At 33.9% G+C, this 72089-nt stretch overlaps 4 protein-coding genes across 6 annotated transcripts in view; 3 read left to right on the plus strand and 1 right to left on the minus strand.

Annotated features, from left to right (window-relative positions):
- LOC120079683 (proline-rich receptor-like protein kinase PERK8) overlaps nucleotides 1-6831 on the plus strand; it is a 7648-nt gene extending 817 nt beyond the window's left edge. Inside the window, exons 1-8 of the mRNA XM_039033985.1 lie at nucleotides 1-994; nucleotides 1802-2209; nucleotides 2584-2670; nucleotides 3027-3097; nucleotides 3536-3612; nucleotides 4523-4670; nucleotides 5975-6136; nucleotides 6252-6831. The exon at nucleotides 1-994 is cut by the window's left edge and continues 817 nt beyond it. Of these exons, the coding sequence (XP_038889913.1) occupies nucleotides 1-994; nucleotides 1802-2209; nucleotides 2584-2670; nucleotides 3027-3097; nucleotides 3536-3612; nucleotides 4523-4670; nucleotides 5975-6136; nucleotides 6252-6521 (2217 nt within the window). The 3' untranslated portion in view covers nucleotides 6522-6831. The remainder of the gene's footprint in view (nucleotides 995-1801; nucleotides 2210-2583; nucleotides 2671-3026; nucleotides 3098-3535; nucleotides 3613-4522; nucleotides 4671-5974; nucleotides 6137-6251) is intronic.
- Nucleotides 6832-15744: 8913 nt separating this feature from the next.
- Nucleotides 15745-20369, plus strand: LOC120080575 (transmembrane protein 33 homolog). The gene is made up of 9 exons (XM_039035285.1): nucleotides 15745-16042; nucleotides 16499-16619; nucleotides 16739-16842; nucleotides 17768-17893; nucleotides 18054-18174; nucleotides 18337-18421; nucleotides 19019-19132; nucleotides 19256-19295; nucleotides 19760-20369. The coding sequence occupies exons 1-9, from the start codon at nucleotides 15866-15868 to the stop codon at nucleotides 19910-19912; spliced, it is 1041 nt and encodes a 346-aa protein (XP_038891213.1). The 5' UTR covers nucleotides 15745-15865; the 3' UTR covers nucleotides 19913-20369.
- An 8119-nt stretch (nucleotides 20370-28488) lies between these two features.
- On the plus strand, nucleotides 28489-43316 carry LOC120079961. 3 transcript variants are annotated; one of them, XM_039034442.1, is made up of 9 exons: nucleotides 28489-28701; nucleotides 29705-30408; nucleotides 30588-30669; nucleotides 31252-31327; nucleotides 37096-37182; nucleotides 37991-38124; nucleotides 40326-40572; nucleotides 41810-41873; nucleotides 42138-43316. In XM_039034442.1, the coding sequence occupies exons 2-9, from the start codon at nucleotides 29802-29804 to the stop codon at nucleotides 42677-42679; spliced, it is 1839 nt and encodes a 612-aa protein (XP_038890370.1). In that variant the 5' UTR covers nucleotides 28489-28701; nucleotides 29705-29801; the 3' UTR covers nucleotides 42680-43316. The 3 variants fall into 3 exon arrangements, with proteins under 3 accessions (XP_038890370.1, XP_038890371.1, XP_038890372.1); XM_039034443.1 differs by having other exon boundaries at nucleotides 29740-30408; XM_039034444.1 differs by having other exon boundaries at nucleotides 29778-30408.
- Nucleotides 43317-44672: 1356 nt separating this feature from the next.
- LOC120080470 (protein CROWDED NUCLEI 1) lies at nucleotides 44673-51409 on the minus strand. Its single transcript, XM_039035130.1, has 8 exons — nucleotides 50651-51409; nucleotides 49958-50167; nucleotides 49054-49307; nucleotides 48670-48940; nucleotides 48506-48589; nucleotides 46005-48136; nucleotides 45559-45715; nucleotides 44673-45300 (listed from the first exon to the last, which is right to left on the minus strand). Exons 1-8 carry the CDS (start codon nucleotides 50930-50932, stop codon nucleotides 45052-45054), a joined length of 3639 nt encoding a protein of 1212 aa, XP_038891058.1. The 5' UTR covers nucleotides 50933-51409; the 3' UTR covers nucleotides 44673-45051.
- Between the last annotated feature and the right edge of the window lie 20680 nt (nucleotides 51410-72089).

Consider the following 72089-nt stretch of genomic DNA (forward strand, 5'->3'; position numbering starts at 1 on the left):
GCGGAATCTGCAACCTCTCCCTCATCTCCTACATCTTCTGAGCCTAATCAGACTGGTGAACCTCCTACATCACCTCCTAGTTCTTCAGCTCCACCTCCTCAATCACCACCAGCTGTTCCTGATGCTCCTCCTCCTTCTCCTCCATTGTCTCCTCCTCCATTGACAGCATCACCACCTGCACCACCAGCATCCCCACCTCCTTCTCCCCCTGCTGATGGTTCCCCACCTTCACCTCCGCAATCTTCGCCCTCACCGCCGCCACCTTCACCACCATCTTCCCCACCACCACCACCACCACCTTCAACAACATCACCACCACCTTCCTCTCCATCACCACCTCCTCCGGAGCGATCCAGTACCTCTCCTCCTCCTGAAGCTTCACCTCCCCCTCCTGACTTATCACCTCCGCCACCACCAGCAGCAGAAGATGGTTCTCCACCTCCTCCATCCAATCCTAGACCTCCATCTTCCACTCCTTCTCCCCCTCCCCCCGATACAATTTCGCCTTCTCCACCTCCACCAACTAATGTCCCAACACCACCTTCATCAACCGGAGAATCACCTAAAGTATCTCCCCCATCCCACAAGACTTCTCCTCCTCCTTCTGAGTCTCAATCTCCACCTTCAGATAACTCCCCTGCACCAAGGTCCACAGTACCATCAGCTCCTCCTTCAGTCCCTTCATCGTCTGCTCCTCCTCCAGTTAGTGATCCTGGTTCTCCAACCAATTCATCTGGTGGAAGTCCTGTTACCCCTCCAACTTCTGTTACACCAGAACAACCAATTCCAACAATCAATGGTACCAATGTGGCAAATAACACAACCACTAGTAAAGGGGGTTTCAGCACTGGAACATCTGTGGCAGTTGGCAGTGTGGTTGGTGTTCTAGTGCTGAGTCTTGTTATCATGGCTCTGTGGCTTGTTCAGAAACGGAAGAGAAGAAAGAAGAATATCCCTTATACCATGGCTTCTCCTTTTTCCTCTCAAAACTCAGGTACTGTATTTGAACACTGAATCGTAAATGTATTTTCTTTTATAATGATTGATAAAAGAATTGTCTGATTTAATGTAGAGGATTTTGAGTAACACATATGAATTATATGGAGAGAGAGAGCCATGGAGGGAGGCTTGTTTGGTTATTTGGTGAAGGGGACCCCATATGTTTCATTAATTATATGAGATTTTTTTTTTTGTATTGTATTAATTTAAGCCAGTTTTCAATTTCAAGGGAAATATTCTTTGTTTCTATAGTCTTAGAAATTTAAGAAGAAAAAGAACTGACGTGGCCTCATGGTTGATCGAGTCATTGAGGATGACATACTACATGGCAGTATGGACCTTTAGTCTTGATTTCATGTGATTGTCATTGGAATTTATATATTAATTGAAGTTTTCAATCTAGGTACATCTAAAGTCCCCAAGGATATAATTTGTGGTTGATAAACTAAAGCTACTTTCATCCCTACCTAGAAATTTCAAAGATATCCATGGCTCCCCCACAAAAGTAGATTCCATATGATATTAGATGCTCTATTCAGAAAAGATTAGTTACAGTGTGGGTTTAGTTTCGTGTTTACATTTGGGATTTTAAATATTTATTATTTTAACTGTTTCTGTTGTACTTGGCCTGAGCTACATGGCACCAGAACATCAATTAGCTTGGAAACTGGAGGAGGTTTTTTTTTTTTTTTTGGGGGAGGGGGGGGGGGGTGTATATTTCTATTTCCATTTAGGATACATGAAGAATTATTTGGAGTGTTTCATAATTATGAATACTAATGAATATTCATGTATTCTCCAGATTCCCTTTTCCTAAGGCCCCATTCTTCAACTCCCGTAGTAGGAAGTCGTACTGATAGTGATTTCAAGTATTCATCGTCGGAAGGAGGTGGAGTAGTTAATTCCAGATCATTTGCTTATGATGACCTATACCAGGCAACAAGTGGGTTTTCATCAAACAATCTTTTGGGGGAAGGTGGATTTGGTTGTGTGTACAAAGGCACCCTTGCAGATGGAAGAGACGTAGCTGTTAAACAACTTAAAGCAGGTGGTGGACAGGGAGAACGAGAGTTCAGAGCCGAAGTTGAGATTATTAGCCGAGTACACCATCGCCATTTGGTTTCCCTGGTTGGTTACTGTATCTCTGATTATCAAAGATTGCTCGTCTACGATTATGTTCCAAACAATACCCTTCATTACCATTTGCACGGTAAGATGTACTTTATGAATTCTGATGAAAATGTCTAGAGAATTCTTACATATTCTGTTATCATACTTTTTTATAAGCATGCAACATTTATGCAATATTATCTAGTTTATAAAGTAGGTTTTTTTTTTTTTTTTTTTTTTTTTTTTTTTTTTTTTTTTTAAATTTCAATTTTATAACCTCTTTCGATTGTATTGCACTTTATAAACATTCCTGAGAAGCCTTCATCTTTTTTGTTCCCCCTCTAAATGGAAAATGCCATGCCCATTTTGGGACTTCTCAATTTTTTTCTGCATAGGATTGCTGCATAAACTATCATTTTGATTTTAACTCTTAAGAAAAACGACAATAATACCTGTGGAAAATTTTAATTTCAGGGGAGAACAGGCCAGTTTTGGCTTGGGCTACACGTGTTCGAATTGCTGCTGGTGCAGCTCGTGGAATTGCTTATCTACATGAAGATTGTAAGTTTCTCTCTTTGGACATTGTTAGTAAAGTATATTCACCGTGGGCTAGGTAGTAAGTCTTTGGAATTAGTTGGGATGCGCATAAAGTCGGGTGAAGTTTGACGGCATATGTGTTATAACAAATAACAAGTGACTCTATAATGCTCAATTTTGGTGGTGCTTCCGCTTGTTATACATGTTGTTTCATTAATTCTTCATTCTCATCATACATCCATTGTTATGGTTCTTCCATTTTATGGAAATCTAGTTAGATATTAGTAATCTCCAGTCTTGTCTCCAAGCGTTTGATTTCTGCTTTGACTTTTCTAAATATTTTCAACTATCCCCCTCAGTATTATGGTGATTCTTACCAGGTCATCCACGCATTATTCACAGGGATATTAAATCATCTAACATTTTGCTTGATGTCAATTTTGAAGCTCAGGTAATTTGCTATATTCTTTTGAACTGCAGTGGCAATTGTTGACACTAAAACTATAGTTTGGGAATGATGGTTAGAAAAAACCAAAGGACTTTCTATGATAAACATAGAGATTAGAAGATTTTTAAGCTGTAGGCAATTTGAGGGCTTTTGATACCACTTGTCTTTGTACTTTTCACATTTTCAGTACAAAACATAGATTTTCATTGAACAGGAGAAAAGAATATATACCCCATCAATCACATGCCCTCCCAAATTTTTTAATATCATCAGAAATCGAGCTGGAAGCACTTTTATTTAGTGATTGCTATCACTGATTTGATCAAACTTCTTAAGGAATAACATAAGATCATGATATGTATAGTCCGATGTTTTTCCAACTCTGTGAACTTTTAGTTATTCTTCGTTTGCTTCTGATATTCTGTGCTCTACAACTAACAGGTTGCAGATTTTGGGCTTGCTAAGTTGGCATTGGATTCACATACTCATGTAACAACTCGTGTTATGGGAACCTTTGGGTATGTCACTAAGAGTACTTATGTTTAGTTTTCTCAAGAGCAAGTTGCTATATTTATGCACTTTCTCTTTTCACGATGACCATGGTTTGAGTAATACGGTGCCGGTGTATACTTGCTTACTCGGTGAAGCTTTTTTACAACTTTCAATTTCAGGAACACGAACCTTAAACTACGCAAATAATAGGATTAAAATGAAAAAATTTCAAAACCAGATTAGAAAGTTATCTATAAATCAAGTAATAAATCACACAAAATTCAATTAACTAAATGTCCAGATCTAAAATGCTCTAACCATCTAGAGATACCCAAACCTAGCTACAAATCAAACAGGGGGGAAAAAGTCCAAATTCAACATCAAAATGGCCAAACCCAACTAAGAAGCATTCAACAGGACTATGAGAACCAATATCCATAAAAATTAAAAATTAAGAAAGAAGAGCCCTAGTCCAAACAACAACATTTACAATTAGTCATGAACTTTCAAAGAATAGAGATTCAACAACTGAATGATATTAATTTCACTTATTTAATTTTATGATTCAATCTAATGAAATTAAACTAAGGTTAGATTTCTTTACTATAGAAGTAGTTTTTTCTAAAAAAAGATAATAATAAGAAGGAAACATTTCATTAAACAAAAGAAAAGAAACAAACAAACATTTCACTAAACCGAAGAAAAGAGGGAGGGGAAGACCTCAACCTGGGAAGCAATGGCATTTCTGCATGATATATATTTGATCCTAAGGGCTATTTCAATAATACAGCCCTGCATGGTGCTTCTCTGCTTTTTACTTCAGGAATTGCAAATGGCCTGTTCAGTTCTAATTGTATAACTCAATATGCAATATGCATTTTTATGTTCATGTTTCTGCACTTGCTAAATGTAAAAGTTACTATCTGCAATCTTCAGATACATGGCTCCAGAGTATGCAACAAGTGGGAAATTGACAGATAAATCTGATGTTTTCTCTTTTGGGGTTGTACTTTTGGAGTTAATTACTGGTCGCAAGCCTGTAGATTCTTCTCAGCCTCTAGGGGATGAGAGCTTAGTTGAATGGGTAAGCCCTCTCTATCTTAACTTCTTTCTTGCTATTAACCAGGCGAGGTATTTGCAAAACTGAAGCCTCCGTTTTATGTGTTCTATCTTTGCTTCTTTAGAAGAATAAAAAAGAAAGAAAGAAAGAAAAAAGAAATAAAGCAATAAAAAAAAAATCTGAAACTCTTTCAAAACTTTAACCTGATTTTAGTTCTCTCCGTTGAATAGTATTCTGGTGGGAACCTGCAAGTAAACACATAAGAAAAACTGACAAATATATATCTATATCTATATCTATATATATATTTCCTAAAAGGGCACAAAACTTTTCAGTAAGGGAATGACAAGAGACTAATGCTCAAAGATGAAAAAAGGTACTTAAAACAATACAAGAAACTTAGAACATCAAGAAAATGTAAAGGAAAACATAATTATGAAGGTGAAATGGAAGCCATGAAAAAGGAATTTGTAAGTTTGGTTGAGCCGGTGAGGTAAAGTAACTCATAATATTACAACTGTTTGGAAGAATCAAATAAATCATGTAGCTTGAAATCTAGCCTTTCAAATATTTTTCCTTGTCAAAGAAAGTACCCTCGAAGTGCGAATGTATTTCACATTTGAAGAATTTCCTCATCATTGGAGTTTTTCTATCTATCACCTTCCATACTTTAATGATGGGAAGTGCACATTACTTTTCCATCTTATAATTTTGCTCATATTATTTCAATCATAAAAAACAAGCAAAGATGAGGCAATTTAAGCGTACTATATCTGAAAATGGAATGTATGGTAAAAAGTTATGCTTGGTCCTGTTGCATTCAGTTTCATGAACACTGAGGACGATCTGACAATAGTTGAAAGGATTGCTCGTTTGGAGTGAATCGACAAGAGCAATTCTGTTGGTGATGTTAATGCATTACATAATAATTCTCCCTTTTAGTGCACTACTGATTTCTATGCAAAGCCAATGCAGTAGGAAATTTATCAAGCTGTTACCAGAGGCTTAATATTGCCTATTTGCCAAATATTTAAGGGCCAGGCCTACCTTCCTCATCTTGGTAATTTATGGGGGATTTCTTCTATACAGGGCTAAACTAACCTTACAACTGGTAGCAGGAATTTTAAAGAAGGAAACCTCTTTTTCATCTTCTGCGGTTTGAGTAGATTCTTACATTAATCTCAACACTCTTAGATCTAGGTTGAAACTGTTCGACTGAATGAATGGGGCTGTTGATTTTGCTCATATTTTGCCACTTAAATCATTCTTATTTTTAGATCCGTTTGCTTTAAAATTCATTTGTACATTAACCTCCATGGAAACTTCAGGCTCGACCATTGCTTGCACAAGCGATTGAGGATGAGAATTTTGAAGAATTGGTGGATCCACGGCTAGACAACAATTATGTAGACAGAGAAATGTTTCGGATGATCGAAGCAGCCGCCGCTTGCGTTCGTCATTCAGCAGTAAAGAGGCCAAGAATGAGTCAGGTTAGTATCTTCATATCATATATAAAAGTTCCAACTAAATGAAAAAAACCTCCCATATAAACATATTCCAACTTAGGGGGAAAAAGTAAGATGAAACGTATTGTTTTGACATCAGGTGGTGAGAGCTCTAGACTCTTTAGATGAAATGTCAGATCTTGCAAATGGGGTGAAGCCTGGGAAGAGTGGAGTGTTTGATTCAGCTGAACATTCTGCTCAGATTAGAATGTTTCAGAGAATGGCTTTTGGAAGTCAAGATTACAGTTATGGTTATTCCGATCGAGATCGAAGCCGAAGTTATAGTCAAAGTCAGAGTAGCTGGAGTAGAGAATCCAGAGATCAAAGTCCCTCGGTGCCTATGAATCGATCCCGGCAATGGAACATCTGATATGTGTTTATTTTACATCTCTGGCAGATTTTGGAGCTGGAGTCAGGTCCTACCATTCAATTCTTTGTAAATCTCTGCTTAATTTTTCTCATCTCAATTTTTTTTTGTTCCTGTTCTCCTCTCTGCTAACAAGGTTTTGCCATGATAAAGCTGCTTGATATTGTATTCTTACAATTTGAGGCTGAAAATGCTACACCATTTCATTGTATTTTTCAATTTTCAGGAACAACTACAAATGTATGTACTATTCTTTGCACAATTATTACAATTATTCTCAGTGGTAATGGGTAAGTACATGAATTTTGAAGAATGACTTGGCATCGAGTCTGATTTTTGGGATGAATTTACTTGGCCATATCTTGTTTAATTCTTTGTACGTATCTTCCCTTTTTACCGGGATAAGGGTAGAGAGATTTGAGTCTGAAACTAATTTATTTTATGACCTAATGTAGTAAATTTTTTATATTTTGATTTTGGTACTTTAAAAAATATAGATTATATTTGAGACATATGAGGTCCTTCTATTTAATTTTGAACTTTTCTTCCTTTAAATTTATTGAAAATTAAGGGTAGAAGAGAAAAAACACTAGAGTTACATGGAAAACCCTAAACTAGGGAGAAAAAAACCACGATGAGAGATTTTTTATTAATTTATGATACACAGTACACAATACAAGGACATATATAAATAACCAAAGGAATGAAACCCTAGATTGTAGGCACCACATAAAAAGACTAAAATGCCCTTAGGGCTAAACAACATTTTCAACACTCTCCCTCAAGATGGGGCATAGATATCAATGAGACCCAACTTGCTAACACAGGTATCAAATGTTTGTCTCGGCAACCCGTCGATGAGGACATCCGCAATTTGTTGACTGGATGGAACATAAGGAATACAGATACTACCGTTATCTAGTTTATCTTTGATGAAGTGTCGGTCGATCTCAATATGTTTGGTTTTGTCATGTTGAACAGGATTGTTAGCAATATTAATGGCAGACTTATTATCACAATAAAGTCTTATTGGGTCATGACTCTCCTGATGGAGATCTATCAGAACCTTTCTCAACCAAAGTTCTTCACAAATACCAAGGCTCATAGCTCTGTACTCTGCTTCAGCACTGCTCCTAGCCACGACACCTTGCTTCTTACTTCGCTAGATAACTAAATTTTCCCACACAAAATTACAATATCCAGAGGTAGACTTCCTATTAGTAATAGAACTAACCCAGTCTGAATCTGTGTAAGCCTCAATGCATCTTTTGTCATATTTTTTGAATACCAAGCCTTTTCCAGATGTAGACTTTAGATATCTCAGAATCTGCGTAACTGCTTCCATGTGTCTTTCATAAGAAGCCTGCATAAACTAACTGACCAAACTAATTGCATATGATATATCAGGTCTGGATGCGAAAGATAGATAAGCTTCCCCACAAGCTGTTGATATCTTTCCTTGTTAACCGGAACATCATCTACTGATTCTACCATATTACTATTGACTTCTACTGGCGTATTTGTAGGTTTGCACCCTGTCATTCCTGTTTTTCTTAACAAGTCTAGTGTATTTACTCTGAGTCTCTGAGATCCCTTCCTTTGATATTGCTACCTCCATACCTAGGAAATATCTCAAGTCACCAAGATCTTTAATCTCGAACTCATCTGCCATCCTCTGTTTCAACATGCCAATCTCAGTTGAATTATCCCCTGACAAGATAATATCATCAACATAGACAATTAGAACAACTATTTTCTCTAATGTTAACCTCTTAGTGAACAAGGTATGATCAGAATGTCCTTGAACAAACCCCTGGAACTTGACAAAAGTAGTGAACTTATCAAACCAAGTTCTAGAAGACTACTTCAAGCTATACAAAGATTTCTTTAATTTGCAAACCTGATTGGCAAACCGTGCTTCAAAACTCGAAGGTGGGTTCATATAGACCTCTTCTTCCAACTCACCATTCAAAAACGCATTTTTCACATCCAACTGGTGTAAGGGCCAGTCTTAATTAACGTCGACGGAGAGAATAACACGAATAGTGTTAAGTTTTGCCACAGGTGAGAAGTTTTCTGAGTAATCCACCCCATATGTCTGAATGAATCCTTTTGCAACTAACCTGGCCTTATATCTATCGAGAGTCCTATCAGACTTGTATTTGACAGTGAACACCTTTTGCATCCTATTGTTTTGTGACTTTTCAGAAGAACTGCTAGATCCCATGTTCTGTTTGTCTCAATGGCCCGCATCTCCTCCATAATTGCGGCTCGCCATTCAGGAACTTCCAGAGCCTTGTGCACATTGCCTGGAATCATCACGGTGTCCAGGCTGGTAGTGTAAACTTGAAATCTCGTAGACAGGTTACTGTAGGACAAGAAGCTTTTCATAGAGTGCTTGGTGCACAACCTCGTCCGTAGGGCAATCAGTAAATCCAAGGTAGCATCAAGCTCACTGGTCTTGTCTACTTATTCATCTGTACCCACTGGTTGCACATTTTCAGTTTCCTGTTTATCTCTGGGCAATTCACCATTACCATCAATCTTGACTTCGTCAGAGGTCACTACATCACCTTCAACACATTCATTATCATCAGAAATAGAGGTCTTTGAGCCGGTTCTGGTTCTGACTCTCGAACACCTTCCGACAGAGCAACTGGGGGAACTATTTCCTTTCGGAGATTTTTCCTAGAGTAGGTTACCTAAGGTACTTGTTTTGTAGGGAGGACAGGATCATTTGTTTCAGGAATAGGCTCTGGAAACAGATATAAAGGAATAGAGTAGGTAGATATGTTAGCCTCTTCACTTGTAGTCTCCCCCTGAAGAGGACTAACGGGAAAAAAGGGCTTGTCCTCTTGAAAGGTGACATCCATGGTGACAAAATACTTTCGAGAGGAAGGTTGAAAACACTCGTATCCCCATTGATGGAGTGGATACCCAACAAACACACATTTTTGGGCCCAAGGAGCAAATTTGCTCTAGTGAGAACCGTGATTATGAATAAAAACAATACAGCCAAACACTCGAAGAGGAACATCTGGGAAAAGACGACTAGAAAAAGAAAAAAAAACTCTTTAAAACACTCTAAAGGGGTTTGGAATTTGAGCACATAGGAGGGCATCCGATTTATGAGATGAGCTGCAGTAAGTACAACATCTCCCCACATATACGATGGTAGGGAAGCAGGTATCATGAGAGAATGGGCTACTTCAATAAGGTGACAATTTTTCGCTCAATCATCCCATTTTGCTAAGGGGTATAGGCACAGGAATTCTGGTGGATGATACCTTTAGATGTTAAAAACTCGTGGAGGGGCTGATTAATAAATTTACATCCATTGTCATTCCGAAGAATGATAATTTTGGTATTGAACTGAGTTTCGACGGTAGTATAGAACTGTTGAAATACCACCGTCACTTCAGATTTGTCTGTAAGAAGAAACACCCATGTAAGACGGGTGTGATCATCTATGAAGGTGACAAACCACCGTTTTTCCGACACATTTGTGACATTAGACAGACTCCAAACGTCACTATGTATTAAATGGAAGGGTCGGGAAGGTTTATAGAGTTGTGAAGTAAAGGAGGCTCTGGGCTGCTTTGCATAAATATAAACATCACAAGATAAAGAAGACACAGTCACATTATGAAATAAGTGGGGGAAACAGATATTTCATATAATGAAAGTTTAGATGTCTAAGCCGAAAGTGCCATAATAAAAAACCAGTTTCAGAAATAGTAAGAGAAGACAATAAACTAATCCTAGACAAACTCCTAGAAGAAGCATCATCAGAGAGGAAATAGAGCCCCCTATTGTGCCGGGCAGTGCCAATCATCTTCCCCGAGCTCAGGTCCCAAAATAAAACATAATTTGCTGAGAAAACGACTTTGCAGTTCAAATCTCTGGTTATTTTACTGATCGATAGCAAATTATAAGATATCTTTGCCACATGTAAAACATTCTGTAAAACCAATCCCTGAATCGGAGATAAGTGACTTTTTCCAGTAACATGAGCAAAATACCCATTTGCAATTCGTATTCTCTCATTTCCAACGCTTGGATAATAGGAGAGAAATTGATCAGATGATCCAGTTAAGTGGTCAGTTGCTCCAGAGTCAAGGATCCAGGATTCATCCCCCTCAACAAAGAAACTAAAAGACTGAGGAGTACCTGATTGGATAATATTGCCAGTTCCAACTGTACCTGGATCCACCTGGCTGAGCCCTTGAGGAGCACCATCAACTGTTTCACCAACGAAGGCTCGACTGGACTTAGATTTATTGTTTGGAAGGCGTCGCTTGCCATTTGGTGGTTGACCATGTAATTTCCAGCATTGGTCTTTTGTATGCCATGGTTTCGTACAATGTTCACAAATTAGAGGGGTCTTTCCATTCTGTTTGTCATTCTCTGATCTAGATGACTTAACTCCAAACGCAGCAGAGTCTAAGGCGGTGGTTGTTGTACCATTCATAGTTCTTGTTCGATCCTCTTCCAATCTGGCTTCTGAGCAAACTTTCATCAGGGACGACATTGGTTTTTGTCCCAAAATTCAGCTCCGAACACCATCAAATTTCGAGTTTAAGCCAGTCAGAAAATCATATACACGGTCAGCCTCCTCAATCTTTGAATATTGAACCTCGTTGACTAGGCAACTCCCAACTATTCCCGACACAAATCCATTTCTTGCCACAATAGTGATAATTTATTGAAATAGAATGTTACATCAAGAGTCCCCTGCTTGCACTCATGCACCTGTTTCCTCAATGTGTAAAGTCGTGAAGCATTTTGCCTCTTCGAATATAGTTTCTGGACAACTTCCCAGATATCCCAAGTCGATGCTAAGTAAAGGAGTGTCTTCTCGATTTGGGTTCCATACTATTTATTAAAATCGAGTGGAGGAGAGAATCCTCCCCCTTCCATATACGTTCCTGAGGATCCCCAAGGCTCGGTCTAGGTATCTCCCCGGTTAGATATTTGAACTTATGTCATCCCTTGAGTACCATTCTCACAGATTGTGACCAAGAAAATTAGTTCTAGCCATTAAGTTTTTCGTCAATAGATATTCCTGCAGAATTACCCACAGAACCGGACATAATGTCTGCAAAAGGTAAAGTAGGGTAAGCAGTTACCGGAGTTTCTGAACATAACTGAAATCTTGGATATGTATCTGGATGAAAGTTAGTCGACGGATTGGCTTTGAATCTAATGGCTGCCCTAAGGCAGAAATATGTTGCTGCAATTTTTTTAGTTGCTGTTGAAACCCAATGGTCCCACTAAAACCCGTTGTAGGTTGTTTCTGCCCATAAACCCCTGAAAAATTGGTTTCTGCTGGAATGGGAAGAGAGGCTTGATGAGTCGGCTGACCAGAGGAAAGAACGTGGGAAAAAAATACTTGGTGGAATGAGTTTGGTTGGACCGGCTAGATCGGCTGGGTCTGGTAGCTCGAAGGATCGGGTAGAAAGGATGGCAAAGAGGAAGAGACGAAAGGGAAATCCTGGCCTAGAAAAAACTTCTGTGATGAAGATGAAGGGAGGCTGACGACATCTGGGCTGCGATCGGTGACCTGGCTGTGACCGGGCAAAGTCGACGGCTGCGATGGAAGACCTTCGACGGCCACTAGAGTAATCAGTGGCTGGAGAGATCGTTTAGCGCTCCACTGTTGGATCGACGAACGACTGCTGTCCCATGTGTTAGATCTAAATGGATGCGTGATTGTTTAGTGAAGAAGCATGGTCGATCAGGTCTGTTCGAGTGGCGGCTGTCTGCCCTACGAACGGTTGGATCTGTATTGGTCTAGCGTAAATATTGGTCGATGGCGGCCCTAATTTCAGCACTTTAGGAATTTTCCATTAGAGTTCCATCCCCTGCTAGGGTCGACGACTGAATCTCTTCTATTCCAGCTACAGTCTCATCACCATGCTCTGATATCATATTGAAAAGTAAGGGTAGAAGAGAAAAAACACCAGAGTCACGTGGAAACCCCTAGACCAGAGAGAAAAAACTACGATAAGAGTTTTTTTTTTTTATTAATTTCTGATACACAGTACACAATACAGGGACATGTATAAATAATCAAAGGGATGAAACCCTAGACTGTAGATACCACATAAAAAGATTAAAATGCCCCTAGGGCTAAACAACATTTTCAACAAGATTAAACCATTATAGGGTAGGGATCAAACTAAGGAACTTTTAACTTGGCTTGTCATTATATTTATGAAGGTATAAAAGCTAAACTACTATAAGAAATGAAGCACATTATATTTACGAAGACATAATGATTATAAATAATGTAAAAGCACAAAAAATATTATAAGAGATGTTGGAATGTCTTGAATCTGTTATATTGTTGGGTTTTATGTCCTAAAATTCGCAGTTTGTAAAATGATAAGCATCTTCTATAATTAATAAACTTTTTATTGATTTCATAAATTGTATGAGAGTCTAAATCCAATAAACTAAGACCCATGACTATTATATGAGTACTTGAACTTTATGTGGAGACATAAGAGTCGACCAGGTTTGAGTAAATAGTCAAAATGATCTATGGTACATAAATAAGGTTGGGTACCTTATTCTGGTAATACCACTGGATGCGCTCTACTCTGTAGTTGTTACAAAGAGTCGTAAAGTGCTACATACAATGTGATCCTAATTCGTACATGTTATGACATGAGGAATGAGGGTGTCCTATGTGATGAATTTGTATAAGATCAGAACCAAGAAATAAGTCACTCTTACTTTATAACGTTGTTTACTGTATAAGACTAACTATTTCACTTAGATGACCTAGGTAACTCGATCTTAATCCTGAGCTAACTATGAACTTCTGTTTATTCGGGATTGCCCTTAGATTTGCATAGGCGAGGGTTGGCTCAACAGCGCCGGCTCAATAAAACTCTCATTTCAGGGGTAAGACCTAATAGATAGCTGGGAACATAGGGTGCAAGATGGAGTTCACGCCTACCCAATTTAGGGATAGGAGAAAGGTTGTTCTCTCAAGTACTGAATCCAGGTCTTGAACAAGGGGCCCCACCTTCTCATTGGGTTGAGAAAGTTTGGTTTAGTGATTGGATCACAAACCAGTTGTTCATTAAAGGATCAGTAGGGACTTGAGGAATAAGACGTAATCTCGGGGGTAAAACAGATATTTGACCTAGTCGTTATTACGAACAACCTGTGAATGGTCGACTTGCTGATTATAGTTAAATCATGTGGACATAATATATATAGAGAGTGTAACTATGGACTTTAGTGGAGTGACCCATTAGTTAACGAATGAGGATTAATCTGGTATAATGAGTTTAGCTAATTAATCTCGGATCGTTGGAGCCCATGATCTGTATGTCCGCGAGGTCCCCCTACTAGCTCGTAACGAACTAGCTCTAGAATAGTGTGATAAGTTAATTTGAAACGTTCAAATTAGAATTAAGGGAATTGGTAATTATATAAGATATAATTATGTGTAATTTGAGAATTAAACGGAATAGGAGAATTTATATATTTAAATATGATTTAAATATATAAAGATGGATATGTGTAAGAATTAATTTAATATTTGATATTAAATTAATTAGTTTTATTTAAAAATTAGTTTATGAAATTAATTTCATTTTTCAATTTTTAAAATCAAAATGGATTTTGGAAATATCATTTTTTATTTTATGATAAAATTAAAAATTTATGAAAAACGAAACACAAATGGAAAAGGTTGATTTTCCATTATCCATCTTTCAACGTGTTCACATAAAAGCATCTTCTTTGCCTTGTCTTTCTCCAAGCATGAGCTGTAACTCATGCAACTCTTTCTTTTGCATGTTGATCTGCAATATATTGAAGAGTTTGGAGTGAAATTCGGGCATGCAATCTATAGAGAATTTCAGAGAAAATTCGGGTTAAAGAATTGGTTCTTCACCAAGATTATTGGTGTGAGCTTTTCTCCTTCAACCCTTGGTTCAAGCTTGTTTTGAGTCCCACAATTCAATCTAGAGCACCAAGAGAATAGTGGGGAAGATCTTGAGGTGGTCTGCAACAAGATTCGAATAAGATAGCAACTGGAGTAAGATCTTTAAAAAAGTTCTACAAGAGGTATGTCTTGAAACTCACTTGTTTTCTGCAAGAGCATACTTTATATTTTTGCCAAAATTTGTGAATTAGAGTGCTTAGATGATCCTTGTGCTTCCGTTGTTGCTGATACATTCCTACATATATAGCACTTCGAATGATGCAAGATTAAAATCGTACTTGACATATTTAATTATTTATGGTTTATTTATGATTATAATTCTAGAGTTTAGAGAAGTACACTATATAAACTCTATAACTTTAGAGGCGTCAATATTATGTATTCTGTAACATTCTCTCTAATAAAATTCTTCTCCTTTTGCCTCATGGACGTAGCTAACACATTGTTAGTTAATTATGTAAATTTGTGTGGCAATCTTCTCCATTCTTTTACGTTTTCTATAATTTACTTGTAACCAGAGATGTCCAAAATGAGCATAGTTCAATTCATATTGTGTTTGTACTACCAACTTTAAAGTTAGAAGTTTGATTCATTTACACCACATATGATAAAGAAAACATATTATAAGAGACGAAGTACAATAATTATTGGTATATAACTAGGGTTAAAATTATAAAATCTAGGAAGAAACACCTTTTTGGTTTTTATCTTTTAGGTTTAGTTTTCATTTAGTCTCTAAGTTTTAAAATATTACACTTTTACCTTTGAGTATCGAGTTTAATTTTTTTTTAACTTCTATGTTTCAAAATATTATATTTTTATCCTTTGAATTTTTAGTTTTCAAATATGTGATGTTAATGTCTATAAATTAATTTAAAAAGAATTAAAATAGTATTAATTAAATTAGCTTTCACTCATTTCATCACTATTAAATTAGTAAAAAAATCACATCATAATTATTTTTAATTAATTAACTAAAAGTTAAAATCAAATATCAACGTATGCATTTGGGAGTTGAAACTTAACAATTAAATGAAAATCTATTTAAAAGTTCAACAGTAAAAGAAAAAATGTAACGTTATGAAATCTAGGTACGAAATAAAAATTAAACTCAAAACTCGGGTGATTGTATACCATTTTTTAAGATTAGGAACGAAGTGAAAACTAGAATCCGAATTGAGGATATTTTGTTATATTTCAATTAATTCAGGACTAAAACGACATCGTTTCTTAAGCTAATGGGAAGGAGAATCTATCCTCTTTGGTAAATCGGCACATAATTTCTCTCTACTTTCTCGCCGAGAGAAATCTTGGTTTCAAGAACAAGAACAGAATCATCAAATAGTGAAGGAGAGAGAGCTCAGAACGAAGAACTTCAGAAATGGGAGAAGAACAAGAGGATTCACAGAGGCTGAAGAGAGCAGCGGCGGCAGCATACGACTACGAGAACGATCCCAGATGGGCTGATTACTGGTCCAACATTCTGATCCCTCCTCATATGGCTTCTCGCCCCGATGTTGTTGACCATTACAAGCGCAAGTTCTACCAAAGATACATCGTGGGTTCTCTCCCTTTTCATTGTTTTCGATTTGGGTGTCGCTATTTTCCTCAATTAGACTCCGTACTCACTAATCGTTTGTTGGGGTTGTTTTCTTTCTATTAGATTTTTATTCTCTTTCTTGTTTTCGCATTATATAATTTGGTTCTCGCTAATTTCTGTTATGTAGAGGGTTAGTGTTAGTGCAATTTTTATTGGGAATTTTCATTTTTAGATTTTTAGATTTTGAGATTTCTTGTGATTTTGGGTTCTTGGAGTCGAGAGAAGATATTCAAGTTCAATTACAAGGCAATCAGTTAAAATCTTGGACTTGTTTTGTTTAAGCTGCGAAATAGGGCGTTTGTTTAACTGTCCTCTTTTATAGAATTTGTGCTTTTTGGTTATTCAAGTGTCTTCTTGCGTTTGTTTTAAATAATTACTTTATGCTTCTTTTCCTTACTTGGTTTTTCAAAACAGGATCCCGAACTTGTAGTAGAGGCCATGTCTTCAAGTAGTTCAACTCAGTCATCTAGACCTTCAGCAACATCTTCCGCAGCACCCCCTCCTACTAATGATCGAAGTCGACCACGGAGTTCAGGTAGAAGTTCTGTTTTTTCCCCCTCTTAATGCTAGACATCAAGATCTAGACATTTCTTTTATGTGCATGTTGAATTTACCTGATTGTATTTCCATAACGCATTGCTTGTGATGAAGCAGGATCAACGACGACTAGGACTTCAGGTACATCTGCAAGTGCAGATGCTAATCCAACTCCGTTGCGCTGGGATCGACAAACAATTCAGTTTTCTGTCAATGCATGGGTAGGTAGTTTAGTTCATGCTTGCTTATATGATGTTGCAAAGTTGGTATAACTACAGAATGTTTGAGGGCTACACAACGTCATTTATGTATTTATTTTTTTCTTAAATTTGAGGTGCTGGTTTCCTGAAAGCTTGTATGAAGTTTTCAGTCACGCACTTGGATTATTTTATTCGTCAATGAAATTGTTTCTTATCCAAAAAACAAAAAAAGAAAATTACAAATATTCCATCATTTCTGATAGATGAAATGTAATTCTCATAGGTTTTGTTGAATTTTTTTGTTCATATTTCCATACCCTAATTGTATCTGAAATGCTTTTTCTTCTCTTTGTGGAACTATCCCCTTCATTGCCAAAACTGTCTTCTGTTTGTGTGTGCATGTGTACGCCTGTTATGCACTTCAATCCCTAGATATAGAGAGTAAGATGCACACATCTCTTCTACTTTGAAAGTTCATATTTGATAGTGCCGGATCTTTCTCCAAGATTTACCGCCAGGTTTTCTCTATTAATTCAAGTCCTGTTCATTTTACCACAATTGAGATCCTCAACTGTCCCTTTTTGGGTAAACTGCAAACAAAAGACATTCTAGTTATATTCTGGAGGATTGAAAGCTCATTCATAGCAGATTTGGGTCATCAAATTTTTAGAGGTTATATGTGGCCATTGTCCATGGGCCTCTTTTCCTTCGTGGAAACTTGAAACCTCCAAGAAAAATCTTTATTAGAAAATTTATGAACAATAATTAAAATTTCATTTTAAGCATGAAAGTCATATACTAAGGGTATTTTCATAAAAAAAAAAACTATTGGTCATCTTCAGTATTGGCTCGTGGTATGGATCTTTCGGTTTTTCTTCCATTTTCTTAATATATTTTTTTCAATTTGGGCTCTATCCTGAAAAGCTAATTTCCTTTTCTTGTGCAGGTGTTTATTGTGGCTGTCCTAGCAATTTTCCCCCTAATACCCAAAAATCTTTCGCAGAGGGCATACAGGCTATCTTTTATGGGCACAACTTGTTCTTCCTTATATTCTTTGTACTCGTTGTATGGAGTAAGTCCTGCATACTAATTTAACAGCCTCATTTCCAATTCTATGAAAACTTTTGGTTTCTTCCAATCTTAAGAAGAGAAAAGAAAACTGCTCGTTTATGTTCATCTATTTCTCTATATTATCTTCCTATCTTGATTTATTAATTTTTTAACATTGGCAGAAGCCCAGGGCGTGGAATTTGCAAGCACTGCAAGCTTATTTCCAGTCCATAATTGCAACAAAAGATTTCATTTACTTCACTTACTGTATCACCTTTGTGACTTCAAATATTTGTCTTAAATGTAAGCATAGCTTCAGTGATCAACTTTTGTTTACTTATTAATCTCCTTATGATATCACTGTATTCATTCATTGAAACATGACTTTGTTAATATGATGTTTTTTTTTTTATCATTTCATGCCTCTGCGTTGAGATTTTTAATTTGTTTTAATTGTTAATGCAGTTGCTTTAATTCCTATCCTATGTCGGGCACTTGAACATGTTGCAAAGTTTCTTAGGCGTAATTTTGCACGTTCATCCTTATACAGGTAGTCTGTTGTCAATTTTTCAGTTCAGTTTACTTGTTGTATGAAATATATATCCAACACCACCACCCCCCTCCCCCCCCCCCCCCCCCCCCCCTCCCCCCCCCCCCCAAAAAAAAAAAAAAAAAAAAAGGAAAATGGGTGCCCACCACAGTTTCTTTCATGTTGCACCTAGAGAAGGATATACTTCTTGGGAGAAAATTAAGTGGTTTACGAACATTCCTTAATGAAAAGTTAAAGTATTCTTTTCAAAAAAAAAAAGTAAAGTGGTGTACGAACAGAAAAGAGGGAATAGATCGGATTAAAGTTCCTTTAATTTCAAATTTGGAAGGTGAATATTATCAATAAGAGATGCTTTATGTGTTCTTGAGGGAATAAATGGGTGTTCAAGGATATAGGAGAAATCAGGTGGTGAGCTCTCCTGTCGCTCTCCTGTCTGTCTACCTGCAGGAAGAATAGATGAATGTGACTGTGTATTGCCTCTTACTTTTCTCGTGTGCTTAAAATCTGCTTGTTGACTTCTTTTATAACAATAATAACATATCAGGTTTTCTCTGTGCAAGTTTCTTATGCGTTTATGCTTTCTTCAATTTTTTGCAGGAAATATTTGGAAGAGCCTTGCGTATGGGTGGAGTCAAATTCAACTACTCTTAGCATCCTATCTTCACAGGCTGAGATTGGACTTGGCTTCGTTCTAATCATCTCTTTGCTCTCGTTAGTTTTTACTCCCTTTTGCCTGTCTAACTTCTTCTAAATCGACCCCCTGCCCCCCACCGACACATACACTTTTCAATGGTTATTTCTCTTCAATGATCTCCTCAAACTTATGTTCTACAGGTGGCAACGCAACTTCTTACATACATTCATGTACTGGCAGGTGCGTTTTCTTGTAATCTTAACATAATAGCATGTTCTTTCTTAATTCTTATTATTTATTTTATTTATTTATTTTTTGTATAACATAATAGGGATTCAGGCACACGCACAATATTAGAAAGCATAGAAGATGACTTTACCATCCTAAATGTGTGTGTGGGGTTATTAACTGTAAAATAAATGAGCTTTTAAACCTGAAATGCTGCCACTTCTTAAATGTTTGGGCTTCTATTGAGAACCAGTAACTCAAGAACAATTCTCTTGGATTTTTAACCAAACAAATGCTATGTTGTTTCTAATATGATCTCATTTCGATGTTTTAACTCCTGAATAGACTGATGACGATCTTTTAGGGTGTTTCTCTTGTTGAAACTTTATATTTTGTTTTCATAATCAAAGAATAGAGTTTCTGACTCACTTTTTTTTTTCTTTCTTTTTTTTTGGTTCTGGACAATTGCAAAACAGCTGCTAAAGCTCATGTATCATGCTCCTGTCACTTCTGGGTATCATCGTAGCGCCTGGTCCAATATTGGGAGGGTTGTTTCTCCGTTGATCTACCGTTATGCTCCATTCCTCAATACTCCTCTTTCAATGGCGCAAAGATGGTGGTTCAGGTAGAAGCTAAATAGAGGAAGAAGATGCGAGTCTGATGTATGAAAAGTGTTAGACTAATCCCAGTAGTGACTCTCCCACTTTTTCAAGCTAAAAATTGGTGTCACAATGTCTTGAAAAGCATCTCTATAACATGGAATGGATGACATTCTCACTTGGGTCTATGGATCAAGTTTGGCTTCCAAATGCAACTTCTTATATGTTTAGTATTGATATACATTCTACTTGTTAGGAGATTGTTATGTTTGGAATGTGTGGGTTTTCTATCCTGCCTGAAGGTTGCTCATGGTCGTGGCTATATGCACTCTGTTCATGGTGATGGAGGGAAGGTTCATTATTTCTTTCATTTTGTAGACTTCATGTCTAACATTTAATATCTAATGAGCTTCTAGAAATAGATCTTTGGATCACAATTAAAAGGAAATATTATACATCTCCAATAAATAATTGCACTATTATCTCATATATAATACATACATTTATATACACATATATATGATGATATTGAACTTTTATATTAACCGAGGTATTACTTTTTTTCTTTTTCTTTTTTCAATTCTTGTCTATGTACATTTTATTATTATTTTTTATTTTTTGGTTGGATTATTGTTATTTGTAAATATGGTTCATTCATATATTTGAGGCCAACGTTCTCTTTTGACAATCACGTCAATGGTGAATAAAATGGTCAACTTTCTTAAGAAACCGATAAATTAACTGTTGCAACTGTATCAATTTCAAAGTTAAACTCATAATATTGTTTTAAGAGATAATTGTATAATAGATCCAATTTTGAAGCTCAAAATGATTTTTGTCTCGCCTTTTTAAATTTAAAGAAATTTTCCCTCTTGCTTACATCATCATCAACCCAAATCACAAAATTACCTTTAATTTTATTTTCTCCTCTTTGTCTTCTTCTTCACAGTTTTCCTTCATTTGTGCCAACCAGTCTTCATTTTCCCTTTCTCCATTTGTTGTAGAGATGAGGAGATCGGGGTTAGGTGCCGCCATCCATAAAAACGTTGTAGAGATGAGGAGATCGAGGTTAGGTGTTGCCATCGAGCGACTGGAGAGAGAGCGTGAAGAGTAAGAGAATGATGAGTGAGAGAGAGAGAGGAGAGCGAGACAACAGAGAGCAAGAGGGAGAGACCAATTTGCATGCGGAGTCAAAAGACCTCAATTTTGAAAAATGTGGTATATTTTATATCTAAGTTCGCGTCAGGCCATTACTTTACCTTAAAATTATACACTCTACATAATTGATCTCAGTAGAAATATGAAGATTAATATTGTAAACAATAAAAATGATTGCATTAAATGAAATATAGATAGTGAATAGATGTTTGACTCGTGATTTTAATAAGTTTAGGTTTATGAAGAATGAGTTCTATCAAATATTTTGAACGATTCAAATTGTTAGTGATGAGAATCTAAATATTTGTAATGTGTTTGGTTTGAGTTTATGGTTGATGCATAAATTGAACCGAGAGACATCTCACTGAATTGCATAGATTTCAACTGTAATGTTGTTGAACTGATAGTTAGAATGAACTTATAATTTGTGAGGTTACAATAATGTATATAAAGGTGGAATGATCTAGGGTTTCCTCTTTGGATTTAGAGGAATGTCATCTTGGGTCAAACTTTGCCTTTATCTAAAAAAGCAATAAGTTTAATTGTAATGTTTGAATTCAGGAGGGATATCCCTCGTACATGAATGAATGAGATTAAGAGAGATCTTGAGGATATGAAAGTAGGCCTAAGAAAAGCTTAAAAGAAGGGATAACTACTACTTATACCAACAAGATACACCTTCATTTTTAGTGACTCCATCACAAAAGTTCTAAAACTTCATGTATTTGGCTTGAAACATTGACGTTGTATTTGAATTATTTTATTATTTGATTAAAAAAATATTTTGAACTAAATAAATTAAATAATTTTAATTACTTCTTTTATTTATTGAGTTAAATAATATTTGCAACAAAAAAATTAAACAATATTTAAATAAAGAGATTTTTTTTTAAATATATAATCACATTTTATTCTCTAATCTCTAATTTACAAAATTACTTTTTTAAAAATTAGATTTTGTCTCTAATAATTTTTACTTCACCTAAAATAATTAAAATTAAAAATTAAAAAAATGATTTCTCTCTATTTTTGGCCTTCACACAATGAATTAAAAAACAATTAAAAAATTCATTATTATTTTTGGAGTTTACACAGATGAGAAGAATCTTTTTTTTTCTTTTTTACATTCACACGTACAGTGGGATCTCTAATTTACCTTAAATTTAATTTTTTTTTTAAAAAAAAAAACATTTTATATTTTAACAACCGACTTTAGCTCAGTTGGTAGAATGAATGATTGTAGTTTGAAAATTCAAATGGTCATACCAACAAGAGTGTAACTCAACTGGCATTGTTAATTCGTCATAGATGCAGGGAAAATATGTTTGGAATATTTGTGCCAATTTATTAGGAAAATCTTTCCATATGAAACTCTTTTTCCATTTCATGTATCAAGCATTTTTTTTATGGTGTGTGAGCTTGTTGGTTTAACAACAATTGGTTTATCTTCTTTTATGACGGATTAGCGGCTATTTTTAAATATACCTTAGAATACTATATTAGATGTTTGAAAATATACTAACCAATATATAGAATATATTAAGATTTATTATATAATGAATATACTATAAAACATATGTTTGTTTAGCACTACTCCATTCGTAAATATATTTGAAATATACTTAGATGGTTGTATCGACTTGATATAATAGTATTCATATGACGGTACAATATCTAAATTAAGAATATATTGTTTAACCAAAGTTTTTTTATCAATTATACCACATTATATAAATCACTCAACATTCAACATAAATAACAGCATATGTCATAAAGCATATGTCATAAATTCCATTTAAGTAATCAGATATCTCAATAAATAAAAATTTAACATAATTTACAATTAATTTAATAACTTCAAATTAATTTTCAAATAAACAAAGACAGTATGTAAATTACTGATTGACTCAATGTTCAACATAGAACACATACATACATACATATATATAATAGGAAGTTTAAATAAAAAAGAACGATCTTTCACACCTCATTTATATCAAATAAACAATAATAAATTTGTATATTTATGGTTAAAAAAACAGAAGAGAAAAAGTGTTCCTTGGTTTGCATGCGTAAGAACCCTCCCTATCTTAATCTTTTTTTCTTTGTGAAGCCCTTGCCATCGTCGTTTATCCCCATCTGTTGTTCCACTGTCCGTCGCACGTCCACCATCATCTGAGTCGCATCACCATTCACCGTCAATGATGAAACATGCGGTCGAATGTCTGCATGAAGAAACCATTGTTTGCTAGGTCGAACGTCATCGAAGAAATGGATGGTCGCGTCACCATTCGTCGTCAATGAGTTATGTCAATATTGTCCAAGTCAACTCTCTCTGTCTCCCTCCATGAAGAAACCACCATCCAACTTGTCTGCCAATCGTTTGCAGGATGGTGTTGTCACCCGTCACTCGCCACAGCCACTCGTGCATCGTCCGTCGCTCGCCAGTGTGGTCACTAGTGAGGATTTATGTTGTGGGTTTTCGTTTTGCAACAAATCGGAGCATCAAAGGTCGTAGGTGAGATATGAGAAGATGGAGAAGAAAGGTAGAGAAAAACTAAGATTTTGGGTTAATTGAAATATTTGGAAAACAAAATTGGGAAATTAACTGTTGAAAATATTTACAAGATATAGCAAAATTTTAAAACTATCAATGACAGATGCTGATAGACACTGATATCTATCAATGTCTATCAGCATCTGTCATTGATAGTTTTAAAATTTTATTATATATTGTAAATATTTTGGTTTTTTTTTCTATATTTAAAAACAGCCCAAATTTTTTTTTGATTTAATTAAAGATTCTGCATGAATCAATAGACCTTTGAGTTTTCTTTTTTGAAACACGTGCAATTGAAATACGTATAATTGATGGTAGGTTAGGAAAAAAAGTAATTGGGCCCTAATATTTGTGTAATTAAGAAATTTACTTTGACATTCTTGTAAATAATGGAAAAGTTGGACATAAATGTATCATGGGGTCTTTATTAGGGCCTTATGTGTTATCCCTTGTTACAAACAATTTAATCAAGATCGTTCATGTGGATACATGTGAATGGGGTATCTTATAGTTAATTAATCTTGTATCATTTGTACTTATAATCGGTGGGTTCATAAGGTCCATTACTAGTTCACAATGAACTGGTAGGAATCAAATTGATATAAGTATTAATGTATTATGATATATTATTCATACAAAAATAAGATTCAAATTAAAACTAGATAATATGGAAGAATTAATGTATTTAGTTATTATTCAAATAATTAATCATTTTAATATGAGGATAATCATAACTATCATTAGAATTAACCTGATTATCTAAATCATCTTAGGATGATATATTAAAATAGAAATTACAATTATCATTATGATTAGGATTAATCTAATTATCTAAATCATTTTAATATGAAATATTAAAATAGATAATTATAATTATCATAGGATTTCTCTAATTAAGTTCTATACATAGGACCTTATAGAGGGATGATAGAAAATAAGTTCACTATTTTCTTTAAAACTCTAAAAAGACACAGAAAAAGTCCTCCAATTTTCCAAAGACCTTTGGAGGAAAATTGATTTCACTGGGTTATGTTTCTACAAAGGTATAATTCTCCTATGCCTAATCCTTCTACTGTTTTAGAAATCAAAGCGTGCGATCTCATGACTCCCGCTGCAAGATCGAAGTATTCAAACCCTTCTATATATAAATATGTTTCCAGTTTATGAAAATCCTAATAAATAATAATTAGACATATGAAATTAGATAGACTAAATTTAGGTCACGTTTACATCGGGGGAATGAGTATAAATTAATCTCAATTTGGTTCGTGGGCCCTATGGATTACTTTAGCTTTTGTTTACACGTCCATCCGTAATCGTAATTAAAAGTGGGGTTCATCTGCCATCCGTAATGAAATCTTATAATCTGATTGAGCTTAGGAAGGTCCTCAATCCAATTACATTTAAATATGTAGTGGGACCCACATATTTGGTACGAACATTTGTGTCTCAATTTCCATCATTTGTCATTTAAAATAAAGAGATATCAGTTTACAGATGGAATTATCAGTATTGATTTTGATTTCTTTAACATTTTATAACACCCTTTCTTCGTCTTACCGATTTACCTGTTACTATGGTAAAGTCGATACCACATTCATGCTACGATTATCGATCTACCGCTACAATGTTTCGTCAATAGAAAAAGTTTGTTGTATAACGTGGTTGTCTGATTAAGTCTCGTGCATATGGATTTACCAGTTCATTCATACTCATACAATCCCAACAACCAGATATTGATGAACAAAAGAAAGAACGAATAGCAAACGATGAAAGCGGAAATATTCATTCATTTGTAGAGAAAAAGTTTATACAATGGAGAAGATGATCATAGAAAAGAGAATTAATAGGGTCGGGGTTCGCCATTCACCAAACCAAAAAAAAGAAAATCCAAACCCCAACCCCCAGCCCCACCACAAGAAGAAGAACCCTACTATAATGAGGTTGCCTATCTAAAAAAATTTATTTTCATGGAAATTCAGTTAGCAAACAACACCTTCACTCACTTTACTGCATTTATCGATATCGACTATACTGAAGTTTGATTGATACCGATTAATCGTTATCAATGTACCAATATATCCTTCTTCATATCGACTTACTGCTATATGACCTAATCAACATGACCATTAGTGAAGCAAACAACCATACCGATAGATGATAAGGAAGTCAATTTCTACGTTGATAAGTATAAACAGAAGATATAAAAAATCATATAGAGTCGATATTGATAGAGTAAACTAACAAGCAGTAGAAAAAAACAGAATCAATAAGCACTCTAATTACACTTAATTTGAGTTTAAAACATGTATTTGAAAAACAATAAACTAACAAGCAGTAGAAAAAAGCAGAATCAATAAGCACTCTAATTACAATTAATTTGAGTTTAAAACATGTATTTGAAAAACAATTTCAGAAGAGGGTTTCTTTAACACAATAGCTTTGATGAACACTCTTCAATTTTAGCTAAATTCCACGAATTGATGCTTCAAACTTACAATAGACCACCACATAGATCTTCTTTACTAATATCTTGCTTGGATTGTGTGGTAAAAACACTGAATTGAGCTGGTTTTTTATGAAAAAGAAGAGAGTTTGTATATGGATCATTTCTGCAGAATTTTCTGGGTTTAATCAGATTACATCAAGTCTAAATTGAAGTTCAAAACTCCAATTTATACATGAAAAACATGCAATAAAACTTAACATGCCTGAAATTGAAGTGGCATGAAGTGTAAAATTGAGTGGGAAGATCCAATATTGGATTTTCCCACTTTTAATTTTAAATTCAATTTTAATTCTTCAAAATTTGATTAATTTAATTTAATTAAAATTTGATTTTCAAAAAAATAAAATTCAGTTTTAATTTTAAATTTTGAATTTCAATCAATTCAAATTTTAATTAATCAAATTTATAATTTTGAACCATTTCAAAAATTGAATAAAATTGGATAATTAATTAAACTAATTTTAATTAATTAAATTTAATATCAAATATTAAATATTATATTACACCTCATCTAATATTTAAATCAATATTTAAATATTTTGAACTCTCCAATTTCATTTAATTTCGATAAAATCAAACATTTCAATTTTATCAAATACAATTAACAGAAACCCTAATTGAATTTGAACATTTCAAATTCTAAATTCTAATTTCAAATCTCATCAAATTCACTCAATTCACTAATCCAATTTACAAGTTAATAGGGAGACCTTATGGACCTACAATTCAGCTCCAACGATTTGCATTTAATTGGTTAAACTCTTTAAACCGAATTAATCACTATTCGTTAACTACCAAGACATACCACTATAGCTCGATAGTTGCACTCTCCTCACTGTAGATATATTTTTGTCTATTTTAACTATAATCGATAATTCGATCATTCACAGGTCGTTCGTATTTACAGTTAGGTCAAAATTACCGTTTTATCCTTATAAATACATCTTGCTCCTTAAGCTCCCACTGATCCTCCATTGAACAATTGATTTATAGTCAAACTTATAAATCATGACCCTCTCAATCACGAGAGGGTGAGGCCCCATTGTTCAAGACTAGGCATCAATGCTTAAGAGAACAACCTATCTGCTAACCCTAAGTCGAGTAAGAGTGAAGTCCATCTTGCAAAGCTATATTCCCAGCTATCTATCCGGTCTTATCCCCAAAATGGAAGACCTGTTGAGCAGGATTGTTGGACTACTCTCACCTATGTAGATCAAAGGATAATCCCAAATAAACATGAGTTCACAGTTAGCTCAGGATAAAATCGAGTTACCCTAGGTCATTGAATTTGAAATAGTCAGTTTATAAAGAAAGGTGACTATTTCGAGGTTTGGTCTTGTGCAAACTCATTGCACAAGATGATGTCTCCACATGAATGATTTTTTTATCACATCATTTGTATTAGTATACAAAATGGGTCGCATCCAATAGTGTCACCTACCCAATCTCATCCATATATTTATAGACCATTTTGGTTATATACTAAAACTTGATCCTCTTTTATGTTGTCACATAAAATTAAAGTATTCATATTATAGCCATGAATTTGTTTATTGAATTTTTATAAAAGAATGCAATGTCAACAACAACAACTTATTGAATAAAATACTCAATAATACTTTTATTAATAAATAGAATATGTTAACAATATTTACGAACTGCGAGTTTAGGACATTCCCAACAAATATGACTACCAATGAACGAATGTACTACTAAATAAAACAGTGTGGTCAAATTAATGGCAACTTCGCGCCACTTGAAAAGTAATGGCACCAAACATGCAATTTCCAGTTTCAAACAACATTGAGAATTTAGATGTATATATTCCTCACAGCCCTAGTTGTATGTATTACGAGCAATTAATCGAAGACGATTGTCGATTGATACTAAGTAAAGAATCGAAGTAAGAGGCAGAATATGTTACACTTGCATGAGGACGAGCTAACAAATGATCGATGAAATCTGGAAAATGGAAATCGGAAGATGAATCGTGAGGAAGTAAAAAATAGTGGGTTAAAACGATTGACAAACTGTTTGAAATGGAGTGAATGACCCTATTCAATGTTGTCAATCAGGAATGGAATGATGAGGGTAGTTTTGTCATCTTTTGTTCCACATTTGAAATAAACAGACTCATTCACAATCATATTGCTTTTGAAAAATTACATTGAGTTAAACCCCAATAATCACAATCACACTGTTTATAATTAAGACCCATTTCGATTGGTGGTCTAATTAGAATCAATCCAAATTATATAATTTTTCATTCCAAATAGAGGTGACCTTAAACAAATCTCAAAGAACATTAACCAAAATTATGTTTCAATCCTAAAAAGATTATGTTTTTTTTTAAAAAAGGAAATAAAATAAAGAAAGAAAGAAAAGAAGAAGAAGAATGAAGAATCTGAATCGTACGGCAAGCACTCATCCATCTACTACGCCGCCCAGATCATCATTTGACCTCACTCGCTCCTCGTCATTGCTCTGTCTGATCTTTTCCCAATTCCGGCTCCGACAGATCTCTCCTTCACTCGGACTTTCCCTTCTTCCGCTTCCCCTTTTTTCCAATTCAGGCTCCCAATTTTACTGACGGTACCTTCTTCACAACCCTAAATTTCTCTTTTTTCCCTCATACTATAAGCTTCTTCTCATTCCTTATTTGGTTGATTACAGTCTACGCTTAACTAAACTAGAATGTATTCGAATTAGGAAATTTTCAAGCGTATTTTCAATGCCCCATTTGACAATTGAGTCTGAATTTGCTTTTCTCAATGCAAAGTTTGATTAATCTTTGTTTTCTTTTTTTTAATCTTTCGAAATCTTAGAATTTGAAGAGTTGGTTGGTGCTTTAAAACGATTTCTTGGTAACTTTAGTAACTGGGTTTGCCTCAAATGGGATGCTTGAGTTTTTTCACACCCATTTAAATACTATGTTGTAAACAGACGTTTGTGCATTGTTATTTCTGGAAGTTCGAATGTTTGCTGCCAAGTTTTCGGCTTCCATTATCATCATCTACATCCAAGTGTACCATTTGTTTTAAGGCTTTGATGTTGTTGATACCATACTTTGGAGCTTGAGTAATAATTTGTGATCGAGAAATTTGGGAAAAAGTGCTACTGCAGGGAATTAAAGAAGAAGTTCAAATCGCCACCCCCCATTTGTTGGACCAAAAGAAGAATCAACTTCGACCTGATGATACTGTTTTTGGTTTTAGCATGACTTAGATATGTAGTTTTATTCATATCATATTCAGAATTTTTAGACGCCAGTTTCTAACCCTACAATGTTATGTAATGAAGACACCTGTTGATGGTTAATATCCTAAGTTGGGGTTCTTGGGGAGTTTGAAACTAGGTATTTGATGTGCTCAGTTGTTTCTATATTTAAGGCGTGAGGTTAATTTGAAAGTTTTGGATTCTGAAAGTGTCATAAGTCATAGATACATTATGAATTACTTTTTGGATTCTTTATAGTTTTATTGACCTGTATAATTAATTTGTATGTAATTAGTTAAGTTCCCGGTCTACTTTTACTTGAAGTGTTCTTAGTGTTGTTATGGCATTAACATGTGCCATTGCCACTTTTCATTGATAGGTGATTTCTACCTGGTATGCTGTTTATTCCTGCAGATCAAATTTACAGTTGCTGAGTGGACTTTTTGCTACAGAATTGTCCATTTTATCTCCACTTGATGGGGACCGAGGATTTCATTGCATTGCCAGCTTCTGGTGATTCTGGAAATGAAACTGAAAGTAATGAGTCTCTTAGTTTTCATGAAACAAGAGATTCTCAATCAAGTGTTTTGAAGTGCAAGGACGATGATGCAAGCACGGAGAAGGTTGAGCTTGCAGATGATGTACCGTCGGAAGATATGCATTCCATACCTCAATCTGACCTTATTGATGAAACACAACGTTCTGATTCAGATATGGAAATTGAAGATTTGAATAACCTCCCAGATTTTAATAAGACTAGAAGTAGAAGTGAGAATAATAAAATACTGAGTGAAGCTGAGTACCTGCCAGTCAACTCTGCAGATGAGAATATACTACCAAGCAGTGAGCCCTTGCAGCAGAATGAGCTTCATACGAGATATGAAGATGTTTGTCATGTTGAAAGCAGAAATTTTCAGAAGGATTTGGTTGATAATTCATCCTTCTTGAAAACTGGTTGTCAATTGACTGTAACGAATGGAGTTTCAATTGAGTTCAACAGATTAAACTCTGGAGTTCCCATTGAGAATGGTTTGGCCTCATCCCATCAACATGGAGGCCCCAGTAAGATTCACAAGAGTGATGGTAGTTGGACTTCCCCCCCTGATTCTTTCTCCTTTTATGATTTACTTTCAAAAACTAATAAATGGGCTCTTAAACCTTTTTTTAAAGGCATATCCCATTTTAATTGTGTTAAGTTTTCTTTTTCTACAATTTACAAGGTTCTAATTGTGATACTACAAATTATTTTTCTATGTATCCAGCAATATCAGGTGTTAAAAGACCAAGGATGGCCATGGATGAGCAACAACCTTCAGTGCACATCGTGTATACTTCTTTAACAAGGTTGGCATTGTGCAACTGTTTCTGCAAAAACTAGCCTATTTCTTCAATTTAATAAAAAAATAATTGCTTGTTATAATTGAGAAACATGTATCGTTGCCAAAATGTGTAGAACTTAGTGATATTGATTACATTAGGGTTTTTAAGGGATTAGAGTGCCACCAGTGGTACTGGATAGAAAACTATCATCATTTGAATTTGATACAACCATATGACAATCATTAGTGATACGAAACAATTTTCTGAAATTGATTTGTCATTGAAGCCCATATAAATTTAAAATTGTTAACTGTAATACTGCGTTTTCTCTTATTTGGCATCCCCGTACGATGGTTTCTTCCTTTCCTTCAAAATATGCAATTGTTATACCACGTTTTTTCTTTTAATTTTTAAATTTAATTATCCTATTGGAAGCTGATTCTCTTATTTAAAAAAATTCAAAATGTTGGTTGAACAACTTATACGTTTGAACTTTTTTTATTATTAAAAAAATTCAAATTTAATGTTGGTTGAACAACTTATAAAGAACTATGTTCAATATCAGATTTTGTAAGTTCCTAACTAGATTCAGTTTCTTATTTTCAGAGATAGTAAACAAAAGCTTGATGAATTATTAAAGCAGTGGTCTGAATGGCATGCTCAACGTGGTTCTCTATCACATGTAAGCCTCATTCATTAGTGCTGCTTGGTTTTGCAGCTATATTCTCTGTTTTATTGTTCAAGACGTTGCTTTGTACACTCTTGTGGAATTTAGAATTGACTTTTTTTTTTATCTGATTTTGTTGAATTGTTAAATTGAGGTGTACCCATCTGTACGCGAGTGTTCTGCTGTTAATGTTTTTCTTCACAAATGATATTTTCTAAATTTAAGGTTCGCTATCTTTAGTTATTTTTTGGACAATGTTTTGTTCTTGCCTCAAGTTTCACAAAATGAGGTTATTTTATTATCTTTAACTTCGAATGAAGAAGCAAGCAAGCCACCAATGATTGGCCAGTGTTCAAAGGGCTAAGTTGTAGCCTGTAGGTTGATGAGGTGGTTATCCTCTAACTATTCTTATAGAATAATGAAATTCCTCTGTGGTGTGCCTTATAATTGTTAGAAAAAAACGTGGAGGACAAATATGAAAAATGAGAGATATATTTTCCATTCAACTAAGGATGCCTTTATATAGGCTTACAAACATAACCATAAGAATGCCAATGGTTACAAAAGTCTCATAACTCACATGACTCCTATAACTTAAAAATCACTATTGGTTACAAAAAACTAAAAGTTACAAAACCCAAAAGTCACACTAAATGCCACAAATAAAGTTTAATAATGACAAACGTTTCAACACCCCCTCTTAAACTTGATTTGTTACACCAAGTAAACTCCTCATTTTGATAAAAGTCTCAACTTGAGGGGCTTTGTGAAAATGTCCACCGCTTGGTCTTGTGACTTGATATATTTGAGTTCCACTTCTTTCTTCGTAATGCAATCCCGAATATAGTGAAATCGGGTATTAATGTGCTTGCTCCTCCCATGAAATACCGGATTTTTGGCTAAGGCAATGACCGATTTGTTGTCAATAAAAATCTCCATTGGACCTTCCATTTGAAACTTCAGCTCCTTCACTAAGTTTCTTAGCCAAATTGCATGACATACACATGAAGTTGCTGCGACGTACTCTGCCTCGCATGTTGATAATGTGACTATGGGTTGCTTTTTTGACATCCATGTGGACGCCGTTTCACCAATAAAAAACACAAACCCCGTAGTGCTCTTTCGATCATCCAAATCACTACTCCAATCACTATCACAATAACCAACAATATCAAAATTGCTAGAAGAGACATAGGAAAGACCATACCCAATCGTCCCTTTGATGTAGCGAAGTATCCTTTTTGCCATTTTGCAATGTGTTGTTGTCGGTTCCTCCATAAATCGACTAATAATTCCAACCAAATAAAGAATATCTGGTCTTGTACATGTCAAGTATCTCAAACTTTCAACCAAGCTTTTGAAATATGTAGAATTTACCTTCTCTCCTCCATCTTTCTAGGTGATTTTGACTCCACATTCCATCGGTGTTCCAACTGGATTAGCATCATTCATATTGAACTTCTTGAGCACTTCTTTAGCCTAGCCCTCTTGGGATATAAAAATCCCATCTTCACCTTGTTTGACCTCGATCCCAATATAGTAACTCGTGAGACCAATGTTCGTCATTTCAAACTTCTTTGTCATCTCTCTTTTGAACTCATCAAACATGCTAGGATTGTTTCCAGTAAATACTAAATCATCAACATATAAACAAATGATTAGTATGCTTTCACCTTGCATTTTGATGTAGAGGGCATGCTCATAACGACACTTCATATACTTCTTCTCTTGAAAGTACTTGTCAATTTTCGAATTCCATGCTCTTGGTGCTTGCTTTAAACCATAAAGTACCTTCTTCAATCGACAGCACTTTATCTTCTTCACGCCTTGACTTCATAACCAATGGTTTTGTTCCACATAGACCTCTTCCTCAAGAATTCCGTTCAAGAATGCCGATTTGACATCCATTTGATGTATCTTCCAATGATTATGGGCTGCCAAAGCAATAATCAAACGATAGTTTCAACAACAGGGGCAAATACCTCATGCATAGTCGATGTCATGTCGTTGGCTATACCCTTTCACACCTAGTCTCGCCTTGTGCCTCTCAACATCGCCATTGGACTTTTCTCTTTGTCTTGTATACCCACTTCACTCTGATCGGTTTGTGCCCTTTTGGAAGCTTGGTCAAGTCCCATGTGTCATTTTTCTTTATCGCTCGAATTTCTTATCCTTGCTCTTTCCATTTCTTTGCTTGCAATGGCTTCTTGGAAACTAATAGGCTCACTATCACCAAAAAGACAATAGAGAATTAATGTTTTTAATTTCATTTACCTCATTAAGTTCCCGTAGACTTCAAGTTCCTCTTGGGCCAATTTCGTTCTCCGAATCGCTGGATGAACCTTCCGATGATGATCAATCGGTCGAATGAGGTGGCACTGAAATGGACAAACCTTCACCCATTTCATCCTTGGTCGGCTCATTTTCATCGTCTTCTTCAAAATATGGAAGGAAATCATACTCCTCCTTTTGTATATTCCAATCCCAAGAGGCTTCCTCATCAAAAACAACATCACGACTAATAATTACCTTCCCATTCAAAGGATTGTAAAGACGATAACCCTTTGAACTTGCATCATAACCGATGAAAATGAGTTTCTCGCTTCGATCATCGAGCTTGGTCCTTTTTTTCTTCCAACACATGAGCATATGCAACACTCCCAAACACCTTGAAGTGACCAATCCCGGGCTTTCTTCCGTTCCATGCTTCTTGAGGCATCTTGTCAAGCACACTTTTGGTTGGTGCTCGATTTGTCAAATAAACCGCACAAGCTACGGCCTCCGCCCAAAATTCCCTCGGCATCTTCTTTGTCTTTATCATGCTTCTTGCCATGTTCAAGATTGTCCGATTCTTCCTCTCCACCACGCCATTTTGTTGCGGTGTCCAAATTGTTTGAACTCATTTGATGTGAATTCACCACCTCGATCGGTTCTCATGGCCTTGATTGTAAGCTTGCTTTCATTCTCCACACGTGCCTTAAATCTCTTGAAGATTTCAAATACTTCTGATTTTTCCTTCAAAAAGTACACCCATTTTTTTCTAGAAAAATCATCAATAAAGAGAAAGAAATATTTACTTTTACCATGAGACTCTGGTTTGATCTTTCCACACACATCGACATGGATGAGTTCTAAAGGCTTCTTTGCTCTTGTCATAGACTCCTTCGGAAAACTACTTCGATGATGTTTGCCAAGCAAACACCCTTCACACACTTGGTTTGGCTTGTGAATGTGTGGTAAACCTCACACCATCTTCTTCTTCGACAAATCTTCTAGACTTCCAAAATTGAGGTACCCGAACCGTAGATGCCATAGCCAAGAGAGATCTTCATAACACGTTTTCAAGCATTTTGGAACATCATTACATATATTCAAAGGAAACATTCAGTTTTTGGTCATGGAGACTTTCGCAATAAGTCTCTCATGATTATCTCTCAAATACAAACAATTGTTTTTCATTTGAACTTCAAAACCTTTCTCTAACAATTGTCCTACACTCAATATATTGTTTTTTACATTGGGAATGTAATAAACATTTGTGATATATTGATTTTCTCCATTTTTTAACCGAATGAGAATTTTACCTATTCCTTTGATGGCGGCCAAAGAATTGTCTCCAAAGGCAATATTACCTTTCTCCATCTCGTTCAACTCTATAAACATCTCGCGTTTTCCACACATGTGATTCGAGGCTCCTGTGTCAAGATACCACATACTATCTTGACTCTCTTTTTCTCCCTTTGAAACCATAAATAAGGTTCCATTCTCCTCTGCATAATTGGATTGCCCTTGATGGGCTTTTGATGTGCTAGCGGTTGATCGGTCCTGATACTTTCGATCGATCGACTCTGTTTGAGATGAGTAACACTCATTCGCATAATGTCCATATTTGTTACAATTATAACATTTTACCTGAGATTTCTCTCTCCCGGACCTTCCACCACGTCTTCCACGACCTCGGCCTCCTCTTCCTCGAGGATTCAGACGAGTTTTGAGAAACATTGGTGTTGGCTTCACCTCTTTCACCATGGCCTCGATCACCACGACCTCTTCCACGTCCACGACTATTCTTTTCCTTGATTTTGAGTTGGAGAAGTTGTTCAACGGTCTCTGTTTGCTTCATCCTCCTTTTCTTTTTCTCCTCATAGGCTTGTAACGAGCCTATAAATTGTTCAATTGTCATGTTCTCGAGATCCTGTGTCTCCTCGATCGTCGTGGCGATAATCTCGAACTTTGTATTTAGGCTTCGTAGAACCTTCTCCATGACACGAACATCGGTGATTTCTTCACCATTCCGTCTCAATTGGTTGACGACAACCATTACTTTTGTACGATATTCCGCTATCACCTCTGTCTCCTTTATTTGTAACGATTCAAACTCACCACGTAAGGTCTGCAACCGTACCTTTTTCACACAATCGGCTCCTCTATGAGTCGATTGGAGCTTGTCCCATGCCGCCTTTGACGTCTTCGCATTGGCGATGGTCTCAAACGTATCTTTGTCCACCGATTGATACAAGATATAAAAGGCCTTCTTGTCCTTCTTTCTTGTCTCCTTTAACCCATCTCTTTGCGCTTGATTGGCTCCAGCTTCTACCTCTTGGAAACCGTTCTCCACGATCTCCCACACGTCTTGTGTTTGTGCTCCTAGCAACGCTTTTATCTTGATGCTCCAATTGTCATAGTTGAGCTTGGTAAGCATTGGTAGTTAAAGTGAACCTATCCCACTGTTGGCCATTTTTCTCTCAATATTCTCTACTAGCTCTGATACCACTATGTTAGAAAAAACGTGGACAAATATGAAAAATGAGAGATATATTTTCCATTGAACTAAGGATGCCTTTATATAGGCTTACAAACATAACCATAGGAATGCCAATGGTTACAAAAGTCTCATAACTCACATAACCCCTATAACTTAAAAATGTCATCAAATGCTCATAACTCACGTAACTCCTATAACTTAAAAATCACTATTGATTACAAAAAAACTAAAAGTTACAAAACCCAAAAGTCACACTAAATGCCACAAATAAAGTTTAATAATGACAAACGTTTCAACAATAATTACTGTGTATGGGGTTGTCATCTGTTCATATAAGATCAATGGCGTGGTAGTGAGATAACACTGGCTCTGGGCATTCATAATTCTAGTAAACTACTTTATCTTTGCTTGGCTGACCTCATCCAAGTGATCAAGCGATGGAAGCAAAACTCTTATGGAGATCATGTAATACTGATTGGCATAATATGTTTTTTCTAAGGATTCCAAGGTGTAGCTAAGTCTAGGAAGGACTGGTTTCTCAACTGCCTGGATGCTTGTAAAATAAACTATCACGTTAATTTGAACGGAAGTGATACTATTAGAGTGTTTATTGTGGACAACGAACTCCTGATTGAGTGTGATGTGTGAAGACCATGTATGCTGTTTGGACAATTAACTTAAACATCAGGGGTGAATTAGATTTTACAATGGTAATCGTTTGTATTACTGGACCTTATTTTCTAGTGTGTAGTGTTCCCTTCTCAAATCCCTTTTTCTTTTTAACATTTCTTGAAAGTTTGGTACTTTTTTTTTCTTTTTAACGTTTCTTGAAAATTTCGTACCTTTTTTCTTTTTAACATTTCTTGAAAATTCCGTATAAAGCCCTTGCAGTGGGTAAAAAATGTGTTCTCCTTTTGTTCATTGGATGAGTACTTTTTCTGTCCTTCTCTGTGTGTTGGGGGAGGGGAGCGGGGTGGAGGTGAAGTAGCTAATTGAACTTGCCTGTTTCTCTGTTCAGGATGATAAAGACTCTGAAAACCTAGAATCTGGAGAAGAGACCTTCTTCCCTGCTCTCTGTGTCGGCACAAAGAAGACTTCAGCAGTGGTGACTTTCCTGTCTTTTTGTCCATAAATGTATATATTTGAAATTGTTGACCTATGTTTATCTCAATTTGAGTGGCTTTTCTATTTTTGGGTTTAGTTAGCAGCAGTTGTCATTGGCCTTGGATCATTGTTTCCTGTTCTTTTACTTAGCTTCTACTTGTATCTTTTTTGGTAAATCTTAAGTTAAGAGGAAAAGTTACAATTTGGCCTTCTCTTTTTCATTTTTTTCTACTTATTATCTTTTGTGGTAAATCTTAAGTTAAGAGGAAAAGTTACAATTTGGCCTTCTCTTTTTCATTTTTTTTATCCACCCCATGTGGGAAAAAATATAGCAGTTCTTCTTGGAGCTCAATATTCAAAACTTGGTTTGTGTTTGCATGACCACAGACCATCGTGTTAGAAAATTTGGATTACTGGTAGCAATTAAAAGCAGGTGTATATTTGGCAAACTATGCCAGTTGGTTTGCTCTTAGTTAACATGTGAGCAGTATGTGGAAGCAAAGAAACTGAAAACTTTGTGGACCAATTGGTGTATGACTTGACTACACATAAAGCTAATGCAATTAACAACATGAGGACGTTTCGATTCACAATATGAAAACATGTTGATAGACTTTCTTTTTGTTTACCTTATTATCCTTTATTCAGTCTGATGCTGGAGGCAAAAACTAAACCTATTTTCCCTTTATGGTTCTTTCTATTATTGTATTTTGCATTAAAGAATTTGTGAATCCTTTATTAGTTTTTTTTCCTCCCTTGTTTTCTTAGCTACTTTCTGTGTTTCCTTCTTAATTATTGTTTAACTGCAGACTTTCTGGATTGACAACCAAAGAAGTGAACAGCAGCAGAATTTTGTTCCTATAGATGATAATTCTGTGCCACTATATGATCGGGGATTCACTTTGGGATTGACTTCAGCCAGTGATTCGAGTAATGTGGAAGGGTAAGTACTCTTTGTTTGCCACAGTCTGATGAAATATTTTAGTGGGTCACCCTTCCTAGTTTTGAACTATTGCATGTAAATTCAGGATAAATAGTGGTAGAACTTTTGCTAAACGTAGAGGATTTCATATTAGAAAGATGCAGAGACTTCACAATCTTTAAAAGATACACGAGACTTCACAATCTTTAAAAGATACATGGGCTATGGGCTACTCTTCCCATCGCTAATTGGTTTAAGATGGAATCTCATGTTACGAGTTATCTAATGTGGTAACAACCCATGAAGCCTAAACAAGTATTTGTCCAAATTAAACGAAGTAGTATCCCACCCAAGAATGGTGTACCCAAAAAGGCTATCTTGAGGGGACATGTTGAAGATCTTGTATTGGAAAGATGGAGACCTCACAATCTTTAAAAGATATATGGTCTACTCCCATTACAATGGGTTTTGAGCATTAGTCTCTTTTCTTTATATCAATGAAATTTGTTTCCGTTAAAAAAAAAAAAAGTCTCTTTCTTCCAATATATGTTGAATTCCACCAAAGGGTCTGTTTATCTTGTAGTTTTAATTTGTTCAGATAGTTCGGCAGAGTTGCCTTTGAGAGTAATCGTGGTTCAATTAAGTTCTTCTTTCTTTTTTACAAGTTACAAAAAGGTTATGTTTGTTATTACGTAGTCTCTTGCAACTTGTGTGTGGTTGAATATCAAACTCAACATCAGGAAGCTCTTGCAATCTGTATTAACATTGTTATCTCAGCCTCTATTGGTGGCAGCAATTTTTGAGCCATTGGCGGCCTAAGAAAAAACACTGTTCAATTGGTGCAACCTTACATAAAATTCCTAGAAAACTCAAAAGTAAATCTTTATCCAATTTCAAAGTTCCCGAGTTCTTCACTACAAGTATGAGATGCTATTGGCAGTGCACTAAGCAATTAGTTGAAAGTGAATTATTACAAAACAGTAAGCTGAAAAGTAATTAAGAAACTGCCCCATAGTTCGCTAAGTCTTTTATTTTTCCCATTAATAGGATGGTTCCCAACCATTCAAAGAAGGGAATGGATTCTCTCTTTAGGTCTTTCCTCACTGTTCGCCTCCCATCCTCTCTTCTTGCCTCTTCCCTGTAGTGTTTAATAAGGGCCGATTGTCTCACATTTTTCTCTTTAGGTAACTTTTTTCTTTCTAAAAATAGTTTAATTTTTTATTTTGGAGAACCATACTTTTCATTAAGCAAGTGAAAGATACAAGTGGCAAGTGTACAATGGCTTTTTTTGTATTGGTAGTGGCTTGGTTCCTCTTGGTTTGCTGTCTTTCGCTAATGTGGCACCTTTTTGATACTTCATTTTGATCCTCTCGTTAGTGTTGACGATCCCAAACCCCAAACCCAAGGATCAAAAGAAGAAACTCATTTTTAGGGACTTTTCTCTTATATAACTTTCTTGGAATGCTGGTTGGAGTAGCGCAGTAGCCAAGTGTCAGTGTGAAAAGGGTTGAATAAATCTCCCAGACACTTGGAGCTTCAAATCCTTTGATCCACATACTGATGAAGGTCTCCTATCTAGGCAACCCATTGGTAGAGATCCATCAAATATTGATTTCTTTATGCCTAATTATAAAATGCCTTGTACTGATGGTTCTATTTAAGAGCAATATTCATAAATATGTTGCTTAGAGTGCAATTAGTGGATGTCATTTAGTATTTCTCTTCATTTTCTGCTGTTGCCTGGTAATCAGGTAATCGGGATCCACCATATGAAGTTTGACGGATTAGAAAATCCTCCCAAATGCCACACAAGGAACACTTGCATTAGTCTTGCAGCGAATTTATGGCTGATTAAAATACTTGTTATCTTTTTTAGTGACTCAGAGACTAATTTACACTTTTAATTTCAATTGATGATTCAAGTTAACAGCAGGGGCCAAGCAAAGAGAAAGAGGCATCTTTATATTAAAAATGAAATCCAGTCCTTGATTTCCTTGTTTTTCATTGCAATGGAAATGAAAGGAATCTTCATAATAGCTCTTATCTTTTTAGTTTGGCAAAGAACGTAAATATTAATACAGGCATATACTTTTTTTTTTTTGGGAAGGAATACAGGCATATACTTGGTTTTGCTAGTTTATGTGCCTTTCCATTAGTGCCTGCTTTGTTACTACAACAATTTGAACAAGTTTTTTTTATAATTTTCTTTTAAAATTTTCTAGAGGCCAGAAGATAATTGATGATGCTAGCCGTTGTTTCAATTGTGGTTCTTATAATCATTCCTTAAAGGATTGTCGAAAGCCTCGAGATAATGCTGCTGTTAATAATGCTCGCAACAAGTATAAAAAACAGCATAGTTCTGGCTCCCGCAATTCAACTCGATATTATCAGAATTCTCGTGGAGGGAAATATGATGATTTGAGGCCAGGAGCTCTTGATCCTGAAACACGGCAACTGTTAGGTCTCAAGGTATTATAGCTATCTTGTTCTTGAGAATGATTTCATTCATGGCTTGCAAATAATAAAGCAAATAGAAATTTAAAACTGAACGCAGCATCACAATTAGTAACTTGGACTTCAATTTGGTTGCATTTGTTTGCATATTTTGTCTCCCAAGAGCATATTGAGGACAGCTTGCATTTTGCGAGCCTTGTTTGGGATTCTTTTTCCAAACGCGTTTGACATGATATGTGCTCGTCACAAAGATGTTAGAGATATGATCGAGGAGATCCTCAATCCGCTGTTTGGAGAGAGGGGCCGTTTTCTTTGGCGTGCTAGTGTTTGTGCTATTATTTGGGTGCTGTGGGGTGAGAGGAATAGCAGGGTGTTTAGGGGGATTGAGAGGGATGCTAGAGAAATATAGTCTCTTGTTCGTTTTCATGCCTCTCACTGGGCTTCAATTCGAAGGCTTTTTGTAATTATCTTCTAGACATGATTTTGTACCGTTGGAGTCTCTTCTCGGAGAGGGAGTCTCCCTTTTTTGTGGGCTTGGTCATTTATCATCACAAAGAAAAACAAATGGGCCCTATCACATCACATCGATAGATTATAAATCGAATATTATTGATAAGCAATTATTCACTCAATGGAATCCGTTGTTGGACTTTTCTCTATGAAAGTAACAGCTTGCGTTTTTCTCAGCTCATGGTTTTCGTAGAAATTTGTTGTTAGTGTAACAGAATACTCCTATAGAAGAAGGGCAAAACGTGCATAGCCATTTGAAGTTCTGAACTGGCAATTTAATATAATTTGAAAGTCGTCAAATGATGTAGATTTACACCTTTCTGAGTTTCTATTCTCTTTTGTCTTGCTGATGGTTTGTCCTTTTGGATATTAGGAGTTTCCTACTGATTATGGAAAATTATGAATTCCAAATTTGGGGAATTAATTTATCTCTTGGTCTGTTTGGCTCTTGACTGTCATCTGCCACAAATAAACAGTCATTTTGGATTTAAATAGATTCAAATAAAAGTTTAGAATTAATGAAGATTGGCCTATGTTTTGAAAATCAAATGCATAATTCAGTCATTATTTTGGATTTAAATAGATTCAAATAAAAGTTTAGAATTAATGAAGATTGGCCTATGTTTTGAAAATCAAATGCATAATTCAGTCATTATTTTACAAATAGCAAATTTTGATTTACTTACAAACTTCACGAGAATTCGTATGTGGCTAAAGTTTTGATATTCTTTTCACCATTCAGGAGCTTGATCCGCCCCCTTGGCTTAACAGAATGCGAGAGTTGGGATACCCACCGGGATATTTAGGTAATTACATTACGTTATTGTTATTTGTGTGCTTTCTCTTCACTAATATAGCCATTTTAATTGTTTCAAAATCACTTCCGTACATGTCCTGAATCTAGTTCAAATTTTTTATGGTAAAAAGAATTGCCTGCTAGAAAAATTATTACTTTAACCATTATAAAAAAACAAAAAAAGAAGAGAGAAATCTATTATTATCTAAGATATCTATTCTGTAGTGTTCTGTTCACTATTTAATAGCAGTAAAAAAACGTATTTATCTTTCAGATCCGGAAGATGAGGATCAGCCATCAGGGATTACTATATATGCTGATGAGAAGACCGATGAACAAGAAGATGGGGAAATTACTGAGGCAGAGTACCGTAAACCAAGAAAGAAAATGAGTGTCGGATTCCCTGGCATAAATGCTCCCATCCCAGAAAATGCAGATGAAAGACTCTGGGCCCCCGAACCTTCGAGTCCAGGTCTCCCTCGAAATCGGTCGAACCAGCGCTTGAACCATTACACAGAATATGATGCAAGAGGAAATGATCACCATCAACAACGATGGTCCCGGGATTACAGAGACGACAGACCACCCGGTGTTGACTCGGTAAAAAGTCCTCCCACATTCACTCCAAGATATGGTAGTCATGATTTTAGTTATGACTCTCAAACTCCAAGAGGTAATTTTTCAACATCAAGGAGCCCTAATTTGGGGAGGCCCCATTCAGATAGAGGTAGAAGAAGCCCACTGCTTGATGATGATTACTCAAGATATGGCTCTTCTTACAGTTCTTCCCTGTTTTCACCACCAAGAAGACGCTAATATTTGGAGATTAACAGCCTTTGTAGAAACAAAAACATTCTGAATGAGTTGAGGCTGTGAAATAATATTTATTTCAAAGCTGGTGAAGAATATTATTAACTTTGCAGATGACGGACGAGAGATAGAAGCCTCTGTATAAAAGAATCATAGTTTGGTGTATCTGAATTATTAGTTGATGAATTTGCACCTTCTGTTGTATATTATGAGTTATTCACTTTAGAAGTTTTTCAGCAGTAGAGCTAAGAGATCAGTGAATATTTTAGAGTGATTCTTGAGTTCGAGTCGAAGAAGCAAGGTCGCTCAATCATTATTAAGGAATTTGATTGACTGGCTGAACAATACGTCAGATCAGAAGAAAATGTTGTTTGTATGACTAATATGATTTTAGGTCAAGGAAAACACTAGGATTGTTTATTTCATTGGGAAAAAAAAGAGTGGATTTTTGTATAATCAAAAGAATAATTTGTAGTATCATTTATCTTATTTTGTTGTTTTCAGGTGGATCTTCAATTATCCTGTCAGGGGTTCTTGATGAAGCAACTCATCATCAGCGAGGCACAAATGGGAGAAAAGTCGATCATCAGGACAAGAGTATAATTGTTTTGGTTTCAGTATTAACTCTTCCTATTTTAAGAAATGTAAGAATGCATTTAGTAAGCAATCTACATTACGTTTTATTTTCAGATCCAATGAGTTCGGTGCAAGCATTTTAGATTATGTTTTAAAAATTGTTTTCAGATTCTGTGATCAAACAAAATTTTGAAAACATCATTTTTATGTTTTCCTTGTGTACCCAGATTTTGAAATTGAAATTTAAAATATATAATTATATTAAAAAGAATAAAATCAATAATAAATATAGTATTTTATGTATAAACTCAATTACTTATATAAAATTAGAACATGTATTATATAACATAGTATATATTACATGATAGTACAAAATAATTATTATTATATAAAAATTTCAATATAAAACAAATTCATAAATTAATTTAGTGATAGCCAACAATAGTGCTCAATTGGCATGTATTGAGGACTAAGAGGTTCGTGGTTTAAATCTCACCTCCAAATTTGTACTAAAAATTGATTTAGGAGAGTATATTCAAACTAATATTTAGCCCTTCGAGTCTACCCACCCCCAAATTTATATTAGAACTTAATTTAATAATGGTTTATATTCAACCTAATAATTAATAAACTATAATTAGTTTTACAATTTAGTTTTAATATTTGGTATAAAGATTTTTTTTTATTATTATTATCTTCCCCTTTCCCTCGGGCTTCTTTGTCCTCTTCTACTGTCAAGACTGCTTCGTTGTTTCATCTTGTATTTGGGTTTTTGTCGTCATTATTGTGATCTTTAGATATTTCATCTATCGATGAAATGATTTCTAAACAAAAGAAAAATCATCGTTATATTATCATTTAATCTAATATCCACTCGTCAAATGTTACTCTCTAACCTATACAATTTGAAATCATACTCATTTTACATACTAGTATTGAGTACATTGCCCTTAATTTGTTAAAAATGTAATAAAGATAAGAACTAAAACTGTAGGGTTTTTTTTTTTTTTTTTAAGTTCAAAGACTATTTTGAAGTTTAAAGACAAAATAGCATAAATTTGGAATAGAAGGCCCAAGACAATCATTTTAAAAGTTAAAAAAGAATTATGTGCTATGAGCAGGATTTCCTGTAGTTTTAATTTAAAAAGCTGGTAAATGATGAACATACAGAACTCTCTTCACTTTTTAACCATTCAAAAGAGGGAAAACAATTACACAAAGCATCGTACTTGCTTGTTGCCCAAAGTATAATTCACTTTTGAATCTCCTAATCATAACGTCGTCTTTCCAATCAAACAATTGTAACAGAAAGTAAGCACGAGACTGCATCAGATGAGAGAGAAGCAAAGAAGAGAGTAAAATGTTAAATATATTATCTTCAAAAACCGACTACCAAACACATTTATTGCAGAATAGTGAGAGATAGAATCAATAAGTTAAAACAATCATTCAAGAACTAACAAAGCTGCAAACATTTTGATACAAACAAATTTTGATGAGTAGCCGAGAATCCACGGTCAGCGGCTACTGCAACGTCAAATATCTAGCTAAGGACAAGGACCGTCGTCAAGAAGAAAAAAAAAATACATATATAAAATGGCTGGATAATCCTGAATCCTAAAAGAAAAAGAGGGGAAACAAAAAGCAAATCCCTCTGGCCTGATGAACAATTCATGGTTCTAACTACATTTGAATTCTTGTTACACATCTAAACCTTCTCTCTACCATTAATCAATACTACACAAGTTGACCCCCCACTTAGCGATCAACAGTCAACATTATTGAGAAGGGTTTAGTAATGGTCACGTTGTGAAAAAGGTCCAGAGCTTCTTCCCTATTGAAACTTCACCTGGATGTTCTGACTCTTCATCATCATCCTCATCTTCATTTTCAACTTCCTCACAAGACTCACTTCTGTATTCGCTGCGACCCCCATACTTGCTTGCGTTTTCAGGTGATCCATTCACTTCCTCACTCAGAGATACCATATCAATTGAGATTTTCGACGTGCCAGCAATACCATCATCTTGATTATCTCCAACTGTACCACACTGCACACAATAAAAGACCATGACATTAACGTATCAATCACCAGAGTTTAATCAACATTCACATTGCTGCATCATGGACCATGATAGACACAACATTGAATGTAGGAGGGAAGGTCAAAACCATCCGAAGTTGAGACATAAAAAAAATAATTAAATAAAATAACACACCCCGTCTCCTATTCAGAGTTAAGACAAACATTAAAATAAATACAGTTATAAAATCATGAAGCTCAACTAGAAATTAGGATTAAACCGTACCCTTACAAGGTGAGTACTTCCAGCATTGTCGCTAGCAACCCCCATTGATGGTGTAGGACGAACTCTTGAATAGTGAGCGTCTTCCTCTGTACGATTCACAGGAGCATCTTCTTCATTTTCTTTACTAACGTTAGAAGGGTCTTTAGAAGCACCTACACTAAATAAGTAGCAAAAAAAAATCAGATTAAGATAAATCATAACTTGGCTGAAAATTTATCACGAAATTAAAATTAGAAAGTGATTCTTCAAAGGGTTGGGTTGGGAGACAAATGCGGGTGCCAGTAACCACGCACATGCTCCGCACGCTTATATTTCATTTCTCTCTTTTTCATAATAATTTTTATCCATATAGACTGAAGGGCCATGGGAAGGGTGACGTAGTGTAACAACCTATGCCTCAGTTATTTTTACCCCAGTTTTCCCAACCTTAACGATCAGAATCTTACACTTTAGTCCGCCGGAGATTGTATCGTTTTTCAGGAACTGCAGCTGGGACAGCCCTCTGTCGTCTTTTCCGTGGTTGGCCTTCCACAACACTGCCAGAGCGTACCTCACTGTCATCGTTATCATTCTCACCCATAATTTGAGATGAATTAGCACGTGTCCTCTTCCGTAAATTCCTTTGTCTGCCCTTGCCAGCAAGACTAGATTCATCACGACTCTCATTATTCAGCTGACTAGAATCCTCAGCAGCATTTCCATTTGGATAATCAACTTGTTGAGTTTCCTGAAGCTCCCCAATAATAGCCTTAGCATCTTCAACAACTGCCTTAACAGACCGAGTTCTATTGATTTTAGGCTGTCCTCTCTTGGGACGTGGTTTTCGCTGCTTCTCCCTTGCATCAGAAGGTCGGGAATCAACTGCAATTTCTGGTGCCTTACTATTAATGTTACTTAGATTATCAGTTGAAAAGTTCTGACTCGGTTCTACTTCCCTACCACTAACATCAGACTGAATTCTCTTGTCATCAAGAGAATCACTTGCAATTGCAAGAGATAATTCTGCCTCATCTTCACCTGCAGACATTCTCTTGGAGGGTTCTGCCAGATCATCATGTTCATCTGATGCTGGTGCTGGCGCTTCATCATCCTGTTTCTCAAATGCTGGAGATGCAATCTTTTTACCTGGGGAGAACCTAAAAATCTTAGAAGTGCACTTACGAAGCCAAGAAATGGTTCCAGCAGATATAGGAGATTTTTGACCAGCTATGCCTGGAGTCTGTTCACCATTTCGCACATCAGAAATACCCAGATTTCCACCAGGAGATACCTGGAGTCCTTGAATCTCCATATATCTGTCAGGCAGTCCAAGGACATAAGCATTTTCAATACCATCCAAAGATTGTAAATCTGAAAGCACAAACTCAGATGCTATTTCCCCACAGTTCTTGCAGGTCATGTGTTTGTCAACATATGAAATAAATCGATCTCTCTCCGCAACAAGTCGTTCTCGCTGGTCTTTCAACTTGTTGCTTAGTTCAAAAAGCTCTTCAATGTCCTTGCGTATTTCAATTCTCTGCCTTTCCAAATGTTCTTTATTAGCTTCAGCTTCCTGCTTTTCTTTCTCAGTTTTAAGTCTCTCAAGTTTCAGCTCGTCCATTTCTCTTCTAGCAACATCTCTCAAAAACTTAATATTCTCCAATTCTCTCTCCTTCTCTTCCTTGAATGACTTCTCTTTCTCACGGAATTCTCTTTCCATTTCTTCCACCCGAATCTGCATGGCAGATTCAAGCTCTCTTTTCTGTAGTTCAAAATCATGCATCATTTTACTTCTCTCACTTTGAGCTTTTTCGGCAACGGCTGATTTCTCATGCTCCATGCTAGCTGCAAAGGATTCTTGAGCTAACTTCAGATTGTCCTGCTCTCTATGGATATAAGCTTCAGTTTCTGTTCTCTCATTTTTCAACCTTTCCTCCTCGGAGAATATCCTTTTTTCAAATTCTTCCTTTTGCAGTAAAAGATTCTTCTGCTCTTTCTCAACCTGAACTCTTTTTTCATCCAGCTCTTCCCATTCTCTTTCAAAAGTTTCTTTCTGTTGCTTCAAATCCTCTGCTTCCTTCAGTAGTAGTTCTTTTTGTTGCCTATATTTCTCTATCTCTTGTTTCAATTCTGACTGCAAACGGAGAAAATCAGACCTTTCTGTCTCACTCACTTTAAGACTTTCCCTCTCTTCATGTAATTTCAACAGTTGTGCTTCATTCTCGGCTCTAATCTTCTCCACTTCAGCCTTTAAACTGATCAGATCCTCTTTATCAGCAAGCAATAGTTTCTTCTCTGCCTCAAGATTCTTTTCCTCGGATTTCATAGACTTCTCTCTTTGTTTCAAAGCTTTGAACTTCGTATCATAGTCTGCCTCTTTCTCCTTGAATTTCTCTGTTCTCTTTTCCAGTGCCTGCTCTCTTTTCCCAACCTTTTCCTCCATGTGCTTGATTTCAGCTTCCTTTTTCTCTACTTCAGACACTTTGTTTTTCAATTCTTCATCCAAAGATTTTCTCTTTTGATCAATTTCTAGCTCAAACTCAACCTTCTTTGCATCTAGAATGGCATTATGTTCATCGAGAAGCTTTTGAATCTCAACCTGTTGACATCGGATTGGGTAAAATAAATAAATATATAAATAAATAACTAGACTATTTAAAAGGTAGGTGCTGAATTTCTTTGGAAATAAAATTTGACATCAAAGAAGACACTGAGAAGAGTAAAAAAAAAAGGCAACTCATACCAATTCAGTTGATATCAAACATATAATCAAACTAATCTGAAGAGAATTAAAACCGGTTCTGCAAAATATGAAAACTTCAACAACTATCAATTTTTTATAGGAGATCAACTATTTAATGACTAAAATGAAGATATGACCAGTTTGATTGTAAATGGGATGCATTAAGAAACTGCCATTAAAACTGTGTTCTCAGGTACTATATGGCAAGTGGGTTAAGAAACTTACCCTTTCACGAGCACTGAGCTTTTCCTCCAGCACAAGTAACTCCTTCTCTTTTATCTCTAAGGAAACTTTCAAGGAATCGGATTCCTGCATCCAGAAGAAACTGTAATTTTAAAACCAGTAAATATAATTCTCTGCATATCTGTTGCTTGAAGAAAGATACTCGCCTGCTCTTTCAAAGCTATGTTAGCTAGCCTACTACTTATATCCTCTTCTTTCCTTTTCAGAGCTAAATTAGCAGAGTCAATTTTCTTCTGAAGCTCTTCAAGATCTTTCTCTTTCTGTTTCACCATCCTGTCATTCTCATTTGCCCTCTCCTCTCGCTGATTAAGAATTGTTTGACCCTTGGCAAGTCTCTCTTCTGCATCTTGCAACTTTCTTTCCCATTCCCGCAACTCATCGCGTTGCTTAGACATGGTAGCCTCATGAGCTTCCCGTCTAACAAAAGTCAACATTAAAAACACCATTTTAAACTTATATTTTTTTGGCTCTAGAGAACAGTTACAAGAAGCCAATAAGAATTAAGACAACTATCCAAGAGGAATGCATACTCCGCATTGAAGGATAGACGATCCCTCCTAAGTGCACCTTCCCGAGCCTCCAGATCTTGCAGCTTCCTCTCCACCTCAGAATTCTTCCTGCTCACCTCGGCAAGTTTTGCGTCAGCAGCACGCAGTTTTGCCTCCACTTCCAAAGATTTTTCTTCAATGCTAGCTACTAAAGCATTGGCTTCAGCTAACTTTGAATCACCAGTAAACTTAATTTCAGCATTTTCTGCACGCATCTCATGAAGAGCCTTCTCCAGCTGCATGTCAACATCCCACGTAACAGCAGTTTAATCAAAAAGTAACCCAAGAAAAGAAGACTTGGGAAGATATGCGGGTGGCAAGGAACATTTAATGGAACTAGAGAAGAAAAAGTAGGTTCAAAAAATTCAAGCCCTCAACCTCAAGACCTAGGTTTTACTAAACAGAGAGAAAAGGAGAGAACTTGAATGAAAACCCGCTAATTCAAATGGTCTTAAAGTAAAACAGTAAATATGCATTTTATTAAACTGAATGGAACACTCCTCTTCATATAGTCATCTATCCTAACCAATAAATATGTCAAAAGCAAAACTCGATATAACCCAATCAGTACCTTAAAAACCAGCATTCCAGAAGGCAGAAACCAAGGTATCTCATTTGAATGCCCAAAAAGACTCAAAGACAGTAATATGTCCTAACTGAAACCTACACTACGAAAATATCCAATTTGCAGTTCTGCTGTTATTTAATACACATAATCTCCAAAGTCATACATCGCATAGTCCCATTAACAAGAACCAAATAGCAAACATGCCAGAAGGCAGGAGATTATAATAAGACCTATAAATAAAATCTGTGAGAGGAATGCCAGAGAGAATTAACGATATGTCAGTATCAGTAAACAAGATATAGAAAGCTGGAGCCTTACATCAAGAACGCACTCCTTCTCAACACCCAATGCCTTCTTTAAATTTTCCTCTTGCTTCTCAGCATCAGATATTGCAATCATATGGGCCATTTGTTCTCTTTTGAGAGTGTCTTTTGCGTCAGCCAACGCTTGTTTAAGCTCTTCATATTTTAAAGTCCAATCCTTTTTCTCAATCAAGAGAAGCCCCATGTTGTACTGGTACTCAAACAGCTGTTTAATGAGAATAAATTGGAAAATAGTTAATAACTAAAAACAGTACACCTGTAGCATGGGTATGTAAAACTACACTGCTTCCAAACACTTGGCGCAAAAAGAAAAAAGCTGAGCTTGAAAAATTAAGATACTTGAACAGATCAGGAACTCCATCTTCCACCAAAAACTTTTAAAAAACAGAAACTATTAGCCCATTATACTACATAAACCAACTTAGCAGCATAATCCTATTCTAGGGCCTGCAACTTCCACAATTCACACGCGTTCAACATCTCATTCGATCATTTCCTCTGCTGTAACTGTAATATTGGTTTGCAATTGCTAGCATAAGTCGAGTAAATGACCATAAGAACAAACCACTTCAACTCCGAACGACATTGTGAGCCAGATGCTCCAAACTTATCCAAATTAACGAAAACAATCCACTTAAAGAGGCAAGAACATGAATACTCGACAAAATCGTGAAAAAAATCAACTAACCTCGTTTTCAAGTCTCGAGATCTTCTCAGCCAACCCTTCTTGGTCCAAGGCGGCCGCCTCAGCCGACCCCACAAACATCTCTCCTCCATTTTCAACTAAAGTACCCGAAAGAGGCGTTGCAGTTTCACCAAAAGCAACAGTCTTCCCCTTGATCCCATCACCCCTGCGACTCAAATTAGGAGTAACAGAGTTGGGATTCGAAGCAGAACCGGCTCCAGTCTTCTGGGTCCCGGTTTTAGGCGTGAGGGGCCAACCAGACCAAACCTTCTGCGGCGTAAACATCACGAAACTCTCAACAAAATCAACCTCGGAACTAAACCCAATTCCACAGATCGTGAATTCAACTTCATAAGCATGCGAAAGCCCAAAATTCAGCGGTGGGTGGGTAGAAAAACCCTTGCAACTCCCCAAGAACTACTAACCCCTCAACCCAAACAAACAAAAACACCCACAAGGAGATTTAAACAAGATATGTACCGAATATTCAGTTAGCCCTAACCCAGCGCAATCGGAAGCCACAGAATTCCGTGAAAAAATAAAGAAAAGAAGAAGAAGGAAGTTCCAAAATCAAACGAACTTGAAATCAAACCTATCAAGTTTCTCGTGATTTCCAGTTCTATTAAGAGAACCCTAGGTCGGACGTGAACGGAATTCCCAAATTCAGGCGAAATGAAGATTTGAAATCCGACAACGTCTCACAAATCGAACCGATCCCCCTCCCTCTCTCTCTCTCTCTAATCTTTCTATTTTATCTACAGCCTCCTTTTGTGCGCTTTTTTGCGGACCACTTGTTAATTTCTACGGGCCCCAACCGCAAACTCCACCCCCAAAATTACCATTTTACCCTTACCTTACTCCATACATTATTTGAGCGATTGGAACAATGTAGCTGACAATTTTAAACTCTAAAAAAATTAAGTCCCGTTTGTAAACCTATTTTATCTTTTATTTTTATCTTTTAAAATTAAGTCGGATTTCTTTTTTTCATTTTTTATAACGATTTACATCTTTATATAGTACAGGAGTTGAATTCTTAATCAAATTTTAAAATAATAATAATAATAATTAAAAACTATTTTTTTTCATTTTCAAATTTTGACTTAGTTTTTAAATTATTGGTAAAAGTAAATAACTAAAGAATAAATTGGGAAGTATAGATAGTGTTTATAAGCTTAATTTTAAAAAACAATAGCAAAAAAATTAATTGTTATTAAACGAGGCTTAAAAGATCAAATTTAAATATTGTGTTATTTTTTAGAAAGATTTAATTATCATGCCTTAAACATATATCTAAAGTGAGTTTGGCTCAATAGTATTGATATGACATTTGTACTTGGAGGTCGAAAGTTTAATCTCCTACTCTACTGTCATTGTACTGAAAAAACAGAATTAGGTTAAAATTTGAAGGGCAATTCAAAATAAATTCCTTGCTTAAAAAACACAAAATTAAAAGCATTCTAAATTTATCATGGATGAAAATAAATACTTATTCTACTAACGGGTTAGCCTTAATCATTATTAAGTATCTTACCAATAAAATAAGATAATATAAAAGAAAGAGAGAGAATATATATTTTTATATCTTTCAAATACATACATGCATACTACTAAGTTTGTCCCCCATTAAGTCGTTGGAATCCAAAATGGGAGAGAGAAAATACATATTATTTATATTTGTGGGAAAATAAAAAGTATTTGTCAAACTTTTAATGAGGAAAAAAATTAAGAGAATTAGCTCTCCAAGATCAAGAATTTTTGAAAAAAAACTTCTAATACTACGGTAATGCATATACCTTTTATTTAGCATTAACGATGAATAAAAATATCAATATGAGTTTAGTTCAATAATAATTGACATAAATTTTCTCTCAAGAGATCGAAGGTTGTTGTAGTAATATAGATGATATATAAGTGAGAATTTTTCCTCCACGCCGCCAGGGGCAGTTTGGGAATTTCACAGACGGAAAAAATTTGTATGAAAGACGCCGCTGCCTTTTTCAGTTCGGAGCGTGCGAGTTTCAGTGCATGGTGCGCGCTGACGAAAGTACCCTTGGAGGATAAAATGACCGTTGAGTGAGAAAGGAGTAGTAAATAGAAGGAAAGGTAAGGGGTAAAACAGGAAACGGAGAAATATACACGTGGCAAGTAGAAAAAGGGGGGAAATAAAAGAGAGAAAGAGAATGGGAATTCCACGGTGTACTAAGAGAGAAGGAGTTTGAAAAAAGTTGGAAAAAAAGAGTTATTGAATGGGAAGGAAGATAAGAATTAAGAACAAATCATATAATAAATATATTTTTGTCCCCATGTGATTGCCTTTCTTTTTCATGTTCTTAGCCATCATTCTCCATTTCTCTTTCTTCACTTTTTTTTTTTTTCTAGTTTATGAGTTGGAGTTTGGATGTGCTCAGTCAACTTTATTGTTTAGAAATCTAAATATCTGAGTTTGTTCAATTTCATGAGAATATCGATATCGATCAGAATTTATGTTTTTATATTTTAAAATTTGTTCAATTTTAATCCATTTATTTTTAATACCAAATTTTAATCTGTGTTTTCGATAAATCTTAAATTTAGTCATTCAAAATTAATTTTTATTAAGAGGTATTTTTTAATAAATTTAGAAAACTGGATAAACTATTTATAAATATTATAGAATATCACTATCTATCAGATATAGATCGCGATAGAAAATCTATCAGTGTCTAATAGTAATAAACAGTGACATTTTTGTTATATTTAAAAATATTTTTAGCAGTTTTACCATTTAAATTAATTTTATTTTTATTGATATATAATAAAAATTTTACAATAAAGTAATTGTATGAACTAACTTTAAGATATATTGAAAGTATGTGGACTAAAATCAAACATTTAATTAAAATTGAACAAACTCAAGACATAAGGATAAAAATAGTATTTTAACCTAAATTAAAAAACGATTTCAGGATATTAAAAGCATGTAATATGTATTTAAACATCTAATATTAGGTCTAATTAAGTACGTGAATTTTATGCAAAAAATGCCAATCAGGTCTATGATTTTTTTAAGCATAACGTTAAATAAATTAGACACAAAATCGAGAATTTAGAAATAGTTATAATTTTAAAGTTTTAAAACTTGTTAAACATACAAATGAAAGTTTGTAAATGTATTATTATATTTTTTAAAAAAAATTTAAAAAAATATTAGAGGCAAATTTGGAAGAAATATTAAATTTGTAATTTGACTATTGTTTTTCTATTATCTTTATGGTTTTAAGGGAAATCATTTCTCAAATTAAAAAAATTGAGAAATCAGTTTTAAGGGAAACCTTATATATATAATTTTTCGTGACCAATAATTATATAATTATTTTGTTGGAGAATTTTTAGTTGGGTTTGTGCATTTCATTTTTAATTGGTTATTGTTATTATTATTCTACATATTTTATTGTGGGTTTATTCTATAATCTTTATGGTTCAGCGTGGACGATCTTAGGATTTTTTTTTTCTATTTTCGGACATATAAAAATTAGTCAATTTATTTATAAATATTGTAAAGTATTATTATATATCAGTGATAAATAGTCTATCTGATACAATATTTATCATTCATAAATAATAATATTTTGTTACATTTGAAAACATTTTTAACAACTTTATCAATTAAAATAAGTACTTTTTTTAGTTAAATTTTATGGACCCGGTAAATTTTTTATGAGGCTACAAAAAGTATTTATACTTGTAGTTGTAGAATGGTATCGAATATAATATATTTAGTCATGTAATTAATAATTTTTAAGTTTGAAGTAAGACATTTAGAAAATTTTAATAAAATAAACAATTTTTCTTAAAAGAAGACTTAGCCATGAAGATGCTTTGTCCAAAGTTTGATTTACCTTCATACACACGAATAGTATAGAATCCCAATTAAAAAGCTATTAGTTAAAAATGAATGAAAAAAAAAAAAAAGCTGAAAACAATTACTAGATGCTAATGTTGTACATTTTTCGTGCCAAAATAAATACGAGAATCCTACATCCTATCTGGAAACTATTTAATTTTTTATTTTTGATTTTTAGTTTATGTAAATTAAATATATGAATATTTTGTTATCTATTATTTAGAAATATTCTTAAAATACGAGTAAATTTTAAAAGTTAAAAAAAAGTAATTTTTTAAAAATCAATTTTGTTCTTAGAATATTGCCGGATTCAAGTGTTTAGTATTTAGTCAGGGGATGAAACTATAAATCTTTTTAAAAAATTCAAACACAATTTTCAAAAAACCAAAAAACTAAGCTTGTGTTGTAACTATTTGAGACCTGTTTGTAATAATTTCGTTTTCATTTTTTGTTTTTGAAAATTAAACATATTTTCTCCTTATTTCTTGTAGTTGTTTGCTTATATCTTAAATACAATAATTGGTTTTTAGCCAAATTTTAAAAACAAAAATAAGTTTTTTATTTTTTTAAAAAAACTACTTTTTTAGTTTTCAAAACTTGGTTTGGTTTTTTAAACTATTGGTAAAAAGTAGATAATAAAGAAATTAAACTTTGATGTGAAAGTAATGTCTATAGGTTTTTTTAAAAAAATGGTTACTAATGGGGTTTTGGTTTTTAGTTTTTGAAAATTTAGCCTACAAACATATCGTTCACATCTAATTTTCTTGTTTTATTGCCTACTTCTTACACGTGTTTTAAAAAACGAAGCCAAAATTTGAAAATTAAAAAAAAAGTTTTTAGAATATTGTTTTTGTTTTTTAAATGTGGCTACTAATTCAAATTTTGTACTTAATGCAAACCAGGGTAAAAAAAAAAAGAGAGAATATAAGCTTAATTTTCAAAAACCGAAAACAAAAAACAAAGTCCTCGTTTGGTAACCATTTTCACCATTAAATTTCTTCATTTGTTATATATTTTTTATCAATTGTTTAAAGAACTAAGCAAAAATTTGGAAACTACAAAAGTAGCTTTTAAAAATTTGTTTTGTTTATGTAATTTGGCTAATAATTCAACCATTTTACTTGAAAAAGATACAACTCATAATAAGAAATGATGAGAAAATAGACTTGTTTTAAAAAAAAAAAAACCAAAAATCTAAAATAAAAATCAAAATGATTACTAAACAAAGTCAAAATTATTATTAAACCAAACCTAAATTATGATTAACTATCCTACCATTATAAGTACTAGGATACGAAATTTTTCCTTAAACAAATCCAACAAAAACACAATTTTTTTTTTTAAAAAAAAAAATCCAAATTTCAAGTTATAACTTCAAAACAGCTATTAATTTAAAAAGGCGGAAATTGATTCGGTCAAGAGAGGCAGCTACATATTTTCATTATGTCTCACATTAATTAAAAAAAGTTGACATATCTATGACCCTATTTTAGGTCAAATTAGACGTACTTCACCTCATAATTATGATTATTTATGACCCATTCTATGCATACAAATTTGTCATCCTTAATATTATTCTTTTCTGTAAATTTAAACATCTATATTACGTGTTTATGTATTTCTATTTTTATTTAAAAGTTCATTTTTACAATATACAAAGAGGAAAAATCGAATCTCTCTCATTTTGCGTATTATTAACTTCGAAGAATGGGAGAGCACTCGCAAAATTACCAAATTATTTGTCTGGGTTAAAAAGGTTATACTTTTAGTCATAAAGTTTTCAGTTTGATTTCAATTTAGTCATCCAATTTCAAAATGTTATAATTATGTCTTTGAAATTTGGGTTTTTTTCAACGTAATCCTAAGTTTTAAAATTTATACTTTTGACCTCTATTTTTCACTAAATAGTCATTTATATTAAAATAGTTATAATTAAATTAAATTTTATTATTTTTCATCCATATTAAAATTAAATTCAAAATTTTACTTTATAACTATTTTACATTAATAAATATACACTAACGCCAAAATTGAAATTAAAATATAAAACTTGAAATATTGAGATTAAATTAAAATAAAATTTAAATTCAATAATAAAATAATAACATTTCGAAATATAAGAGTTAAATGGAATATAAACTCAAAACTGAAATTGGAAATGTCAAATTTTGAAATCTACAGACGAATAAAAACCAAATTCAATGGACCAAAATGTTTTCTATTTTAATATAGTCACACAATTTATTAATTTGTATATATTACTTAGTAATCCCATCTTAATTATTATTAATGTTATTATTATTTGCTGCTGTTTAGTTAAGGTTAAATTATACAGGATATGGTGAGATAGAGGTGGAAAATACTTCAATATAAGAAATTTTCTCCAAAACAATAATTAAAAAAATGGCAGCTGTACGATTGTGAAATCATCATTTTAAATTATTTCTATTTATATTACACAACTTTTTTAAAAAAACATTCAACCAGTAATGTCAGAGTCATCGAATCATCAAAATCCAAGCTCAAGAAATAATAACAATAACAATAAAGCCAATAAGATCTTAACACGTGTTCCAAAAACCAGCTTACATAATAGAAATTTGATTAAAATTATATATATATATATATATATATTGATAAATGGGTTGAATAAAATAAGTTAAAATAATTGTTAAAAAAAATTGAAAATTTTCAATGAAAAAGAAAAAGTCAAACTATTTACTAAAATAGTAAAAAGAATATTAGGGACCGATAGAAGTTTATGATTGATAAAGCATAACAGAAATCTCTTAAGTGTCGGTTAGTGATAAAAACATATAGAAATCTAAAATGATTAAATTTTACTATTTTGTGTGAATATATATATATTTGAATATCTCCCAAAAAAAAATATAAAGTAAAACATATATTATTTAGCATAGTATGACAAAGGGTAGATGGATCGAGTTGGATTGAATTGTGGTGTTTTTTGGACCAACCCAAAAAATCGACTTGGTCAATTTAAACACCCAACACATGGTTTCCAATCAAATCCTCAAAATTCGAGTTCAATTGGGTTAGGTTATCAGGTTATTATTATTTTTCTTCTTAATTTAAAATATTTAAATTTATTTATAACCCATCTAATAATTAAAATCTCATAAAACTAATTTCTTATGTAACAAACGTCTATTACGAGCTTTATGCAAAAACGAATATTCTTAAAAGAAAAAAACATAAAGAATTCATCAATTCATCAATTTTAAATATATATATCATTAACATATATGTAATTCGGATTGGGTTAGGTTAATCCAATTTTTTTATTCAACTCTAGACTCAGCTCAATCCAAAAACAAAACTAACTCAATCCAACTCTAATAAATTGAGTTAGGTAATCTTAATTGTTTGGATTGTTAGGTTATTTGAACAATCTTAGTGTTGACACCACATAATAAATAATATAATAATATATATATATATTATATTATATTATATATATTATATATATATTTGGTTACTTTTTTTTGGTAACAATCCAAAAATATTATATAATAATTAAAAATGTTTTTAATGAATACGGTACAATCCAAATTATTATTGTTATTTTTTTGGTAGTTTGCAGTTTTGACTTCTAAATTAATTGAGATTATAATGAATATGGAAAGTTTGACAACGTTATCGTAATTAACATGAAAAAATTTTAGGTTGTTCTGACTAAGACGTTAAAAAAGATAATTATATCTCCCATGTAGTGCAATTATGTTTATTTTTTCCGTAAAAAGCTTTTAATATATTGTTGTATTTTTATGGGTTATTAATGTTTGTGTCAAAGTTTTTTAGGTCACAATCGGTAGTGTCATTTTATGACATAAATCATCATCTTAAAAGTCAATTGATTAAATCCTCCAATCCTAGAGTTGTTGAATATATATATATTTGTAATAAAAAAAGGAGAATTTCAAAAATAGGAAAGAAAAACTATTTACACGAAATAACAAAAAAATTACTGGTTCTTTTTAAAAGTCGATAGAGGCTTGATAGAAGTTTATAAGTATTTATCGTGATAGAAACTGATAAAAATTTATAAATGGAAACTGATAGGAAGTTTATAAAGTATCTATAAGATTTTTTTTTCTGTAAATAGTTTGACAGTTTTTCTATATATGGAAATTTATCTAATAAAAACCTAAATTTATAATTTCATGAATTTATCTGAATATATATATATATATATATATATATTAGAAGGTTAGGAATATTGAAATTGAAATATGCAAGTGTTTTTTTTTTTTTAAAAAAAAAAAAGTACTTAATGTTGATGATTTTGTTAAAGATTGCACTTTCACAATTATGACGAAGGATTAAAGATACGTGGATAATTTGTGTAGTTGATTAGAGATAAAGTAGACACAAATTTTTTACTTATAAATAAAAAGCTTTACATTTCATGCAAATATAAGGTAGAAAATAGAATTTATTATTACTTAAAAAGTTGAATCATTGTTAAAAGAAAGGAAAATATATATAATTCCTAAATTTTTCATTCTAGTTTTTCATTTAATCCATATGTTTTAGAACGTTGCACTTTTACCCCTAATTTTTTAGTTTAATCGATATTTGGTTCTTAGATATCAAAATATTGCATTTTTTACACTTAATTTTGAGTTTTTTTTTTTTTTTTTTTTTTTTCTATTTAGTACCTAGGCTTTAAGATTTACACGTTTGGTATTAATAATTTTATTAAGTACTTGCTCTTAGACATTGGTGTTAATGTCTATTAATTAATTTCAAATAATTATAATTAATTTAGTTTTCACTAATTTCTCATAAGTAGAAATCAATCAAATATTTTCACATCATAATTATTTTTAAATTAATTACTCAAAAGTTAATACAAATATCCAATAATCGAGCATTAGAAAAACCTGGAGCAAAAAATATAAAAAATTGAACGTAAGAACCAAATGAAAATTGAACTCAAATACAAGGTTAAAAATATAACATTTTAAAATTTAAGAACATAATGGAAACTAGATTCAAGACCCAGAGACAAAAAATATATATATTTTTTAAATAAATTATTTTGTACATTTTAGGTTAATTTTTTCCCCTCCAACAAGGTTTCCTTTTATTATGCAACATTTGAATATGAAAGTATAGTTAAACACTATTTTGGCCCAATACTAGTTTTATTCCATTTTAGTCTATGTATTTTCAAACGGTAGTTCAAATATTTCTCTATAATAAATCTTAATTTAGCTTCCAATAAATGTTTAAAAATCTAGTGTAGTCCTTGTTACCTACCTAACTCAACCCAAATACATAAGACCTATTCGGTAGAGAATCTGATAGAAATTTGAAATACAAGGAATTTCAATGAAAAATGTTAAATTAAATTCTATATTTTTCAAACACGTGCCATTCAAAAATTGATTTTTTAATTTAAACAATTATTTAAAATGTATTGATACTATATTTATAAATTATTAAAACTAGTTGTAATTATTTATTAAATATTAGTTAAAAATAAATTATTATGAATTTTATTTATGAACATATTTTATGTTAAAAGAATATGATTATTATTTCGTAATATTTTATATAATTTATAATACATTATATTATACACATTTTAATTTTGAAAAAATGATTTGAGTCAACATGACATACTATATTTCTATATATTATTATCTTTATTTAATATAATTATGATTTTTAAAAATTTAAAATTCAAAATCTTGATATAAATAAAATGTACTGGTTTAGATAAAAAATCCGAAAACAGGTTTTAGAAATAATTAATTGGATTTAATTATCAAATACATATTTGTTTAACTTAGTTGAAGTTGAAAATCAAACAAATCCTTTATTAAACCGACAAAGGAATTTTGTTTTTTATTTTAAATGTTAGAAATAAAATATTTCTATAGAAAATGCTTTAGAAAAAAAAAGGCTTAAATTAGAATGTATATTACATTTATGAACTCTTTTTAGCACGACAGGGAGTGACAGAATTGAACTACGGGCCGAAAATTTGTTTTTCTCTTTCTTTTTTTCCTTTTTAAAAACGTAAGAAATAATAAAAATGTTTGTATTAAAAAATATTTTGAAAAAAGTGCTTAAATTAGAATATAGATTAATTGATAATTTTTTAGTACAAAGGAGAGATGATTTTTTTTTTCCAGTACAATGGGGTGAGATAATTCAAACTACACATCAACGCCAAAATTTTGTTTTTCACTTTTTTTAAAAAAAATAATATTAAGAGGACAGAAATATTGTACAAAAAGGGAAAAAAGAAAAAAAGAAAAAAAAAGGGCTTAAGTTATAATTCAGATTAATTTACAAATTAGTACAATAAATAAGATAAATAAGAGTGAGATAAGTTTTAAAAAAATAGTTGTATTTCAATATTTTTAAAATAGGCGTTTATTTGGTAGACGATTCAAAAACTATATTCTAATTTAAACGATGGTTTAAAATATGTTTGATATTATATTTATAAATTATAAAACTAGTTGTAGTTTTCAACTAAATACTAGTGGATGATACACTATCATTAATTTATTTATGAATGTGTTTTATGTTAAAAGAAACTCGAACAATTGTTTTTTTTTTAAAGATTATATAATTTATATAATATAAACATATTCTAATGTTAAAAAAAAAAAAAAAATTAAAAGTCGAAGTTATAACATGACATCCAGTATTTCTAAATGCTTTATTTAATATAGTTTAACATTTTAAAATTCAAAATTTAAAATCCGAATAACAATGAAAATATAAAAACGTTGTTTTCAAAATTGGCATTATTTGGACTATAATTTTTTTTTTTTAAAAAAAAAAAATAACTGTTTTAAGGTTGAATTAAGTGATATGGAAACATAAAAATAGAATTCGTATTGCAAATCAAAATAGACACAGGTCTGTTTTGTTCGCAGTCTGGATTCTGTTTTGTTGGATTTTATGTCATAAAACTCGTAGTTTGTAAATTAATAAACATATTCTTGTTTATTTTTCGATAAAGTTATTATTGAAATAGTAATCTTGAATCCAATAAACTAAGGTTCTGAAGCTATTTAATGTAGTTTGAACTTTATGTAATGACATAAATGTGGATCAAGTTCAAATATATAGCCAAAATGGTCTATAGTACATGAATAAGGTTGGATGCCTTATTCTGGGACACTATGGATGCAACCCACTTTGTAGTTAGTACAAACAATGTTGATCCTGAATCGTTCATATAGATATATGTGAGTGGGGGCATCCTATGCAGTGAGTTTGCATAAGACTGAACCATAAATAGTCACTTTTTACGTTCTAAATGTCGTTTTATGTATAAAACTGGCTATTTCGTTAATTGATGACCTAGGTAACTTAATCTTAATCTTGAGCTAACTATGAACTCCTGTTCACTCGAAATTATCCTTAGATCTACATAGGTAAGGCAGCTCATCATCGCTGGTCCAATAAGCCTCCCATTTCAGGGGTAAGATAAGGTGGGATAGTTGGGAACATAGGGTGCAAGATGAAATTCACTTCTACCCATTATAGGGATAAGTAGATAGGTTGTTCCCTTAGTAAACTGAATCCAGGTCTTGAACAAGGGGTCCCACCATCTTCTTGGCCTGAGAGGGGTTCGGTTTATAGGTTGGACCTTAAACCAATTGTTCATTAGAAGATTAGTGGAACTTAAGGAACAAGATGTAGTCTTGGGGGTAAAACGATTTTTATGACCCAGTCGAGATTACAAACAACTTGTGAAGGATTAACTTACTAATCATGGTTATATCAAATGGACACAAATATATCTATAGTAAGGGGAGTGCAACTACGGGACTATAGTGGAATGACCTGTTAGTTAACGAATGTTGGTTAGATCCGTCTAAAGAGTTTAACCAGCTAATCTCGGATCGTTGGAGCCCATGATCTATAGGTCCATTAGGTTCCCCTACTAGCTCATATGGAATAGACTTAGAACGGTATGATAGAATGATTTGAATTGTTCGAATTAGGTGAAGAGAGAGAAACCGACAAGTATATGTGATATAGTAGTTGATTTTTTAGTTTAGAGATACAATTTTAATATTTAAATGTGATCTAAATATCAAGAATATGAATATGTTCATATTCGGAAGTTCGGAAATAATGGAAATGGTAAAAAATGTAAAAAGCCAAATAGTTAACTTTTGACTTTGAAAAGTCAAACTTTGTCCGACCTTATATTCAAATGTGATTTGAATTTCGAGAAAATGAATGTTGATTCTTGTTCGGGAGGTCAAAATTAGTCAACACGGAAAAAAATTATGAAAAGTCAAAATGTTGACTTTTTGGTCAAAGTTTGATTTTAACCAGATGACTATTTTGCCCTTTGACTAAAGTTAGTGGAAAAATCCAAACTTTTGTTGGATAATTCCACTAACAAAATGGTGGGCTAGGTGTTGACTTATAGTGGAGACATTAAGCTCACTAAGAGAGTGGATTATAGGTGTTGGATTTTTATGGATTTGTTTTATGCAAATGTTGCACGGTTTTTTCCTATAAAATGAGCTTTTGAATTTAGATTAAATACTTTTGCCATTTTTGCAAAAATTAGTTTTCATAAATGGACTGAAAAATTAAAAACCCAAACCCAAACCCAAATTCATTCTTATTTTTTCATCTCTTTCTCTCTCTCGGTTTTCTTCATCCATTGGGTCCCACAACTCAGTTTTGAGTCCAGAGGATAGTAGGTCAACTCTAGTGGTGGTCCGGAAGAGTTCAGGTCGAGATTCAGTGAGGAAAAACGTTGTTTGAGAGCTACAAAGGTTGTTCCTATCCACTTTTATTTACTGTCTTTTCCTTCATTTGCATGCTAATTTCCTTTTGATTAGAAACAATTAGAATGTAATTAGATCCTTATTCCGCTGCGTATGTCTCGTGTTCCATCATGTGGTATCAGAGCATGCTTTAATTATGCTCAATTACTTTTGGTGGGTGTTTTTTTCTTTTCTATTCAAATGTTGAATGAAATGTGCACTAAAGTGGATTTATTATGATTTTAGCATTGTTTTTCTTTAAATTTCTTGTGGAAATTTGTAATTGCTCACATGTTTATGAGCATTAATGTGTGAAAAAGGGTTCGTAAATTTGTTGGAGTCATTAGAGTTAAAATTAGGTTGTAATTGCTTGATTCCAAGAGAGAGGATAGCAGCAAAAATGGAGAAAAATTGATCACAAACCTAGAATTAGCTTTCAGACCCAAGAGACTGCTCCCAGACCCGACCCGAGCAGCGATCTGACTCGGTTCGGAGAAGCCCCGCATGCCTGCCCCGCCTGGATCCAACCCGCCTGCGCTTCCGTTGACTGTGCCAGCGAGCGTTGACCATCCGGTCCAACCGGTCTATTTGACATGGTTGAGCCGGTTTGACCGGTTCAACTTGGTTTTTGGTATTTTTGGGTTGGTTCGAGTGGTTTCTGAGTGGTTCCAAATGGTTCAAAATGTTTGAAGCCGGTTTGGAGGAGCTGATTGCTGATTTGTGTAATAAATTAGTTATTTGTTTTGTTTTTAATGCCGAAATCGGTCCACTTTAGTGTTGTTTACCTATTATGCATGTGATGTATAATGTTGTTTGATTATGTGTGCATATAGTATGTCATATAGTTTTAAAACCCCACCATAGGAAAAACATGTGACATGCATTTGTTATATGTTATAAGTGTTGTAAAATATATACTATGCATGCTTAGTTTTAATATAAGTGTTATATTAAAACATGTTTGATTGAAGGAAGCATGTTATAGATGAATACTCTAGGGTTGTAATTGTTATAAAATAATCTAGACTTCTAAAATCTATAACAAAGATAAGATGCATGCTCATTTAGGGTTAACCATCGAGCAATCCAATTTTCATAGAAAATAGGTCGATATCTTGTAAAACCGAAGTTACAAGAAAACTCACCCAGCAAGATCTTGGCAAAAAGTCAGATAAGATGACTAAGGTTGAAGGTTTTTAAGTTGACGATTCACGGAACACCTACTACCTGGAGATCGAGCTGGCATCTGAGTTAGGTTAAACCGGTTTTATGAGCATGCGTGAGCGGTGTGAGGTAATAAAATTTGTTTATCACCTAAACATCGAAGGTTAAAAATCCAGTATAAAAGTTATACTCGGATGAATCACCTAGACTTAGGATATGTTTAGTTAGCCGAAATATATCGCTAAACATTTTATACCCTAACCGTCTAGAACACTTCAACTGGAAAGAAGTAATGTACTTTTAGCTCTAGCATCCCTAAGAGTTCACACCGTGAGATTCATACTTGGCTTTGGGTCACCCTGGTAGCGGACTCCATTCGAAGAGTGTTTGCATGAGTCAATACCAAGGTGAATAGGGGAAGTTATTCATAGTAAGTGGGAGAAGTGTGTCACCACATCCTATGGTCTCTTCCATTAGGTCGCATCGTGAGATTCCTATAATGCGCCTGCATGTCTGTCTTGGAGCGACCTTACTAATCGGAAGGCTGTATTATAGGATTCGGAACTTCGCGAACTCTAGAAATTGATAAGGTCTCTCAGGTCCGTTTTCATTCTTGTCTTTCTAACTTCAGGAGCATAATGATTCCGATATTTGAGGTCTGAAAATGGAGGGCCACACTTACGAGAATTACTAAGTCTTATTAAATTCTTGACCAAAGTAGCAATAACTAAGTTACTATAGGAATAAGAGTTATTCTGGTGATAGTATCTAGTCAAGATAGTCTTGGTTCAACGGAGGAATAGTCGATCACCCCTTGGTGAAGGTTATTCTAAACCATTGAAATATCGTTGCAAAATATAATAATGAAGGGTACATTATTAGATTTTTTTGCTAAACTTGATTGGATTTAAAAGATTAATGTTTTTTTTTACTAAAAAGGATATGTTTTTTCTTTTTAGCATGACTAGCTCTTTAGATCAACTCTTAGCTTCCAAGAAACTAAACGACGATAATTACTCAACATGGAAAAATAATCTGAATTCAACACTAGTAATAGATGACCTGAGATTTGTCTTAACTGAGGAATGTTCTCAGGCCTTTGTCTCGAAAGAAGCACAAGGTAAATATGATTTACTAGTTGCTGAATCATGTTTAGTGGAGTATGATATTTCAACCTGGATATTGGATTCATGAGCCACTAATCATATTTTCTTCTCTTTTCAGGAAACTAGTTACTGGAAAAAGCTAGAAGAAGGTGAGATCACCCTCAAGGTTGGAACAGGAGAGGTCGTCTCGGCCAAAGCAGTGGGAGACTTGAAGTTTTTTTTCATTGATAGATATATCATACTTAAAGATGTTTTGTATGCTCCTAAAATGAGACAAAATTTAATATCTATCACATGTATATTGGAACAAATGTATAAAATATCTTTTAAAGTTAATGAAGCATTCATTTTCAGAAAAGGTATTCAAATTTGTTCTGCTATACTTGAAAACAACTTATATAAGTTAAGACCAACTAAAGAAAAATTTGTCTTAAATACCGAGATGTTTAGAACAGTCGAAACTCAGAATAAAAGATAAAAAGTTTCTTCTAATATCTATCTATGGCACTTAAGACTTAGTCACATAAATCTCAATAGGATCGAGAAATTGGTTAAGAATGGACTTCTAAATCAGTTAGAAGACAATTCTTTACCTCCATATGAGTCTTGTCTTGAGGGAAAAATGACTAAGAGATCTTTTATTGGAAAAGGTCTCAGAGCCACAATACCTTTAGAGTTCGTACATTCGGACATCTGTGGACCGATGAATGTCAAAGCTCGAGGTGGGTATGAATATTTCATCAGTTTTATTGATGATTATTCAAGGTATGGTAATATTTACCTAATGCATCACAAGTCTGGTTCTTTTGAAAAGTTCAAAGAATATAAGGTTGAGGTTTAGAACTAGTTAGGTAAAACAATTAAGACACTATGATCAGATCGAGGTGAGGAGTACATGGACTTAAGATTCCAAGATTATATGATAGAACACGGAATCAAGTCATAACTCTTTGTACCTAATATGCCTTAGCAGAACGGTGTATCTGAAAGAAGAAACAGAACCTTGTTGGACATGGTTCGCTCGATGATGAGCTTTGCTGAGTTACCTGATTCCTTTTGGGGACATACATTAGAGACTGCTGTCTATATTTTGAATAACGTTCCTTCTAAAAGTGTTTCAGAAATACCTTACGAGCTATGAAAAGGGCGTAAAGGTAATTTACGTCACTTTAGGATTTGAGGATGTCCGACACACATGTTGGTGCAAAATCCTAAAAAATTGGAATGTCGTTTAAAACTATGCCTATTTGTAGATTATCTAAAAGAAACAAAAGATGGTTTATTTTACGATCCTCAAGAGAATAAGGTATTTGTATCGAAAAATTTCACATTCTTAGAGGAAGACCACATAAGAAGTCATCAACCTTGCAGTAGACTAGTATTGAATGAAATTTCTAAAGACGCTACAAATAGAACTAGTTCATCTACTAAAGTAGTAGATAAAATTAGTACATCTGATCAGTCACATCCTTCTCAAGAGTTGAGAATGCCTCGACGTAGTGGGAGGGTTGTTCATCAGCCTGACCATTACTTGGGTTTAACAGAAACACAAATCGTCATACTTGATGACAACATAGAGGATCCATCGACTTATAAATAGGTGATAAAAGATGTGGATCGTGATGAGTGGGTCAAAGCCATGGACCTTGAAATGGAGTCTATGTACTTCAATTCTATCTGGGAACTTGTAGACCGACCAAATGATGTAAAACCAATTGGTTGTAAGTGGATCTACAAGAGAAAACAAGATCAAGCCGGTAAAGTACAGACTTTTAAGGCTCGACTTGTGGCAAAGGGTTATACTTAGAGAGAGGGAGTGGACTATGAAGAAACTTTCTCTCCCGTTGCCATGCTTAAGTCGATTAGAATACTCTTATCCATCGCCACCTTTTATAACTATGAAATTTGGCAGATGGATGTCAAGACAACCTTTTTAGATGACGATTTTGAGGAGAGTATCTATATGATTCAACCAGAGATGTTTATTACACAAGATCAAGAACAAAAGGTTTGTAAGCTTCAAAAATCCATTTATGGATTGAAACAAGCTTCTAGATCTTGGAATATAAGATCAAATCTTATGACTTTGAACAGAATGTTGACGAGCCTTGTGTTTACAAGAAGATCGTTAATTCTACTATAGCGTTCTTAGTTTTATATGTTGACGATATTCTACTCATTGGGAATGAGGTAGGTTACCTAACTGACATTAAGAAATGGCTAGCAACGCAGTCCCAAATGAAAGATTTGGGAAATGCGCAGTATGTTCTCGGGATTCAGATTATTCGGAACCTTAAGAACAGAATACTAGCCATGTCTCAAGCAACTTATATAGACAAAATGTTATCTAGGTATAAGATGTAGAATTCCAAGTTACCTTACAGATATGAAATTCATTTGTCAAAGGATCAATGTCCTAAGACACCTCAAGAGGTTGAGAAAATAAGACGCATTCCCTATGCTTCTGCAGTAGGGAGCCTGATGTATGCAATGTTATGTACTAGACCTGACATATGCTACGCAGTAGAGATAGTCAATAGGTATCAGTCCAATCCTGGATATGATCATTGGACTGCCGTTAAGAATATCCTCAAGTATCTTAGGAGAACGAGGAGCTACATGCTCATGTATGGTACTAAGGATTTAATCCTTACTGGATACACTGAATCTGATTTTCAAACTGATGAAGATGCTAGAAAGTGTACATCTGGATCAGTGTTCACTCTTAACGGAGGAGTAGTAGTATGGAGAAGCGTAAAACAAACCTGTATAGCTGAATCCACAATGGAAGCTGAATACGTAGTTGCTTGCGAAGCAGCAAAAGAAGTAGTATGGTTGAGGAAATTCTTGACAGGTTTGGAGGTCGTTCCAAATATGCATCTACATATCACCCTATATTGTGATAATAGTGGTGTAGTTGCAAATTCAAGAGAACCAATAAGCCACAAGCGCGACAAGCATATTGAGCACAAATACCATCTGATCCGGGAGATTGTACATCGTGGAGACATTGTAGTAACTCAGATATCTTCTGAGCAAAATATTGCCGATCTTTTTACAAAGGCCCTCACGGCTAAAGTGTTTGAAGGTCACCTACAGAGTTTAGGTCTACGAAGTTTATAAACTAGGACAAGTGGGAGAACTTTTGGGTATATGCCCTAGTTTATTGTATTCATATGTTTATTGTACAATGTTTCTCACTTAATCAACATTGTGATACTCCGTTAGTAGTTTTAATCCAAGTGGGACTTTGTTGGATTTTATGTCCTAAAACTCGTAGTTTGTAAATTAATAAACATATTCTGTTTTGTTTTTCGATAAAGTTGTTATTGAAATAGTAATCTTGAATCCAATAAACTAAGGTTCTGAGGCTATTTAATGCAGTTTGAACTTTATGTAGTGACATAAATGTGGATCGAGTTCAAATATATAGCCAAAATGGTCTATAGTATATGAATAAGGTTGGGCACCTTATTCTGGGGACACTATGGATGCAACCCACTTTGTAGTTAGTACAAACAATGTGATCCTGAATCGTTCATATAGATATATGTGAGTGGGGGCATCCTATGCAATGAGTTTGCATAAGACCGAACCATGAAATAGTCACTTTTTACGTTCTAAATGTCGTTTCATGTATAAAATTGGCTATTTCGTTAATTGATGACCTAGGTAACTTAATCTTAATCCTGAGCTAACTATGAACTCCTGTTTACTCAAAATTATCCTTAGATCTACATAGGTAAGGGCAGCTCATCATCGCTGGTCCAATAAGCCTCCCATTTCAGGGGTAAGATAAGGTGGATAGTTGGGAACATAGGGTGCAAGATGAAATTCACTTCTACCCATTATAGGGATAGTAGATAGGTTGTTCCCTTTAGTACTGAATCCAGGTCTTGAACAAGGGGTCCCACCATCTTCTTGGCCTGAGAGGGGTTCGGTTTATAGGTTGGACCTTAAACCAATTGTTCATTAGAGGATTAGTGGAACTTAAGAAACAAGATATAGTCTTGGGGGTAAAACGGTTTTTATGACCCAGTCGAGATTACAAACAACTTGTGAAGGATTAACTTACTAATCATGGTTATATCAAATGAACACAAATATATCTATAGTGAGGGGAGTGCAACTACGGGACTATAGTGGAATGACCTGTTAGTTAACGAATGTTGGTTAGATCCGTCTAAAGTGTTTAACCAGCTAATCTCAGATCGTTGGAGCCCATGATCTATAGGTTCATTAGGTTCCCCTACTAGCTCATATGGAATAGACTTAGAACGGTATGATAGAATGATTCGAATTGTTCGAATTAGGTGAAAAGAGAGAAACCGACAAGTATATGTAATATAGTAGTTGATTTTTTAGTTTAGAGATACAGTTTTAATATTTAAATGTGATTTAAATATCAAGAATATGAATATGTTCATATTCGTAAGTTCGGAAATAATGGAAATGGTAAAAAATGTAAAAAGTCAAATAGTTGACTTTTGACTTTGAAAAGTCAAACTTTGACCGACCTTATATTCAAATGTGATTTGAATTTCGAGAAAATGAATGTGGATTCTTGTTCGGGAGGTCAAAATTAGTCAACACGGAAAAAATTATGAAAAGTCAAAATGTTGACTTTTTGGTCAAAGTTTGATTTTAACCAGATACTATTTTGCCCTTTGACTAAAGTTAGTGGGAAAATCCAAACTTTTATTGGATAATTCCACTAACAAAATAGTGGGCTAGGTGTTGACTTATAGTGGAGACATTAAGCCCACTAAGAGAGTGGATTATAGGTGTTGGGTTTTTATGGATTTGTTTCATGCAAATGTTGCACGGTTTTTTTCATAAAATGAGCTTTTGAATTTAGATTAAAGACTTTTGCCATTTTTGAAAAAATAAGTTTTCATAAATGGGCTGAAAAATTAAAAACCCAAACCTAAATTCATTCTTATTTTTCCATCTCTTTCTCTCTCTCGGTTTTCTTCATCCATCGGGTCCCATAACCCGGTTCTGAGTCCAGAGGATAGTAGGTTAACTCCAGTGGTGGTCTGGAAGAGTTCGGGTCGAGATTCAACGAGGAAAAAACGTTGTTCGGGAGCTACAAAGGTTGTTTCCTATCCACTTTTATTTACTGTTTTTCCTTCATTTTGCATGCTAATTTCCTTTTGATTAGAAGCAATTAGAGTGTAATTAGATCCTTATTCCGCTGCATATGTCTTGTGTTCCATCATGTTTTATGTTTTCAGATTCACTAAGTTCATCAAATATGTGTTTGATAAATAACCCAAATTCTGTTTTTGAAAACAGTTTTTAGATTATGTGATCTAAATAATGTAAATTCTAAAAACAACATTGTTACATTTTTATTGTATTAAGAATTTGAATTTTAAAAATTAAAATGATAATTATATTAAATAGAAATAAAAACGCTTAGGAATATAGTACGACATGTTATAATCTCAATTCATTTTTTTTTTTTTATAAATATGTATTATGTAATGTATTATAAATTAGGTTAAATTCTAATTTGGTCTCAGTGGTTTGGATAAAGTTAAAAGTTGTTCACATGGTTTTAAATTTTAGAAATTAATTCCTATGATTTGATACAACTTCATATATAGTCTTTATGGTTTGTTAAATTCTCTTAAATAGTGCTTAGCGTAGGGACTTATACTATTCCTTTGCTTAGGTCCTCAAGAAGAAAGGAAAGACAATCTTCGGTTTTATCAAGAGAAGAAGGATAAAATCCATTCAACATTTTTAGACTCTAATATAATACCTATGGGTAACCGGTACGAACAATTGTCTGTAAGTTTCTTATTCATTATTTCTCCTGTACTCATAATCTAGTTAGGTCAGATTACGCTTTCTTAAAAGGAAGAGCACTAGAAAGTCAATGAGACTATTTATGGGAAATTAGGATGGATGACATAAAATATTAGGCCCAAATGAAAAATGACCTTTTGTTTGCGTCATCCATTCGTGAAATTACCATTTTAACCTATAATAGACTTCTTCCTTCTCCTTCTTTCTTCTTCATTTTCCAGTTTTTTCTTCTTCTTCTTTTTTTTTTTTTTTTTTTTTTTTTTTTTTTTCACGTTCTTCTTCCCCCGCCTACTTCTTCTTCTTCCTCCACCAGCTTCTTCTTCTTCCACCTTATTCTTCTCATTTCTTCTTCTTCTTTCTCCCGCATTTTCTTTTTCTTCTTTCTTTTTTCTTCTTTCTTTTGCCTTTATTGTCTTCTTCTTCTTTGTGTTTTTTTCCCACCCGACTTATTCTATTCTTCTTCTTCTCTCATCTCAAATCAAATATTGGAACTAGACCAAATCGTGAGGGAAGAGAGGAGCTAGATCAAGATGTGGGGGAGAAAGAAGTGAGGATGAGAATTCAAACGAAAAAGCTAAAAAATTGACAAGGAAGAAACTAGAGGAAGAAGCTAGAGGAAGAATCCAAATGAAGGAAAAATTCAAAGGAAAAAAAACTAAAAAATTTACAAGGAAGAAAGTAGAGTA

Source organism: Benincasa hispida, chromosome 6 (genome assembly GCF_009727055.1).
Source record: "Benincasa hispida cultivar B227 chromosome 6, ASM972705v1, whole genome shotgun sequence".
Classification (NCBI taxonomy): Eukaryota; Viridiplantae; Streptophyta; class Magnoliopsida; order Cucurbitales; family Cucurbitaceae; genus Benincasa; species Benincasa hispida.

Coding starts and splice junctions, on each gene's coding strand:
- LOC120080575 (XM_039035285.1), top strand. CDS start 15,866: ATGGGAGAAGAACAAGAGGATTCACAGAGGCTGAAGAGAGCAGCGGCG. Junction 17,894..18,053: donor CTTTGTACTCGTTGTATGGA/GTAAGTCCTGCA, acceptor TAACATTGGCAG/AAGCCCAGGGCGTGGAATTT. Junction 19,296..19,759: donor ATACATTCATGTACTGGCAG/GTGCGTTTTCTT, acceptor ATTGCAAAACAG/CTGCTAAAGCTCATGTATCA.
- LOC120079961 (XM_039034442.1), top strand. CDS start 29,802: ATGGGGACCGAGGATTTCATTGCATTGCCAGCTTCTGGTGATTCTGGA. Junction 30,409..30,587: donor TAAGATTCACAAGAGTGATG/GTAGTTGGACTT, acceptor CTATGTATCCAG/CAATATCAGGTGTTAAAAGA. Junction 30,670..31,251: donor GTGTATACTTCTTTAACAAG/GTTGGCATTGTG, acceptor TCTTATTTTCAG/AGATAGTAAACAAAAGCTTG.
- LOC120080470 (XM_039035130.1), bottom strand. CDS start 50,932: ATGTTTACGCCGCAGAAGGTTTGGTCTGGTTGGCCCCTCACGCCTAAA. Junction 48,941..49,053: donor CGTCTATCCTTCAATGCGGA/GTATGCATTCCT, acceptor GACTTTTGTTAG/ACGGGAAGCTCATGAGGCTA. Junction 45,716..46,004: donor AATCTCCGGCGGACTAAAGT/GTAAGATTCTGA, acceptor CTACTTATTTAG/TGTAGGTGCTTCTAAAGACC.